This window comes from Melanerpes formicivorus, unplaced genomic scaffold (assembly GCF_026170545.1).
Source record: "Melanerpes formicivorus ecotype bairdi unplaced genomic scaffold, bMelFor1.0.p_v2 SCAF_22, whole genome shotgun sequence".
NCBI lineage: Eukaryota > Metazoa > Chordata > Aves > Piciformes > Picidae > Melanerpes > Melanerpes formicivorus.
The window spans coordinates 4,771,136-4,840,477 of NW_027142374.1; the positions used below are offsets into that span (position 1 = coordinate 4,771,136).

Sequence of the window (69,342 nt, forward strand, 5' to 3'; positions counted from 1 at the left end):
GGCAAGGGGAGGTGATCGAAGCCCAAACCATCCTTTGGCCCAGCTCAGCTCATCTCCTCACGGCACAGGAGAGCTCCAAGCTTCACCCTGGACCCAGAACCCTCACCCTGCCCCGTCACTGCCACACAGCAAGAGACACAGGGAGCAAACTCCACTTGGACTCTTATTCCTGCGTAGAAAACCATCATTTGGTATAAATATCAGAGCTCCAGGGGGGCAGCCTGCAGCTTGCTTGGCTGCTTAACAACGAAACACAAACACCCAGTCCCTGCTCTGTCCCCAGGCTTGGAATACAGCAAGAGGACAAGATGGCTGCAGGGGTACACCGAGGGGCCCAAAGCCTCAGGGCAGGAGGGCAGCCCCCAAACCCTCCCCCTGTCCTTGGAGCTTTCTTGCCTTCTTTTTAGGCCAGCGATGCCCAGGAGGCATTGGGGCTGTGCTGGGTGAAGGAAGGACATGGGGATGCGGCCCTGGAAGGTGATGGATCAGCTGCAGAGGGACTTGGGAGAAGGGACATGTGGTGGGACAGGGCACACACAGGCCTCATCAGAACCACTGAAGCACCACATCACTTAGGGTGGAAAAGGCCCTTGAGATCACTGAGGGGAGATCACTAAACCATGTCCCTCAGTACCACATCTCCACAGCTCTGAAACCCCTCCAGGGATGGGGACTCCACCACTGCCCTGGGCAGCCTGGGCCAGGGCATGCAGCCCTCAAGGGCAAGAAATTGTTCCTTCTGTCCAACCTGAACCTCCCCTGGGGTATTTTCAGGCCATTTCCTCAAATCCTGTCAATTACTCCTTGTGAGAAGAGACCACCCCCCACCTCACTCCAGCTATCTTTCAGGGAGTTGCAGAAAGCCAGGTGGTCTCCCCTCAGCCTCCTTTTCTCCAGGCTGAACAACTCCAGGTGCCCCAGTTGCTTCTCACCAGCCCTGTTCTGCAGACCCTTCACCAGCTTTGCTGCCCTTCTCTGGACCTGGCCCAGCCCCTCAATGTCCTCCTTGGAATAAGGAGTCCAAAACTGAACCCCCCAGGATTCGAGGTGTGGCCTCACCAGTGCCACCAGTACATGGGGATAATCCCTGCCCTGGCCCTGCTGGCCACACCGTTTCTGCTCCAAGGCAGGATGCTGTCGGCCTTCTTGGCCACGTGGGCACATGCTGGCTCATCTTCAGCTGCTGTCCAACGCCCCCAGGTCCTTGTCCATCTAGCAGCTTTCCAGCCAGGCCCTCCCCACACTGGTTCTGCCCTCTGCAAGCAGCCCAGCAACCTCTAAGCCACAGCTACAGGTTCAGAGAGACCTTTTGGGAAGCTCTCCCCACCCCAGCCAGCCCCTCAAGTACTGGCTGGGGGGTGTCACAGCCCCCCTCATCACCCTTCCCACCACCCAGCAGCCCCAAGGCTCCCACCCAAATTCTTGCCACCCTCCCACTACAAGAGTGGGGCTGCCCCCACTGCAACTGGCGAGGAGGGTTGGCTAGGGAGGGGTGGGAGCAGCCCCCAGAGACAAGAATTGCGATTGAAAAGGAAAGGATGTGGCCACTATCTGCCATTTTAAGTTAGAAATGGTTCAGTTGTCCCATAGCCTTCAAAAAAACAAAACCCCAAGAGCTGGTGGTCCCCACCCTCCCCATCCCACCCCCCCTTAAAACTCCAGAAAATCACAGTTCCGCGTTCCGCTACGGTTTCCCTTTTTCCTCAGCGGTGGAAGCGGTGGTGGGCACCTGGGTGGGTTCCTGCTGGGTTCATGGGTGGGTTGCTGTTGGGTTCCTGGGGGCTTCTCCCCTACCCTTTCTCGCCTTCTCCTTCTGCGTGCCCCCAGCACCTCCCATGAAGCTCAAGGAGCCCGGAAGAGGCGCACGCCAAGGCCCCTTCTCCCTGGGGAACGGGCAGCGCGTGGGGATGGAGAGGAAGGAGGCCAGCAGGTATTGCAGGGGGGCAACGGCGGAGCCCCCTCCTCACCTCCATCCTCACCCTGGCTTCCACGTTTTGTCCGTGGGGACCGGGAGGGGGACGGCGAGCACACAAGAGGGAGGAGGCCTGGAGGTCTGGTGGAGGAGTCAAGAAGGAGCCTCTGGGTGTTGTGAGCATGAATGAGCAGCTCAGGAAAACCAAGAAACAAGCAAAGGAGGAGGAGCAGCAGTCTGGAAACCATCGTGTGCCGGCAGGGCCGCAGTCCGCTCGCCGCCAGGCAGAGCTCGGCCTCTCCGCTCCCCCCAGCCCCTTCCACCATGGCCGGGGGAGCAGGGGAGGGAGAGGAGCCCCCGGCTCCCGGCCCGGAGGCAGGGCTGGCGCTCACATCATGATGTGGCGGCGGCGGTGCAGGGCCAGGTGGTCGGAGCGGGAGAAGCTGCGGTCGCAGTCCGAGCAGCGGAAGGGCTTGATGCCGGTGTGCTTGCGGAAGTGCCGCGTCAGCTCGTCCGAGCGGGCGAACTTCCAGGTGCAGCCTTCCCACGTGCATTTGTAGGGCTTCTCTCCTGGGGGAGGGGCAGAGACACGCGTCACCGAGGCCCGGGGGCCGCACGGGCAGGCGAACCCTGCGAGGCTTTAGCTCGGACAGGACCTTCAAGCTCACCCGGCTCCAACCTCCCCGCCACGGGCAGGGACGCCTTCCCCTAGGCCAGGCTGCACAAGGCCTCATCCAGCCTGGCCATCAACACCTCTTTGAACACATCCACAACCTCCCTGGGCAACCTGTTCTGGGGTCTCACCACCCTCACTGTGAATGTCTGCTCCCCTCCTCAAGCTTCAAGCCATTGCCCCTCGTCCTGTCCCTACAAGCCCTTGTAAAAAGTCCCTCCCCAGCTCCCCTGCAGCCTTCTTCAGGTACTGGAAGGCTGCTCAAAGGTCTCCCTGCAACCTTCTCTTCCCCAGGCTGAACAGCCCCAACTCTCTCAGCCTGTCCCTCTGATCATCTTAGTGGCCTCTTCTAGACCCACTTTAGTGGCTCCATGTCCCTCTTGTGCTGGGGGCTCCAGAACTGGAGGTGGAATCTCACCAGAGCACAGCAGAGGGGCAGAATCACTTCCCTGTCCTGCTGCTCACACTGCTTTGGATGCAGCCCAGGACATGGCTGGCTTCTGGGCAACCATTGCTGCCTCATGGTGAGTTTTCCATCAACTGACACCCCAAGTTCTTCTCCTCAAGTCTGCCCTGGAGCCACTCCTCACCCAGCCTGGATTTGTGCTTAGGATTGCCCCAACCCAGCTGCAGAACCTCACACTTGCTCCTTGGTACCCCTCTGCTAGCCCACATCTTGCCCAGCACAGTCCATGGGCACCTCTGGGTGCATGCTGCTGCTTTTGGCTGTCACAGCACTGTGTCCATGCCACCAGCAACACCCCAGATGGCATGAAGGTGTGTGCACCCCCCTACACCTGCAGCATTGCCTCATCAACCCCCAAGAGGCAAACCACAGGGTTCACTGTGCCACCCCTCAGGGTGCCTCTGCCTGTGGCACCCTCCCATGGACAACACCCACTGCCCTGCCCAGGGCCTGACACAGCACCGCCCCATGGTGCCAGCTCACAGGGTGCTGAGCACGTAACAGGAGAGGGTGCTGAGAGTGCCCTGCCCCAGAGAGCTGGGGGTGGCCAGAAGGGGAGAGCCCCAGCAGGGAGCACCCCAGAACCAGACCTGGGGACAGGGGAGTCCACAGGACATGGCCCTGGATACCAACACCCCAGAGCCCAAGTGTCCCCCAAGGCCTGCATTGCTCCCAAGGACCTCCACAAACCCTGGAAGAGGGTACCAGCACCCCCAAAAATCCCACCCCTTCCCTGGCAGAGGGTCTTGGTGGCCTCCAAAGTGCCTCCTCGAGCCCCCCCAAAGGACTCCCCCAACCTGTGGCAAAGTGTGCTGGCACACCTGAAGAGCCACTTTGAGACCCCAAGGGCCACCCCCCAGTCTCTAGCACAGGACCTAACAGGTACCCCTCAGTGACCTCCCACCCACCAGCAGCGGGTACCAGCACCCACAACAGGCCATGCCCAATCTCTAGAGGGGGTGCCAGCACCCCTAAATAACCTCCCACAAGCCCCTGGTAGAAGCAGCCAGCATGCTGAGCCCCTAAAAGGGACTCTCCAGTATCCAGCAGAGGGTGCCAACACCCCCAAAAACATCCCTGAGTGCCCAAAGTGCCCCCACCTGGTTTTTTTTCTTTTGCAGAGTATGCCAGCAGCCCTGAAGAGCCTTCCCAATCCCCCAGAGTGGCACCCAGCTCTACTACAGGGAGCTGGCACCAAAACAGAGCTACCTCAGATCACAGTGCCAAACCACCCCCACCGCCTCTCCTGGGATGCTCTCAGGCAACGGGAAGCAGGAGGGCACCGATCCTGACCCTCCCTGGGCAGCAGCAGGGTGTGGTGCTGGCTCTAACCTGTGTGTATCCGTCGGTGAGCTTTGAGGTGGGAGCTTTTGGTGTAGACCTTGTTGCAGCCCTCGAAGTCGCACTGGTGGATTCTTCTCTTCTTCAGGTCAGGGGATTCCGCTCGCTGCCCCCGCGCCGCCGGCCTGCCAGGAGGAGGGACGGATGAAGGGCATGGGCCCCACGGCCACAGCATCCCCTGGGGCGCCTGGGGACACGCTGGGGACAGGGTGAGGTGGGGGGAACACGAGACTCACTCTCTCTGGAGGTCCTGGAAAGGTGCTGGGCCACTCTCAGAGGCACTGTCCTCGCTGTCGCTGTTCATGTCCATGGGGTACATGGAGCTGGGGTCGACTTTCACTGGTGGGGGGCGGGAAAGAAAAGCTATTGAGAAACAAGGAGGGAGGGGATGAGGCTTGTAGGCAAAGAACAAGAGACATCCCCTAAAAGAACCCACCCCTGCACTGTGGGCACAACCCTCCCTCTGCTACTGCAGCACCCCCAGTGCTGCTGCTGCTGCCCAACACAATAATCTCAACCCCACAAAAAGAAGTCAAATCAGGGAGATGGAGGAGGCTCAGCACTGTGGGGTATGAGAAGTGGGGGGACACAAGTGGGGGAGGGAAGGGTACCCCCTTCAGCTGCCTGCTCCTGCCCAGAAGAGCCTCCACACCGTGGGGTATGAGACATGAAGGGCACAACTTGCAGAGCTGGCACCCCTTCAGCTCCTGCCCAGAGGAGGGGAGATCCAGGCTCCCCACCCCGGATATGGCAGGAAGCTGGGAACGTCCTGGGAAAGGGAATGGGAAGGGGGTGGGGGCAGCTGAACTGAAACCAGAGCTGCTGGCAGGCAGCAGGGAGCGAGTGGAAAGGGCAGGCAGGCTGCCAGCGGCGGGATGGGCAGGCAGTGCCATGCTGTGCGTGTGCCCTGCCCTGCCCTCCTCGCCTCCCCGCGGCGGGGGGGCTCAGGGGCCGCTGGGTGCAGGTGGTGGGGTGGCCACTCCAGGATGGACAAACTGCTGAGGGGCCACCCCAGGAGGTGGGACCCCCCCCAGAAAGGTCCCCCCGCAGCGTGCCCTTACCAGAGCCGGCGTTCTTGCCGTCCCCCCCGATGAGGGGCACGGTGATGGCGGCCACGCTGTCCGTGGGCATGGTGGTGTAAACCACGGGCAGGGACTGCACCACCACGGGGATGGTCTGCAGGCTGCCCATCTTGCTGGGCAGGTTGACAGAAGGGATGGTGTGGATGACGTGCAGGATCTGCTGCCCACCGCTGCCCTGCGTGGAGGCCAGGATGGAGCCGGGCGAGAGGACGGCAGGGATGGCCGAGGTGGAGCCGAGGCCAGAGGGCGTGATGGACACCGTGGTGGGGACGGGCAGCGGGGGCGCCACCAGCATGGGGGAGGACTGGACCGAGGTGGGGGGCGGCGGCGGCGGCGCCGGAGCCGAGGTCGCTGCCACTTTGGATTTGTTGAGGGAGAGATCCACAGGCTCAGCCTGCGGCTGGCCGCAGTCGCTGGCCAGCAGCTCCTCGGGGGGCTCCGTCTTGATGTCTGCCAGCAACACCGGTGGGTCGAGAGGACCCTCTGCCAGCAGTGCCGACGAGCTCATGGCGGCTGTCACCTTCCCCTGCGAGAGACACACAGCCTGTGAGGACAAACCGCAGGACACCGGGGCAGGGCAGTTAGGGGCTTCGGCTGCCTTCAACCCCGACCTGCGGGACGCGCCTGCGGGGTGAGCTCGGGGACAGCTGACAGAGAAGCCCGCGGGGCTCTCCAGGCCGTGCATGGCGGCAGGGAGCGGGCGGGGTCCCCCAGGCGCCGGGCGGGGTGCCTCAAGCGCCGGGCGGGCCCCCTGCAGCAGCGGGCGGGCCCCCTTTAGGGCCGGGCGCCCTCGGGGCCGGGCGGGTGCGCGCAGCCCCGGCCCGGCCGCTCCCTCGCGAGGGCCGCTGCCCGCGCTGAAGGCGGGAAACGGAAAAAACCGCCCCCTCCCCCCGCCCCCGCGTGGGGCTTTGTGCCGCGCGCAGGCCACGCCCCCCCACCGCGCGCCCTGGGGCGGGGCGATGCGTGGGCGGGGCCGAGAGTGGGTGGGGGCACGGGGAGTAGGCGGGGCCGGCGAGGGGCGGAGTGGGCAGGGCCGGCGCGGGGCGGTGGCGGCCCCGCCACGCTCCCCTCCCCCGCGCCTTAAAGGGACCGCGCCACCATTACGCGCAATCCGCTCCCCCCCACCAAGACCCAACAGAGGGTAAAATGGGAATGGGGAGGGGGGGCACCACTCACCGCCCCGGCAGCGCGGGAGGGGCTCCTCCGCGGGTGCGCGGTGCTCATCCCCTCCGCGGGCAGGATCATGCTCCCGGCCGAGCCGTGCCGAGCCGTGCCGGGCCGTACCGAGGTGTGAACGGCCCCGCGGCTCCACCCTGGCTCGGCCCGGCCCGGGGTGGAGCTCCTTAAAAGGGGCCCGGCCACAGCAGGGAGGGGCCCCCCCCTGCGGGAGGCACCCGGGGAAGGGCCCCACCCGGGACAACCCAACACCCCCTACCCCCTCATAACCCCATCCCGGAACGCTGCGCACACTGCACGGAACCGAAGGACCCGCACGCACCCAGCAGCACCTCCCGCACACACATCCCTCCTGCCCGGGGGTCCCCGGGTACATGGGCGCGCGTGGGTACCCCCCGGAGCAACACTTCGGCACCCCAGCACTGCTTCCCCCCCTACTCCCCGCACACACGCCCCTCCCACGACCCCCGACCCCAAAGCCAAGGACCCCCCCAGCACGTACCTGCCTGCAAGCAGAGCCCTTGCCCCCCCACGCCAGGCACCCCGAGCCCCCCACGCACCCTCACTCCTCACACACGGGCACAGGCGCGGCCCCGCCCGGCCCCGCCCCGGGGCACACCCAGCGCACACACCCTGCGCGCACACACACCCCGCCCGCGGCCGGGGTGGGGGAGGGCACCCCTGGAACGCATACGGGCAGAACCCCCCCCCCCCCCCGCAAAAGCAATGCAGACCCTCACTCAGCAAGATACCCACTCTCCTCAAAACATCCCCGCTCACGGAGCACTGGGACCCCCTCAAACACCCCCACTCTCAGCCAGGGAGCCCCCGAAAATCTCCAGTTCAGCCAAGGACCCCCCCCCCCCCAGTATCTCCACGTTCAGCCAGGGACCCCCGCAGCACACCCACACTCACAAACCATCAGAACTCCCCCAAACACCTCCACTCTTAGCCAGGAGTCCCCCCCAAAAAAAGTCTCCACATTCAGCTAAGAACCCCCTCCAACATCTCCACATTCAGTCCAGGACGCCCCCCCCCAACACGCCCCCACTCACAAATCATCAGAACCCCCTAAACACCCACAAACGCAGGCTGGGGCCCCCCCGCCCCCTAAAGACCCTCACTCTCAGCGACACACCCCCCACACACATCCTCCCCCCGCAGTATTCATATATTCAGCTGGGACTCTCCCAACACACAGAATCAGCCAGGCGCCTCCCCCCCCAAAAAAGAAACCCACGTAGAGCCAGGGGCACCCCCAGACACCCCCTCACAAATCAGTGGGACTCCCCCAAACACCTCCACGCTCAGCCGAAGACCCCTCAGTACCCACAGATTTAGCTGGGACACCTCCTAACACACACAGGCAGAGAGCCAGAGACACACACCCCCCACTGCCAGGAAAAAATGCACCCCGCACAAAGCCAGAGACCCCCACAGCAGCTGCCCCCAACTTAACAATTACCAGCCCCCCCCAATACCTCCCCACTTAAACAAATAAACACACACACCCCCGACACCCCCACTTTCGGATAGGGACCCCCAAAAACTGCTCCTCCAACATTCATCCAGGGACCCCCCTCTGCCCTCCCCAGACACGCCCCTTCCCCCGCTCACACATCACCAGGACCCCCCCAGCCACACCGAGCTCTCCCCCACTCCAGTACCCACATATTCAACTGGGGGGACACTTCCCCCCCCCAATATCCCTTCACAAAAGCAGCGACCCCCCAAAGCCACCACCCTCCTTGAGCACGCAGATCACCAGCACCCCTGAAGTACTCTGCAAGTCTCCCCCGAACAACCCCCCCAGACTCAGCCAGGGACCCCCGCATTCACACATCCCCGGGACCCCCAAAACACCCTGTCCTAGCTCCCCCTCCCCCCAGAAACCCCGAACCACCACCCTACATTCAGGTACTTCCCTGCACACCTCAAAGCTGGGGACCCCCAACCCCAGCTTTCCCCACCCCGTCAAAGCCCCCGCAGGACTCCCATCCCCTCACACCCATGGGGGAGGGTCCCCACATTCACACCTATTTTGAGGGGGTCACAAAGGGGGACACCCCCTCCCCCATTTACTGCACTCCAAAGCCCCTTTGGAGGTGGGGTGGGGGTCGGCTGTTGGGAGATTGGGTGGGGAGTGGGCAAGGAGGGGGGGGAGTCTTGCTGTGCTTGTGTCCCTCCTCAGTGAACTGAATTCTTCCATCCTCAGCCCAAAACACAGCCAGGACTTTTTTTGGGGGGACGGGGGACGGACACACAAGAGCGGACACGCAAGCGCCCCCCTCCTCCAACAATATGTTGGGGGATCCCCCCTTTTTTCGTGTGTTGTTTCCCCCCTCCCCTCTCCCCCCCGGTCCCCTTTCTTTTTTTACCCTAAGCTAGCTGAAGGGCGGAGGTGGGGTCACCATGAGGTGACCTGGGGGGGGATGTGCTGCTTTCAACCCCTCCCTGCCTGCTCCCCCCCACACCCATGGGCGTGGGGTGGGGGGGTCACACCCCCCCGTGGAATTTCCTCTCTGCTCCACCCTCTGGCAGCAGCCACTGGGATGGGAGGATGGGGGGGGGGGGGGCGACACACACCGAGAAGGGAGGGTGACACCGCTTAAAGGCAGTGGGGGCTCCTTAAGTCTAAGAGAGGAGGGCAAATGATGGATTTTTAGGGGCACCCCCCCGCCGGGGAAGGAAGGGAGAAAAAAAAGGCAGGAGGTGGGGCTGGCCCTTTAAGAGCAAAGGGCGTGGGATGGGGGGGGAGGGAAGGGAAGGGAGGGGCTCGATTTATGTGTCCCCCCCTTGGTGTGACCTCTCCTGGTGCCCGCCCCGGAAGCCACCACGATGCGGGGGGGGGACACGCACGACACAAAACCCATGGCGGGGGAGGGGAGGGGCGGGACCACTGCCCCCCACCCCTTTCCCTGCGCTTCCAAATTTCCCCCTCCGTATCCGGCCGTTGCCCCTTTAAGGCACCCCCACCCCACCTCCCGCCGCAAAAATCCACGCCCCATCCACACCCCCTGGGGGGGGTCCAACCTGGTTAAAAGTGCTCCCTTCCCCCATCCCCTCCCCCCCCCGCAAAAAAAACCACCTTCAGTCTGTCCCTGGCTGCCTCCTGCGAGCACATCCACCACCCCCACCCCCCCGTAGCGCTGTCGCTGTCCCCTGGGGGGGGGGGAAATTTTCCATCTCCCCATTCTCTGGGTGAGGTTGGGGGGGAGGGGGTGTCACACCTCTCTTCCCCCCCCCCAATCCAAAAGTAAGGTGCCCCGCCCTGTGGTGACATCACCGGCAGCCAATGGGTGGCTCCCACCCCCCCCACCCCATTTTGCATCCTGCGTTACCATGGAAACAGATGCAGGGACTGGGGGGGTAGGCTCCCCCTGCTTTGATCCCATCAGATCTGCCCTCCCCCCCTTCTCCAGGAGGCCCCCCCCAGATCTGGTGATGGTGGGGGCTGAGATCTGGCAAACTCGTGGCAGTGATGGCTTTGCTCCCTCCTCCCCCCACCCCGTTAAGGTCATCAGTCCCTTGTGCTCACCTCCCCCCCATAATGAGGCATGGATCCCTACCCCCCCAAATCCTGGATGAGAATCAGGGGGTGTTCCTAGGGGAGGGTTGGTGTCATCCCCATGCCGCTGCCGGGTGTCCTGTGTCCTCCCCACTAAAAGTACTTGTGCCCCCCCCTGCCCCAGGACCCCACCCAGGGAGCAGGTTGACACCCTCCTGCGTGGGGGCAAGGTCATAGCAGAGCCTCTCTGAGGGGGTTACAGCAGGGGCTGCAGTGGGGTGGTAGGGGAGTCCTGGTGTCCCCAGGGGTCTCCCCCACCCTGCATAGGCTATAGGTAGACCTAAGGTGGGAGTCATCACCCTGTGACCCCCTCCCCAAAAAACTTCAGCCCTCCCCCCCCCCCGCCTGCTCTTGGGGTGGTGGATTCTACCCAGCCTACCCCAGAGAGACACAGGTTCTGGTGGCCACTGTACCCTCATAGGAACCCCTCACCCAACCCTTATGGGTGCAGCCCCTTCCCTTGGCCAACCTCCTCCTTTTGCCTTCTCTGGAGCTTGTGAAGGTTTTGGGGACCAGAAAAGCTTTTTGTGGACAGAGAGTGGACAAAGTGCCTGGATGGACCTCCAGCTGCAAGCCCCAGGATGCCAAACAGCACACACCCCCCCCCCCCCCAAAAAAAAACAATCAAGAGAAAGGTGGTGGCTCCTGCTTCCCCTTCCCACAACTCCTTCCTGGAGCCCCAAGGAGAAGGTCCAACACCACCAACCTTCTAGCTCCAAGAAGCAGCATGGGTGGTCTCAGCAGGTCCATGGAGGTGACCACCACTGGAGCTGGGCTGAAGGCGAGGGATGCAGTCCCCTGCCACTGAGCTCATCTTGATGATTTGACACTGCAGGACAGAAGAAGGCTGGTCACAAAGGAGAAGGAAAAGGCCACCAGCAGCCCTCAAGCAGCAGCCATGATCTGCTTGGGTACAGTGGTGGGCATCCTTCTTCCCTGGCCTGGGAGCAGCTGAGAAAAAAAATCAAAGCAGCCCAGAAAGGGCTCTGCTGTCCACCTCCCACCCTGAGGTGAGGAGCTGAAGAAGTCCAGATCTCCTCCATTCAGCCACTTAAGAGAGAAGCTCCACACCTCTGCTCTCAAGGTGAACAAAAGATGTCACATCTCACCATGTGGAACCCACAGGACCTTGGCAGTGCCCCCTCCCACCCCTCTCCTCCTGAGTGGGCCTGATCCACCACCATGGGCATCTTCGTGGCCCAGTTGCACCAAGATGTTTAAGCAAACAGCAGTGGCTCTGCAGGGAGATGCTCCCTTCCCACCACCCTTCTGTGGAGCACAGTCCCTCCATCAGAAACAGTGCTGGAGCCTGCTCCTCACAGCTGTAGTTTCATCAGATGCTTCAGCTGGAAGCCTGCAAGTGCAGGTTTCAACCCCAGTGAAGTGGACACTGCTTTGGTTTTGATGTGCTGAACCCCAAACACCAACGCAGTCTTCTGGAGGCACACATGGAGAGGTGGAGACTGGAAGGACCCAGTGGATTCAAAGTGTTGTGGTGAGCATTAGGAAGTCCCAGTGGTCACTGGTCATGGGGGAAGTGACTATTCCTCTCTCTTTAGCACTTTGGAGACCACAGCTGGACCCTGTGTCTCCCTCAGACACAGGAAAGGAGATACCATGCCCTGTCCAGGAGGTACAAGGAGAGGACTGGGTCGGCTCAGGGGCTCTTGCTGCTCAAGCAGGTACAGGAAAGAGCCAGGCTCCTCATGGAGATGGGTGGTGACAGGAGACAACAGCTCCACATGAAGAGCTTCAATACATGGATTAAGGCTTTTGAAACCGTGAGGGTGACCACACCTTGGGGCCCAGCTCTTGGTTAGGAAACCTCACTCTTGGAGACACTCAAGTCTCAGCTAGTCCAAGCCCTGAGCTATCTCCACAGAGCAGGAGGATGGAGATGGGGCCTGGCCTATCTCATTGTGTTGAACTGCAACTGTTTGAGATAGAGCATCACATGATCCTAACCACCCAAAACTGTCCCTTCCCCCTCTCACAACTGGGGAAGATAATTCTTCTGGCCCAAAGCCATTTCCCACAAGGTCACAGAAATCATATGTGATTAACACAGGAGACCTTCTTGACCTCCAGGCCCTTAGGGACAGCAGAGATGCTACTCAGCCTACAAGCCACAAGAGCAACATCTGGAGCAGGCATCAACTTTTTTGAGAACAAGAGCTGCCAGAGTAAGGAGGAAGAGTCTTCTAGAAGTAGAGTGAGGGTGCTGGAGCCCCTTCTACCACACCTGGCTGCTCAACTATGTCAGGGGAGCTGGAAGGACCCTGCCTCATGCAGCTGCCCACCAGCCTCCTCTAAATGCCCCACAGAGACAAACAAATGGACCCTTTAACTGCTGAAAGAGTTAAGGAGGTGGCCTTCAGCTAAAGCCACCCATGTATATATGGCCACACTAGGGGTGGGCACTGGAGAGCCTGCTCCTCACCAGCTCTGGGACCGTAGTTTGTCACCTCCCTCACCTCACCCCTTATTTCCTCCCTCACCTCACCCCGTATTTCCTCCCTCTTACCATCATCCCACTTCCACTGCAGAAGTTTATTCCCTATGGAAACCCAGCTCCATGTAACCATGGAAATGAGGCAGCAGTTCCCACCATCCTTCCCTCCATCTCCAGCTGCCTGCTATGAAAATGGCCTTGCAGCAGAAGGTGCCTCAGTCTGTGCTGGAACTCTGGCCATAAGCCACCTTCTGCTCTCCTGAGTTGTGACAGTGGTCTCCTGCAAGTGAAGCCCTTCCTGAAGTTCCTTCAGAGGAACACCTGAGGTATGACACAAGGCTCCCATGACTTTTTGGAATCATAGACTTGTTTCTGTTGGAAAAGACCTCCGAGGCTGAGTCCTGAGGCCACCAGGGCCATTAAACCACGGCCACAAGTTCCTTGAACACCTAGCAGCAACATGGATCAGCAGCAACTCATCCTCCTGCCCTCCTCAACAGCACTGAGGGCAGGCTGGGGCACAGAAAGCCCTAAAGTTCCCCCACAGAGCAGAAGGGCAGGGATTGACCATGTCTGTGTGGTGAGGCAGCATCTGCAAGAGGTGACCGTAGCTGTGTCTTTGCTTGCTCCACCTCAACATCAGGGCAAAAGCAACCATGGGGGAGATCTGCTGTTCCCTCCCCAGCACTGAAGGCAAATGGGAAAGAGGCTGGAGATTACAACAAAGGGTGTCCAAGTTCTCCAGAACTTCCAGCACCTGAATTGTTAACAGGAATCTCAGTTTGTTCTTCTCCCATGAGGACACTGCCTCGAGGATCCTCCTCCTCCACACCCAGCCTGAGAGAGCACCAACATCTGCTGAGGAGGCGGTGTGAGACACGGGCGCTCAGTGCCATGAAGAGCAAGAATGGATGGAAGCTCTGTGAGGAGCTCTCAGCTTCCCCCTTCAGACATGCCCTTCAGCTCCTGGCTCCTGACAGACCTCCCCAGCATGTGTCTGGGCAGGGAGGAAAGCAGGGTTTTGGGAACACAACATAGAGAGCTGGGCTCAGAGTCACCACACCCTTCTTCACAGAGGAATTTGAAGGGGGTGGGGGGGGAATAAGGAGGAGAGATGGTGACAACCATCAGTTCTCACCCAGCAAGCCAGAGATGCCCCAACTCATTGCACTGCTGGTCCTGTTTAATGGAAACCACACCAAAAATCCAGTAAAAAATAGACACTGATGTCAAGTGAAGTCCAAGCAGCTCATCACAAACAACTCCTGCAGCTCCTGCACTGACCACACGTCCTACAGTTCCTCCTGACTCACCAGAATGAAGATCAGACATAGCAGGACTAGCTCACTGCTTGGTCACTCAAGGGCTTTGGCCACCCTTACCTACCACTTTGGTGAGTGGAAAGAGGCCATGTCCAACCCAAATGCTTCACCTGTGGACTGGGTTTTTACCTCCATGTGGGGAAAAAGTGCTCTTAAATGGAATTGTGGGATTGTTTCAGTCAGTCTCCAAAAATAGGGAAGGAGAAAGAGAAGCTCTTTAGCCTGGAGAAGATGGAATCTTCTCAAGGCTCAGCAAGAGCTAAAGGCTAAGGGGCAAGAGGGTGCAGCCAGACTCTTCTCAGTGGTGCCCAGGGACAGGACAAGACAAGGGGCAATGGACACAAACTGGAAGCCATGTGAACAGGAGGAGAAACTTCTTTGGTGCAAGGGTGCTGGAGCCCTGGAGCAGGCTGCCCAGAGAGGCTATGGAGTCTCCTTCTCTGGAGAGCTCCCAACCCCAGCTGGCCATTGTGATCCTGGGCAAGCTGCTGTGGGTGCCCCTGCTTGAGCAGAAGAATTGGACTGGGTAATCTCCAGGGGTCCCTTCTGAACCCCACCATGCAGGGATTCCACCAGCCTGTGTTACAGATCCACTCACCAAAGCTGCTTTGAGAAGGAAGAGAACCTGCTGTCCAAAGCTCTAGGATCTCAAATCCCTGGTAGCAAAAATTTATTTCCATGACTGAAGACAAGGAGAAATTTCTATAAAGGGATTCTAGCAACCCACCCAGAGAACAGCAAATACCCCATTCCTGCCACTCATGCCATCAGTCAGCATCACCCAGGAGCAAAGCACCCACACTGGCTCTGCCGTGTGCCACCAGGCCAGCCAGGAGTACGAGAGCACATGCACATCACCTCGTCCTGCCATCTTCCCAACCCCACAGGCTGCCAGGGAAGTCTCTTGGAGCAGGTCCAACATGGATCCAGCCATCCTCCCAGGGACTAGTGTCCAACGTTAACAGGAGAAAAAAATAAAGCAGCAACACTCATTTCAAAGCCCAACAAAAGACATCAAACATTGTTAGATTCTCCTAAAAAAGAAGCAGTTCCAATTCCTTTGTTCTCCCCCCCCCAGGAGCCCCGTGGTGCCCTCAGGGCCGAGGCTCAGCGCATCAGCAGGCTGTGCTTTGGTCCATCCACTCTCTCCAGCTTCTCGAAGTGTTTCCTGGCGTTGCGGATGTTGATCAGCGTGGCCGCAGAGGCTGGGGGGGGAGGGGGGGAAGTGGGAGAGGGGAGATAAAAGACCAAGTTAAAAAGGAATGACAGCCAGCCAGTCCTCACAACCCAGCTGCTGCCCAACAGCACTGTCCTCACCAAAGAGCTCTTATCTCAAGCCCACCTCTCCTTTGCTGGGCAAAACTCACAGGATGTAAAGGGTTGGAAGGGACCTCTGAAGGAGGCCTTACTGCTCTCTACAGCTACCTGAAGGGAGGTTGTAGCCAGGAGGGGGTTGGTCTCTTCTCCCAGGCAATCAGCACCAGAACAAGAGCACACAGTCTCAAGCTGTGCCAGGGGAGAATTAGGCTGGATGTTAGGAAGAAATTCTTCACAGAGAGAATGATTGCCCATTGGAATGTGCTGCCCAGGGAGGTGGTGGAGTCACCATCCCTGGAGGTGCTCAGGAGAAGACTTGATAGAGTGCTTGGTGCCATGGGTTAGTTGATTAGATGGTGTTGGGTGATAGGTTGGACTTGATGATCTTGAAGGTCTCTTCCAACCTGGTTTATTCTATTCTAAGTCCACCCCCCCCCCACCAGAGCAGGACCACAGAATCCAGCTCATGTCACACAGGAATGCATCCAGATGGGTCTTGAAAGTCTCCAAAGAAGAAGGCTCCACAACCTCCCTGAGCAGCCCGTTCCAGCTCAGCTCTGAGTTGTTGCTGATCCCAGTAAAACACCACCAGGCTGTTGCTGCCATTCAGTCAGACCCTTCCCCAAGCCTCCAAGCCTGGGCAGGAGAACCTCATGAAATTCAAAGTAAGTCCTCTACCTGGGGAGGAACAACATCCTGCACCAGTACAGGTGAGAGGCTGACCTGGGAGTGCTGGTGGACAGTAAACCTAAATTACCCATGGGATAGCAATGTGCCCTTGTGGCCAAGAAGGCAAACGGTCTCCTGGGGTGCAGGAAGAAGAGCATGGCCAGCAGGTCAAGGAAGGTTCTCCTCCCTCTTTACTCTGCCCTAGCAAGGCCACATTTGGAGTACTGGATCTGGTTCTGGGCTCCCCGCTTTAAGAGAGACAAGGAACTACTGGACAGAGTCCAGAGTAAGGATGCTGGGGGGCCTGGAGTATCTCTGTGAGGAGGAAAAGCTGAGAGCCTGGAGAAGAGGGGATCTTCTTATTGCTCAGCAAGAGGATGGGGCCAGACTTTTCTCATTGGTGCCCAGTGACAGGACAAGGAGTAAGGGACACAAACTGCAACCCAGGAGGTTTCATCTGGAAGTGAGGAGAAACTTCTTAGGCGTGAGGGTGCTGGAGCCCTGGAGCAGGCTGCCCAGAGAGGTTGTTATAGTCTCCTTCTCTGGAGAGCTTCCAAACCCAGCTGGACATTGTGATCCTGGTCACAGTAGGTCACCTCTGAGTGACCCTGCTTGAGCAGAGGGGTTGGACTGGATGATCTCCAGAGCTCCTTTCCAACCCCCACCGTGCTGGGATTCTGGAGGCCAAGCCAGAGTGATCTATGGTCAGTCTGCCCCCAGGGGTGGTGCACAAGTCACCACAGCTCCTCCTGCAGCACAGCAGTCTCAGGGCTGTACTCCAGTCACAAGCTTCCCACGAGTGTTCCCTATTTCAGTAAACCCTTTGAGGAGAAGAGGACAGGAAGCATCAACACTAAGCCACGAGGCTGTCCTGGACAGTGTCTCCTAAGCACCTCAAGCCCTAAGAGAAACATTCTGGGTTGGAGCTGTGTCACACTGTGCCTCCCAGGGCTGGCTGCTGCTTCTGCTTTAAGATAAATAGATGCTGCTATAATTAGAGTCCTGGGCCACCAAAGCCAGCTCAGGCAGCAAGAGCAAAAACACTCAAACATGATCCATCTCTGCTTCCTCTCCAAAAACATCACTGGGGCTGCCAGAGCAGAACAGCCCAAAATAGGTTATTAGAAGTGACCTCCTAAATCAGGTCACATCTGTTGTAGTGGTTCCCCACCACTGCTGTGATCCTGCACTCAACAGCAACAAATGCAGCAACCTGGTCTAGTAAGAGGTGTCCCTGACCATGGGAAGGGGTTTGGGGATCTTCAAAGTCCCTTCCAACCCAAACTACTCTATGAATCCATGAAATAGCTGAGCTGCTGAAGGCACAGCCACCTTCTGCAAGGCAAGTCATTTCTGAGCCACCTTCCCCACCCTCTTGCTCAGGCAGGGCAAACCAGCAGGACAGCAGATCCCTCTCTGCCTTTTCGTCACAATCAGTTTACACCCCTTTGCCTTCATTTTTAATGAGCAACAGAGTTTAAACTAGACTCCTAGAAAGGTTGGACCAGATGGGATCCCTTCCAGCCTGGCATTCTACAACTCCTCCAGCCTTTTATCCCTGCAAAAGCAGGCCAGCAGCTTGCCTTTGCTCCAACTTACGTATCGAAGGGTCAGACATCACCACCATCACGTATGTGTTGGATGTGAAGATGTCAATGAAAGCAGCAAAGTTAGAGTTCCTCACTTCCATGCTCTGGAAAGAAGCTGCCAGCTTACTAAGAGGGGAGGGGAAAAAAAAAAAGAAAGGATGAATTAAAAGGAAGTCAATGAACCATTACTGTAACCTTGCTCCAACAGCTTTTGTGCCCAGGTAGCCAACAGACCATTGGTGGAGCAACAAAGGAGTGCCTGAGACACTGCTGGGTAGGTAACACCAGGCTTGTGCAGGTTGTGTGACCTAAGATTGGTTGGGGTTTGATGGGTGTTTTTTTCTTTCTTTTAAGAAAAAACTCTTTAGCTTTAGGCTAAAGGAGGCTATGAAATGGTTTGTGCAGTAAGTGGTGAAGCTAGCTCAAGATCTACAGCCCCACCACAGCCAGGGCCAGGCAGCAGACAGCACTCACCCCACAGGTGTAACAGCTTGCCCGTGGTAGGTGTCCCTGCTCGTGGCAGGGGGACTGTATCTAGATGATCTTTAAGATCCCTTCCAGCCCCAAACCACTCCATGATTCTGTGCTTTGATGGACACCTCAGCAATCTCACTGATTTGGCAGCTCAAGCCTACAGCTGCCCAGGAGAATAGGGCTTCAAAGAAAACGGCTGTTTCCCAACAAATCTCTTTGAGCCACCAGCAAAGGAGGAAGTTACCGAAGATGTGGTGCTGAGAGACACGGGTTAGTGGTGACCTGGCAGTGTTGATGGTTGGACTGGCTGAACCTAAAGGTCTTTCCCAAGCAAAGTGATTCTGTAACAATTAACTCAGTTGTGTTTAAGCGCGGTGCAACTCCGCTCCACCACCTCGAGCTTGCTGAGGAGCCCTGCAACTAGCACTGATGTGGAGAATGAAGCCAGAGTATCTGGTGAGTGTATCCCCAGCCAGCTCACCTGCAGCTGAGCTTGAATTGTTTAATAATGTTGCTGATTTTCTCGAACCTGTGGACATCTCGCTGCTCTTTGCATTGATAGTGAGAAATGACCTGCAAGGCACAAGGAGAGAGGGCGGGGTTAGTCATTTGTTTCACTACAGACTCCCCGGGCTCCATGGAAATGAGGGTAAATGGGTGGGGATCAGGCCAGGGATTCCCTTTGTCTTCTACTGATTGAATCTGGGAAACTATTTGGCCGTGTGAGGTGTTAATCTCCCCATTTAGCAGCAACTTAGATCTTGAGTTAAAGAAAGAAATGCAAGGAGAGGGGAAAAAAGAATAAATAAATGCCTAAGCATCCCCTCAGAGGAGGGAAAGGACACTTGACAAGGGCTGGAAGAGCTTTTCCTGCCACAGTCTATTGTGCTACAGATTCCCAAGGGCTGAACCTGAGAATGTCCCCATTCCTCAAGAGGTAGGACACACAAAGCCTGCTCTCCAAGACAACACAAGCCTTTCCTCCTCAAGGACAGCAGAAGGGTTTCCCTGAGAGTTCTCTCTCCACCAGTTCACCCAGTCAGCCCAAGATGTGTAAGCTGCTTGTATTCAGATCAACTCCTCATCCTCCCTCCCCAAGAGCGATCCAGCAGCAAATAGAACTTAGTGCCTGGATGCAAAGCTTCCGAGGATCCAGAGTTCTGAGGAATCCTTGCAGCAGCATCCATAGCTCCCTCTCCCCAGTCATTTTCACAAGCTCCAAGACCTTTACTCCTTAGTCCAATTGGGCCAAGAACTGCCTTGACTGCACAATCAAACCGTTCTATCACAGCTTCAGACCTTTACTCCTTAGTCCAATTGGGCCAGGAGCTGCTCTTACTGCACAACCAAACAGTTCTATCACAGCCTCAGACCTTCACTCCTCAGCCCAGCTGGGCCAAGAGCTGCTCTAACTGCACAACCAACAGTTCTATCACAGCCTCAGACCTTCACTCCTTAGCCCAGCTGGGCCAAGAGCTGCTCTTACTGCACAACCAAACAGTTCTATCACCTTTTGTTCCCACAGCAAACAAAAAAGAGTATTTTAACTACCTCATGTTGTGTGCTTTAAGCTCTTAAGAGCCCTGAAACCAGCTTGTGCTGGAAGTGCCAGATGCTCTCTCCCCAAGATCTTAAACACTTCATTTTCCACCTACGGAGTCACAGCCTTGTGAGAACTAAGATTTTTGGTTAGATTTGTTTGTTTGTTGGGGTTTTTTTCCCCTCCCCTCTTGAGAACCTTAAAATGATCATCTACATCCTACTTTTTAAACCTGCCCAACTCTTCCTGGGAACTGAGGTTTAGCCAGGCTCAGGGCCCACACTCATGCCAAAGCCTTCACCACTTGCAAGTTCATTCCTTGACTTGTCAGGTAGGATTTTCTGTTACTGTGATTTGGATACAAATTCAAAAGAACATTTCACTCCAGGAGGGAAAAAACCACAACAATAACAAAAAAGGGAACACATGGAAAAAAAGAAGAGCCTTTAAGTCATCATCAAGATTATCCTCAGTAAAAATACAGTAATGAAAGTGCTGCTGGATACCACCAAAGTGGAACTATCTATCACCTACAAAAGATCAGAACCTGGAGAAATGGTGAGTGTTTACTCCTCAGAGGTTAAGAAGAGAGAAAAGTGATGGCTCCTGTTCCACACTCCTTCCTTCATGTCCTAAGCAGACATTTGGCTGTCAAGGAAAGCACTCAAAACTCAAACCCCTTCCTTCCAAGTCTGGTGCAGAGTCTGATGAGAAAGCAGAAGCCCAGAGTGTGGATGGACAGTGGTTTTAACCAACACCTTTTACCTCACAGAGACAACAAACTGGAAGCAGAGTTACCACACAGGTGCTAACTCCAAACACTGCTGCAATCCAACTGCTTGTGATCCTCCATCCATGCTCTGGATTTAGAGAGCATCAGACAAAAAGCCACCCCACCAAAAACCCAGAGCAGTAAAAACAGCAGGGCAGGAGGAACTGAAGAGGCTCATTTCAAGCTGAAGGAGGGTTGCTTTTTCCACCCCCCCTGTGCAAAAAATGATTCTTGAAGCAATCCCATGGCCAAGAACAGAATGGGATCTGAAAGCCTCTCTGAGCCTGGCAGAGGGGAAACACCGACCAAGCCCTCAGCTCAGCTGCTAGGAGTGGAAATTTTGGGAAGGTCCCATGAGCCATGGAGTCATGTCAGCTACTTTCAGTATCAGACAGCCTGGATGGTGGCATTCTGCCATCTGGCACTGGCACCTCTTGCTGGGCCACTGCCACATCAGCACTTTGCATCCCGGGAAGCGGGTCCTAGGGCGGGCAGAGGAGCCCAAAGGGCAGAGCTGCTGTATTCACCAGGAACGTGGCTCTCTCAAACAGAAGCACTTCATCTGCCTCAATGATCTGAGCAAAGTTCCTCAGGTTCATTTCCAGCTGCTGGACATTGGGGATCAGCTGATAGACTATACTGGACCAAGCCTGCCAACAAAGAAAGACACAACAGAAGGGCTGTGTTAGCACGACACTGCCCTGCCCTCTTGTGCAATGTGCTCAAAAATAGATTAATTGCAGTTCTGTGTGCTGAACACAAAACAGTAGAGGCTGGAGGGGACCTCTGGAGGTCCAGTCCAACCCCTCTGCTAAAGCAGGATCACCTGGGGCAGGCCTCACAGAAAAGTGTCCAGGTGGGTTGCAATCTCTCCAGAGGAGACTCCACAACCTCCCTGGGCAGCCTGCTCCAGGGCTCCAGCACTCTCACACCAAAGGCCCCATCCTCTTGCCCCCCACATTAGCTCTTTGCTGAGCACTGATCAGAGCCCCTCTCAAGCTGATCTTCTCTGGGCTCCTCAGTGTATTTGTAGCCTCCACTGGACTCTCTCCAGAAGCATTGAGTTCCACTTGAAGTGGGGAGCCCAGAACCAGATCCAGTACTCCAAATGTGGCCTTGCTAGGGCAGAGTAGAGGGGGAGGAGAACCTTCCTTGACCTGCTGGCCACACTCTTCTTCCTGCACCCCAGGAGACCATTGGCCCTCTTGGCCACAAGGGCACATTACTATCCCATGGATAACTTATATGGTCCACCAGCAGTCCCAGGCCCTTCTCTGCTTTCCAGCAGGTCAGCTCCTCATGGTTACTGATGCAGGATGTTGCTCCTCCCCAGAGGCAGGACCTTGGACTTGATAGCCCAGGCAAGGCTGAGAAACTTTGCCCACTTGCATGTCCAGGTAACTCTGCCAGCAGCAGTAGCCCAGACCTGAGTAAACTTCACTACCTCAAGTTCTCTACATCAGTCACAGAGAAACTAAAATTCCACCCAACAGCCTTAAATCATCCTACTTTTAGTTTGGCAACACTTCTGTCTGCACTGCACCCAGACAAACCCACTCAAGAGCACAGACACTGTGACTCCAACATGTGGAGGAGTTTCACTTTCTCTAAACCCAGGATGCTGAAGGACTAAAGGAGCTAGTCACTAATAAAGCAGGAGCAATTGCTTGGTTTATCCTGCTCATTTTCTTCCCCCAAAGGGTTGTCAAATGCTGGCCCAGGCTGCCCAGGGCAGTGGTGGAGTCCCCATCCCCGAAGGGGTTTCAAAGCCACAGAGATGTGGTGCTGAGGGACACGGCTTGGTGGTGCCCTGGCAGTGCTGGGTTAAGGGTTGGACTCCATCTTGGAGGTCTTTCCCAACCCAAACACTTTGTGATTGTACTGTCCACTCTCCTTCCTCATGCTCTCGCTCTGCAGCGTGAGAAGGGCAGCCAGGTAAGGACAAGGAGCTGCACAAACCTTGTAAAGTGTTTCATCCCAGATGGAGGTTCTAAAGCAAACACACTCCAAGGGACGGGAAAGGCGCTTCAAGTCCTCCTCACGCTCCTTAAAAATCTGGGGAACAGAACAAGATCAGCAGTGCACTGTAAACACTGGAGCAACAGGATCCACTGGAAGGGGATCTTAAAGGTCCCTTCCAACACAAACCATTCTAGGACTCTCTGGTAGGTGCCCCATCCCTGGAAACAGAACCCCAGCATGGTGGGGGTAAGAAGGGACCTCTGGAGATCATCCAGCCCAGACCCCCTGCTGAAGCAGGGGCACCTACTCACAATCTCCAGGTGGGGTTGGAATCTCTCCAGAGAAGGAGACTCCACAACCCCTCTGCACAGCCTGCTCCAGGGCCCCAGCACCCTCACACCAAAGAAGTTCCAGTGCAACCTCCTGGCTTCCGCTTTGGGGCTGTTGCCCCTTGGATGGTGCGCAGCAAGTTTAAGGTAATTTCCTCACTTCCAGTCCTACCTGCCTTCTGAAGCCAAGCTCTGGTAAAAGCCCTAGAATCATGCATTTAGCACCAGACTTGGTAGAGTTAGCTAATAGTTGGACTCAGTCTTCAAAGCTCTTTCCCAGCCACAACTGTTCTGTGATTCTATGATCAGAGCTATGAAAGAAAAGGTTTAGAGCAACTGTCACTAACTATCACTCCTTCTGTTCCCCACTAGATTATATTAGAGACAGAGGTGACATACAATGCAGGGAAGGCAGAGAAAGCTCAGAGGGCTCTGACAGCTCTCAACATCTGAGGAAGCCTTTGAGGAACAGCTCTGATGGGGCTGCCTTTGAAGCAGGAAATCGCAAGGCATTAGCGGAGTCCGAGGATGCTCTATTGGGATCCATTTCTATGGCAACTATCAGCTTCTCACCAAATCCCGCTGATCCTCCTGCACCAAATCCATCTTGTGCACCAGACAGAAGATCTTTGCATCAGGAGAGTTCTGCAGAATTGCCTCCAAGCAGGACTGGTAGTAGTGCATGTCCTTCTCCAGCTCCCGGCTCTCTACATCAAACACATAGATGAGGACTTCTACGTTGCGGAAGATGTTGTCCCGCTGACTGGTGAAGTAGTTCTCCATAAAGGTGTCCTGGCTGAGGAGGGGCAGAGCAACAAAGCAAGGAGCCTCCTGTCAGAGCAACCAGGTCTAGTTTAGCATTGCTACCTCCCACCAGCAAGGCAAGGTTTGAATTTTGAGCTGAGGCTGAGCGACCCTGGGACAGCTCTGCTGAGGCTCAGCAGTGGGAGAGCGCTCCTCAGAACGTCCCTTCCAACAGCCACAGGATCGCTCTCAACCTTCAGCATCACGCCTCAGCACACACTCCCTTTGGCTCAAGCTGGTGAGGAGCAATTCTGAAACCAGTGCCACCTCCCACCACCTCAGAAGAAACTCCAGGTGAAAGGCTCAGCTTTGTGCCAGCGAGGGAAGGGCGGAGCCGCACACTGCGGCTTTACAAAGCATTAGCTCCAGAGACAACATAATTGTGCCAGCCTCTTCCACCCATCTCCATGCACAGAGCTAAGATGTGGCACCCATCCACTCTTCCCAGAGCTGCCTCACCAGTCTGAGTACACACATGACTGACATGGCTGTCTTAGGTTGAAAGCTGGACTTGATGATCTCAGAGGTCTTTGCCAACCAAAACAATTCTATGATTCTTTGAAGCTTGCTCTGTTCCCTTCAGACACAAGCAGCCTCCTCATCCCTCCTGGGCAGGAGGACCTTTGCTTTGTCACCTCCCCAGGGCTAACTCCCAAGAGCCTCAGAAGCAAACAAACAGCACCTACCCTCCGCAGTCCCAGAGGTTTAACACCAGGTTTCCTAGAAATCTAACATGGGAGTGCTCCACATCAACTGGAAAGAGACAACAGAGGTTTAGGTGTCAGCCCACACTCCCAGATCAGAGCTACCTCCCCAGGAACCCCATCATTTGCTAAATCCCATCTAAACTGCGTCCCTGTGGGTAAATCTGTAGCTGAAGGCACCGAGGACAGACAGTTCCCAGTGCAATTCCGGCTCTCCTGCTCTCTGCTGAGGACACTGTTCTGAGAAGCACCACAAGTTGGGTCCCTTTCACATCTCCTCTGCTCTCTGTGGTGCTTTAGGAATTGCTGTAGCTCCAAGCACACTCTGCAAGGCCTCAAGAAAATACATCAGCAGCACAAAGAATGGGAACTCCAGCAGCAGGGCAAATTTACAGCCAAGAGGAAGAGTGCCCCAATCCATGGCATTAATTCCTTATGGGTGCTTCCTAGTGAGGAGCATTAGATGCCAACTGTTCATAGCCCTGTGTTAGAAGAATCTTATATTGCTTTAGCAGATCAGGGCCTTTGGAGGGGAAAAAAGGGGGCAGAAGATACTAGTTAAGTCTTGTGCACCACCCTGCCGAAGCCACAGGGAGGCAGGAAGATTTCTGGGTGTCCAGCTCTGGTAACCCATCAGCTGGCCAACAATGGGAAAGCTTCTCCAGCAGAGTGGACCATGAGGAGGGTTCTGAACACTCCTCCAGTAATAAATGTAGCTGCAGCAAAGGCTGCTTCCTGTTTCAAAACCAGAGGGAAGGAGAAAAGTCCAACAATAAAGCAGCAAAACTGGACTCTGCTGCTTTCCCTCTGAGTCTAGCCTCCTACCTGCCCTCAGCTGAACTCAGGAGTGATGCTCCCTGGGAGGTGTGGTGGCTGGGAGGATCTGCAACCACCTACCTGCTCCAGAGCAAAGGAGAGGCAGGGATTGCTGGAGGGAATGGCCTCACCCCTTTAATGAAAGGGGTTGGAGCCCTGAGAATGGGCCATTCAAATAAGCCCAGCCTTACTTGTGGCACCCAGGCGCCGTGTGTCCCTGGCGATGTAGTTGGCAAAGATAATGGACCTCATGCTGGTCTTCCCAGACCCACTTTTACCCATCAGCAGCACCTGGCAAAGAAAAGGAAGAAAGAATTAGCTCCTACAAAGCTCTTGGGCTTAACAACTTGCTGCCAGAGCCACCAGAACGCAGGATCAGTAGATTTCAGATATGAATGCCTCAGGAGTGGCAAAGAACAACGTGGCTGGGAAAGCAGAAGACAGATGTCCTCACAGCCCTGATAGCCATCCTGGTCTGACTGGATGGCTTCCCATCCCATTTGTATCATAGTATCATTCAGGGTTGGAAAGGACCACATGGATCATCTAGTTCCAACCCCCCTGCCATGGGCAGGGACACCCCACACTAGATCAGCCTGGCCAGAGCCTCATCCAGTCTGGGCTTAAACACCTCCAGGGACGGGGCCCCAACCACCTCCCTGGACAACCCATTCCAGGGCTTCACCACTCTCATGGTGAAGAACCTCCTCCTCACATCTAGCCTGAATCTCCCCACCTCCAGCTTCATTCCATTCCCCCTAGTCCTATCACTCCCTGAGATCCTGAGAAGTCCTTCCCCAGCCTTCCTGTAGCCCCCTTCAGATACTGGAAGGCCACAATGAGGTCACCTGGGAGCCTTCTCTTCTGCAGACTGAACAGCCCCAACTCCTTCAGTCTGTCCTCATAGGAGAGGTGCTTCAACTATCCTCCCATCCTCTGAGGGATCTCTGCCCTCCCAGACACCACACTCCTCCTCCTTCAACCCAGAAAGAAGCAAAGACTTAATGGTTCTGATGACAGCAAAGGACTTTGCCCTGACAGAAGGAACAGCTTTATCTCAAGCCTTTAAGACCAGGCTGGAAACAACCCCTTGCTCTCCCAGCACTCATTCTCCACCCATTCCTTCACTTTTCCTCCATGCTTTTTCCCTTCCCTGATAGAAGTGAAAAACAAGTTATGTTTCAGGTGTCAGAAGATCAGCACCAAGTGACAAGCAGAGGAGACAGCCCAGTCCAAGCACACCAGGCTGTCGTGCAGGGCAGACACCTGACTCCAGATCCCTGTTTGCAGAACATCGGGTTGAAGGAGAGCCAAAACCTTTGGAAGCCAAAACCCAGGGGATGACTGTGGTGGGAAAGCAGGGAGATGGTCACCCAAGAAAAGAGCATGCCCTGTGATCTGAATACAGCAATTAAAGCCCCATCCAGCAGGAACTGGCTCACAAAAGCAGCTGTCAAACGAGTCACAGCTACAAACCCAGCCTTTGGCAACAGTTCTGAAAACTCATCGGCGAGGTTAGGCTTAACAAGAATGCAACTGGCCCCAGTCTGCCTGCCCAGCCCACACCAGTGCCAGACACTTGCTGGGAAAGTGTTTGCCCCACTCCCATCCTTGCTCTGCAACTGCATGGCAATGGCTACCAGAATCTCAGAGCAAAACAAGAGAGGCAGGACTGCACCATCCCGTTCTGAGAGCAACTGAAACGCTTCAGAGGCCGGCAAGAGCCCTTTCCAAAGAGGGGCTGACCCCAGCATTTGTAACAAGGACTAGCTCCTCCAGCAGGGAGGCTGCTCAGGTCACACACCTTCTGGAGCAAAACCACCACAAAGCTACACTGTCTTCTTCCCTCAGCTACACACAGAGTAGAAAGAGAACAGCAGCATCTCTTATTTCATACCACCTGCAGAAACCCAGCACGGCTCCGAGGCAAACCCAAGGTTTAGGCTGTGGAGGCCTTTCAAAGGGTCAGTCACCAGCATGAAGGGCCAGGCAGAAATCCCCAACCTAGCACACCACAGAAAGACAGCCAACAGGGCAGCATATTCTCTACAAGGCCACTCTAATGGCTTGGAATAACCCCCACATTTCTGCCAGTGTAACCCTTCCAGTTCTCAGTAGAAGTGCTGCTCTTTCCCTGTGAGTCAGATTCCACCCTCCCAGGAGCTACCCGTGAATGACAGGCTCCCCTCACAAGTTTGTGACCCACCAGAAGGGTCTCCACACCAGCCAATGAAGTAGTTTAGAGCATATGTCCCTGCCCATGGCAGGGGGGGTGGAACTAGATGATCCTTGTGGTCCCTTCCAACCCTGACTGATACTATGATATCCTCAGAGCACATCCTCTTCCCTCCTGCTGCAGGAGGCACACAGCAAGCAAAGGGTTTTGCAACACATACCAGAAACGGCAGTAAGGGTGGAAAGGTCTGCAATGAGCCTGCCCCACTGCTCTTGCCAGCAAATAAACCCAAACATCATTTTACTTCCCATCTCTTTAAGCAAAAGACGTGTCTGCTGACCCTGGGAGTCTGAAGAGGCACCCGACAGCTAAAGAACACAGCGAGGTGCAGACACACAACATCAGCAAAAGCAGATGGGGGAAGGAAAACCCAGCTGCCAAGGATTGTCCTCTTGGTTCTTACCTTTTTCTTCATGGCTGTGCTTGGCATCACCCACCTACAGAGAGAAGAGCATCTTCTTACTTTGCTCTACCTGCCTCCCAAGCTTCAACACCCAAATCCCACCCACAGAAGTATCCTGCAAAAGGGGAAGCACTCCTGCACCAGCACAATTCCCCCCAATCTCCACCTCAGCAGGCACTTGACAGCTTCTGCACCAGACGGCAAAAGGGGAAACTCCAGCAGAAGCTTCTTCCTGCTAGAAACCCCTCCAACAGACCCGTGATGAGCAACGCTCCGTGACTACCCGGCCGAAACAGGCCTGAGCAGGATAAATGCGGCCAGCGCTGGAAGGCAGCGGGAGACACCAGCACAGCGGCTCTCCCGGCACACGGCAGGCAGGACTGGCCCCACTCCCACCCCTTCCCCACCAGGATCCCCTGGAGCCCGCACCGGGCAACCCATGACTGCAGCACTCACGTCCCCACACCGTGCTTCCATACCCCCCTCCCCAGGCCCTGACAGCCCCCAGCCTGGTCCTCCACCAGCTAACCCCAGGGCCACCGACAGCAGCTTCACACCCTACGTTCCCCCCCGGCTCAGCCATCGTCACTGAGCCCCGCCGCTTCCCGCTACCTCTAGCCGCGACAGACACCTCCTGGGCCGGCTCGGCAGTGCCCACGGGCGGCGGCGACAGGGCTTGGGGCGGGGGGTGGTGTGTGTGTGCTGCCGGCCTGCCCAGCCGCCGGAGCTCCGGGGTAGGCCTCAAAGCCTCGGGCTGGCGTGACACCGCCGCCCCGCCAGGGTCTCACTGGCTGCCGCCACCCGGGACCCCCCGCCCCGCCCCCCCCCCCCCCCCAGCGGCGCTCACGAGACCCAGGGCTGCACGGCCGCCGCCAGTCACGTGAGCGCTCACCCCGCCCTCTCCCGCGCGTCCCCTCCCGTCACGTGACGCGGCGAGGCGGGCGGAGTGAGGAGAGGGAAGGAGGCGGCGCGAGACGGCAACGAGGTCTCAGCCGCCATCTTAGATGTGGGCAAGGCGCTGACTGGCAGGGCGGGATTTATGGAAGCGGGAAAAGGGGGGCGAGGCCTGGCGGAGCCTGGCGCCACTATGAGCAGCGTTTGGGGCTGGGGCTCCTGGTGAGGCAGATGATAGGCGCTCCCTGAAGCCTCATACGGCCCTGAGTGGCGGTTTTGGTCGGGCAGGAGTCCCCGGTGAAACGAACTATGAAGCAAAGGTTGACGGATGTGGGTTTAGCAGCGATATGAGGCGAGCCGAGGAAGTGCTACTCAGCGCCTCCCATATGGTCTAGCGGTTAGGATTCCTGGTTTTCACCCAGGCGGCCCGGGTTCGACTCCCGGTATGGGAAGCTTTTTTCTTCCCCGTGCTGCCTCCCCACGCCTCTTGCTTCCAGAGTCCTCTCCTGACTCTTTCGGACAGCACTTTCTTTTTCACCGAGTTCCTCAGCAGGAAGCGCGCTGCCACTCCGTATTTCCCTCCTCCGTTTGGAAGGCCCAAGCCGATTTGACAGCACAGAAGCTGTTAACACGGGGTTAATCGTCCCTACGTGCACCAGCGCAGGGGAGCAAAGCGCTGCGTGTGTCCCGGCCGGAGCAGCGCGGCTCTCTGGTCCTCGTCTGGGCGGCGGAGCCGGGCTCCTCCTGCCCGCCCACCCCCCGAAGCTGACGGAGGCAGAGGGGTCCATTGCCAATCTCCGGGGGCTTTGGGGGTATCAGACTGCGCTCTCAGCAGGTTTGGGGGCAGCCCTCACAAAGGGAGAGCCTTGCCCCCGCACCACCTCACATCGCTCCCGCAGAGCTCTGTCACCTCACACCCCCCATCCTCACAACCTTGTCACTTCACATTCCCTCCCTCCTCGAGCTTTGTCACCTCATGTACCACCCTCTAGAGCCTCATCTACCCCTCCTCTCAAAACCTCCACACCAGAGGGCTGCTGCCAGCCTAGCAGGAAGAGCTCTCTTCAGTGTCTCCTGGGGGGGATCCCAGACCCCTCAGCTGGGCAGGTGTCAGGGGGGAACTGGGGGCTCTGCATGCATGGAGACCACTGGTGGCAGCCCGGTGGGATGAACGGGGCAGGGGGTCCGTGACGGGGTGTCCTCAGGGTGTCCCACGAAGGGGCTCTCTGTGCCCCCCTCTTGAGGACGGTGGAGACTGTGGGTGCGGTGTGTGCCGCCCAGGGAACCTCTGTAAAGGGGGCAAGTTCCTGCTGCTGGCTTTTGCTGCTGCTCAAATAACTCACACATACACCTCCCCTTTTTAAAGCACACTTCCAAAGCAAAATGCACCGAGTCAGATTGTTCTGCTGAAGCCCTGTTTATTCCCCAACATTCTTCCAGGAGAGAAAGCTGCATCAAACTTTAAAACAGATCAAGTATCAACTTTATTTACCTGCACAATGGCAACGTTCACTCCCTGCCAGCACCCAACCTGAGCCGCTGTCGGGGTCTTCTGCCACACAGACTCTGTTCATTGCACACTCAAATCGTCAGCCCCAGAAGCTTTATTGACAAAACTTTCACTTCAACAATCCAAAAAGGCTCCAAAACTAAAAACCCAGCAGCTTGGGGCGGGGGGGGGGGGGGTAGAAATAGCAGCACTCCTTCATGAGACAATGTACTTGGGGTTTTGTGGCAGCAATCATGCTTTGCACTTTCATCCTCTGGACTTTTCTCATTGTGTTACCATTAGGAAAAAAGCCTAAAATGCTTCATGACTCATGTGTCGTGCAGCTGGCCTGGTTGCTGCAGCTACAGCACAAATAAATCAGTGACTCCACAAGAGGCTGGCTGTCAATCATTTCCCACCTTCTGCACACTGAGCTGCCAACACTTACAAATGTTTTGTCTAAAACTGAGAACTTCCTGCTCCCCAGGGTGGAAAAGCAGCTTGTGATCACACAATCACAGCATCCCAGCGTGGTTGGGGTTGGAAGGGACATCTGGAGATCATCCAGTCCAACATCTCTGCTAAAGCAGAGGCACCCACAGCAGCTTGACCAGGATCACAATGACCAGCTGGGGTTGGAAGCTCTCCAGAGGAGACCACTCCACCTCTCTGGGCAGCCTGCTCCAGGGCTCCAGCGCACTCACACCAAAGAAGTTTCTTCTCCTGTTCAGATGGAACCTTCTGGCTTCCACTTTGTGCCCACTGTCCCTTGGTCCTGTCCCTGGGCACCACTGACAAGAATCTGGCTCCATCCTCTTGCTTCCCACCCTTCAGCTCTTGCTGAGCATTGATCAGATCCCCTCTCAGGCTGCTACTCTGCAGGCTCAACAGCCCCAGGCTGAGGCCTTTCCTCCTCACAGAAATGTTCCAGGCCCCTCAGCACCTTCCTAGCCTGCAGTACACCACAGGAAGACTTTTCTTTCTGGGATGAGACTGAAGAAATGCAGGGAAGACAAAGATGAAGTTAGAAGCCTTTTGGAACTAAGCCACTCAGCCATTCACAGGCTCACAGGATGTTAGGGGTTGCAAGTGACCTCCAGAGATCATCAAATCCAACCCTCCCTGCCAGAGCAAGACATAGCATCCAGCACAGGTTGCACAGGAACACATCCAGACAGGTCTTGCGAGTGTCCAGAGAAGGAGACTCCACAAGCCCTCTGGGAAGCCTCTTCCAATGCTCTGTGACCCTTCTTCTCCATTTACTGCCCACAAAGCACACAGAAATCTGTTTTGTCTTCCCAGAAGCCTGATGCGAGGCTGCAACACAAAGTACCACAAAACCAGCTCAGCCTGGGAGCTACTGGTGCTCAGCTGGGAGTTATGGTGTTGGCAGGTCTGCTCAGAGCAGCATTAAAGCACCAGAGCAGCACAACTCAGCAGCTCCTCATTCTGGAAGTGAACATCAAGAGGCTGCTTCTGTGAGCTGAGATACAGCTGACAGCCCACAGTGAGATCAGGAGGTGTACAGGGGCTTCCCTACGACATGGAGGAGTTGAGCAGGGCTGAAATGTGGTCAGGCATTGGAACAGGCTGCCCAGAGAGGTGGTGGTCACCATCCAGGAGGTGTGCAAGAAACACATGGGCATGGCACTCTAGGACATGGCTTAGTGGCCATGGTGGTGTTAGGTCAATGGTTGGAATCAATGATCTTAGAGGTCTCTTTCAACCAAAACAATACCTTGTTCTCTGCCAGGGAAGGGACACCTGAACCCCCATCCTTAACCAAATGCTTCAACCAAACATCTTCAACCACAACTCCAAGAAGGCAGAGGAGATCTAGAGCACTTGTTAGGCTTGCCCTGGACAGGCTGTTCCATCTTCTTCAGGTGGTAGCCACTCTGTGAGGGAAAAAAATAAAGCAAATACACAACACTTGGAAAAAATTGACTTGAGAGAGTGTCCCAGAGCTCCAGTGACCTCTCCTCCACACTCTGAGGAGTGTGGCTCCAAACACCCACAGCTCTCTGGCCACATGCCCTGGAATGAAACTGGAACGAAATTACAACACAGAAGTTCAAGAGTCTCAGAGGGATTTGCCACATAGATTTTTAGGGTAAACCAAGAAAGGAGAAGCCAAATCCTTTCAGAAGGTCATGAAAGCTTTGAACAACAGCTTGCTGACAGAGCTCATCCTAATTCTGTCCTGGGTCTAAGGCAAGGCTGCGCTCGGCTCGTTACCGAAACCCACCTCGGTCAGGGTCAGGTCACAGCTGGGCTCAAGGCTGGCCACCCCTCAGCCTGGGGGGCACAGTTAACAGCCCAGCTGGGTATTTTCCAAGAACATCTGCATGTCACAGAGCTGTGCACAGAGCTGACTGGAGAGGACAACTCCTTCCCGAGAACTCCTCTGTCACACAGAATGACAGAAACTTTGTGGCTGGAAAGAAGGCTTTTCAGATCACCCAGTTTAACCGTTCCCTACCTGTGGAGGCTGGTGCTAAACCATGTCCCTCAGCACCACAGCCACATGGCTTGTAAACACCTTCAGGAATGGGGACTGAAGCACCTGAGGAGCCAGCTCCATTGGTTGAGAAACCCTGCAGTGAAGTTTATTCTCACGCCCAACCTAAACCTCCCTGGCACAGCTTGAGGCCTTTTCCCCTTGTTCTGCCACTTGTTTATTGGAAGAAGAGACTGACCCCCAGTCAGTCACCTTTCAGGGAGTTGTGGAGAGCCATAAGGTCTCCCCTCAGCCTCCTTCTCTCCTGGCTGAACACCCCCAGTTTCCTCAGCTGCTCCTCACAAGGCCTGTTCTCCAAACCTCTCACCAGCTTTGTTGCCCCTGTGCACTCTTGCTCCAGCACCTATCACACCAGCTGCACATCAAACTGCTCTGTGCCTCTGTGCCATCAACTTCCCAGCTTGGTGGGTTTCTGCCTCATCTGTAATCTCCTAAAATGATCATGCAGAGAAAAGACAAGACAAAAAGCCATGACCGCTTAGACATGTTTGCTCAGGAGAGCCCAGTGTCATGCATGCCTCCTCCAGCTTCACACTGAGCTTCCTGCTTCTGCTTTCAGCTTCATGTGAGAGCCAGAAGCTGCCCCTGCTTTTGAAGTTGTGCAGCCTGTCTGAAGGCTTTGCTGCTCTCAGATTCCTGCTGTTGTCACACTGCTGTTTGCTGCCACAGCTCTGAGGGTAAAATCCCTTCTAGAACCTGTCAGGATTACACAGAGCAAGCAGCCAAGCTGGTAATGAGCTTGTAGGGCTGAGAATGCAAACTGGGACACCAAAGATCCCTGCTTCAGCTCAGAGATGTGCAATTAGCTTTACACCAGCACAACACTCACACTCTAACTCATGGGTAGGAGCAGGAGTTGCTTCTCCTCTCACCATGTAAGCGTCCTGGGAAGTCTGATCAGACCAATAGGACAGGCCAGACAGCAGGAAAAGGCAGCAAGAATACAAATGGCAGCACTGGAACAGGCCTCTTCCAACCAAAGTCATTCTATGATGCCATGACTTAGAGAAGCTCCTCTGATGATGACCCTCTGGATAAATCACACCTTGAAGCAGTTCTTTTCTTTAGCCACCTGAGCCAGTGAGGCTTCTCCAGAGAAACCCTTCCAAGGTTATCACAGTCCCAGAGATCAGACCACCTCCAACTTCTGCCTATTAAAAGTGACTGTGGCCATCTGTGTTGACTCCCTTCTCCTGCAGCTGCATCTAAACTCTGAACACAAACTGAACCATAGTCCAGAACCCCTTGGCAGCCACCTCTGCCATGCTCCTCAACTAGATCCTTCTCTGCTAAAGCCACAACTGGCACCAGCACAGTGTTAGCCTCTTAAGTACATTCAGCTGGGCTTGGGGTCTGAATTTTGTCACCAACTCAGCACTGACAGATGCTCACCCAACTGGTTTTCTCACAGTGAGCAATAACCCAAGCTTTGATCTTTGAGACTTCATCTTCCCTCAAACAGAAAGAGCCAACATTGCCCTGCATCTCAGAAACCACTGGAAAACTTCCTGCTATGATTTATAGTAAGGAGATAAAGGTGTTTGAAAACCAAACCAAAACTTCATACTACTCTTAAAATCATTCAACCATTACATAGTTTGGGTTGGAAAGCATCTTTAGAGCTGATCCATCCCAACCCCTCTGCAGCCAGCAGGGACATCTGCAACTAGAGCAGGCTGCTCAGAGCCACAAACAACCTGACCTGCAATGGTGCCAGGCATGGGGCATCTCTCAGGGCAACCTGGGCCAGGCTCTCACCACCTTCAGTATTGAACATTTCTCCCTTCTCCTTAGCCTGTATCTCCCTTTTCGAGTTCAGACCATCACCCAGCACTGCAGCTGGGGTCTCGGGCTCTCAGAGGTCTCTCTAGAGGGAAGAAAATCTCTCTGTGGGCGATTCACGGCTGCACCAGCCAGCCAACCTCCAAGGCAAGAGAGCTGTGTTTTGACACGCTGTGACGCTTCGGGAAACATTTCCGAGCCCGGCACCGCGCGCCCAGCTCCCACGCACACAGGGGCACTGCACACCGCCCCTGCGCCAACACAAACAGCGAAGCCTTAAGTCTCGCCCAGCGCTGCTGCGGGCCGCGCTGCCCGTTGGCTCGACACCACAGCATCCCTGAGGCCCGGCACTGAACACCTCCCGCCTTTAGGCCTCCCCGAAACCCTGGCCAGCTCCGCGTCCTTCAGTCAGGCTCCACGCAGCGTTTCCCAAGCGCTCACCGCCAGCCTGCGACTCTGCTGGGAGCCCCTGGCCGGAAACGGCAGCCCAGCACTTCCGGTGTAGAGCCAGCAGCGCGCGCACGGCGCACACCTGTGACGCAACGCGCACCACCGCGATTGGTCGCGTGTCTTGACGCATGCGCACTACTCCCAGCCGCGGCCAGCGCCGCTTCCGGGGTCTCAAGCACGGGGGAGCCGCTTTCCCGGTACTCCCAGACCTTCATCTCGGCCTCTTCAAGACCAGCAGTATCCCTGAGACAGCCTATAGGGTCTCGCAGGGGTCGGAGCCGTGTGTGAGGGCCCCGCGACAGCGGACACGGCGGGTCAGAGAGGCGCATGTGTGAGAGGCACGTACGCCTGGCGCCCTCTGCTGGGCGCTTCCCCACCCCGCAGCCAGCGGGGCGCAGGCACGGCGCCGCGGGGTTTGGTCAACGTTAACAAAAGAAAGGGGCAAATATTCGGATGACAAAAGGGCTGAGGCGAGGCGTGGATGGCAGCCGTCTGCTGTAGGGGGAAGGTGCTGCTCTGAATCGTGGCGGTGCCAGCGCAGCAGCGCCCTGAGCGATGCAAAAAATGGGACACAAACACCAAATTTCAGCAATAGCTTCAAACAAACCTCCCCAACAAATCAGGGAAAGGTCCATAGGAGGCTGAGGGCTGTGAGAAACAGCCTGGCTGTTGGCGTGGCAGCAGGGACAGAAGAACGACTCCAGCCCATAGGAGAATCGCACTTTCAATTGCTACTTTATTAACAACGTTGCTGTAGAATCTGAGGGGGACGTGGGGTGCCTGCAACACGGACACGCTGGGGAGCGTGTGTGAAGTTAAACACAAAGTGACCAAAACAAGACCTGAGAACCGATGTAAACGTAAGAGTGATGCATCTCCGAGCAGGGTGCAGTGGCACCTTGAGGGTTGGAACTGTGCTCTCCGGGCGTGGTATCAGCCTCAGTGCTCCTCCCAGATGGGTGACCCTCTGAGGAAGGAGAGCTCGGAGAGGAGCTGCTGGACCCAGCAGTAGGGTTTGGCTCATTTTAGTCCTTTTCTTTGAGGCAGGCACCTGAGTACGGAAGCAATTTAACAAGCAGGCTGCTCAGAGAGGTTGTGAAGTCTCCTCTGGAGACGTTCAAAACACACCTGGACATGTTTCTGTGCAAATTGCTCTAGGCAAACTTGCTTTAGCAGAGGGCTTGGGCTAGATGAGCTCTGTAAGTCACTTCCATCCCTTCCCATTCTGTTATTCTGTAGCAGCCTGGGCGCAGTTCTCCAGCCGGGGGAGCAGGATGGCACCTGGCACCCATCCTTGCCTTGGGAGAGAGAAGCATTACACTCAGTGGAAGCCAGAGGTCCCTCAGCTATCAGCGTTGTGAGGAGCTGTGGTTCGATACCTACTCACAAGCTGATGGCAAAGATTTTTGTTATCGAGGTGGAGATGAGTAAATAGCACAGACGTGCACCCACAGCAGTCTTGTCCTGGCGACAGCAGCAGCTCTCTGTCCTGGTGAGGAAGATCTGTTGATCTGAGAAGCGTTTGTCTGAATCAGGAACAAACACCAGCAGCAGCTTCACAGAGGAAGGGACGTGCTTTGAAGTTGAAACCCCTGCTCCAGACAAAGGAGCTTGCTGTTCCATCCAGCTGCTCTGAAAGGGACTCAGGTGCATAACAGCAGCACATCAAAAGTGGCATTTGGGGGCTTTTCAAGTGAGCACAACAACTTTTCAGTAACAGATCGGGTGGTGGAAGGCTGCTTCTGTCCAATTACTGTGCTGTGAGTGCTGCAGGATTGCCGTGTGCCACCACACTGCTGCTGCTGTAGGGGCAATGCCAAGGCTCTGCTGGCACACAGCTATTTTTTTCTCTTTGGATCAGTTGTAACCTGTGAGAGCAAAACCCAGCTGTAACAACCACATAACACACCAGTGGGGATGGTCCTTTGCCCAGAAAGTACAAATAATCCCAGAACCTGCTGACTTCAATGAAGCCTCTGCAAGGATATACAGCCTAATGTTAGTAAAAGTGCAGGCAGAAACTGGTTGGAGGGATCAGAGTAGCAGGAAAGAAAGAAATATTGTTGACCAGTTAGCCTGGCCACTAAAAGTACCAGGGTGAACAACAGCCTCCTTCTCTGGAGAGCTGCCAACCCCAGCTGGCCATTGTGACCCTGGGCAAGCTGCTGTGGGTGCCCCTGCTGGAGCAGGGGGTTGGACTGGATGATCTCCAGAGGTCCCTTCCAATCCCCACCATGCTGGGATTCTGGAGGAGATTCTGGTGACATCAAGGGTCCCCTAATCTGCATCCAGGTGGGTTGGAACTCCAGAGAAGATGACTCCACAACTCCTCTGGTGCAGCCCATTCCTCCAGCGCCCTCACATCAAAGGAGTTTCTCCTCCTGTTCAGATGGAACCCCCTGGGTTCCAGTTTGTGCCCATTGCCTTTTGTCCTGTCCATGGGAAGAGTCTGGCCCCATCCTCTTGCCCCCCACCCTTCATCTTGCTGAGCATTGATCAGATCCCCTCTCAGGCTGCTCTTCTCCAAGTCCCTCAGCCTTTGCTCCTCACAGAGATGTTTTAGAATAAACCTTTATTAGAATAAACCAAACCAGGTTGGAAGAGACCTTCAAGATCATCGTGTCCAACCCATCAACCAATCCAACCCACCCAAACAGCTAACCCATGGCACCAAGCACCCCATCAAGTCTCCTTCTGAACACCTCCAATGACGGCGACTCCACCACCTCCCCAGGCAGCCCATTCCAATGGGCAATCACTCTCTCTGTATAGAACTTCTTCCTAACATCCAACCTGAACCTCCCCTGGCGCAGCCTGAGACTGTGTCCTCTTGTTCTGGTACTGGGTGCCTGGGAGAAGAGACCATCATCAGCCTGTCTACAACCTCCCTTCAGGTAGTTGTAGAGAGTGATAAGGTCACCCCTGAGTCTCCTCTTCTCCAGGCTAAGCAGCCCCAGCTCCCTCAGCCTCTCCTCATAGGGCTTGTGTTCCAAACCCCTCACCAACTTTGTTGCTCTTCTCTGGACTCGTTCCAGCAAGTCAACCTCCTTCCTAAACTGAGGGGCCCAGAACTGGACACAGTACTCGAGGTGTGGCCTAACCAGTGCAGTATACAGGGGCAGAATGACCTCCCTGCTCCTGCTGGCCACACTGTTCTTGATGCAGGCCAGGATGTCATTGGCCCTCTTGGCTGCCTGGGCACACTGCAGGCTCATGTTAAGTCTACCATCAACCAGCACCCCCAGGTCCCTCTCTGCCTGGCTGCTCTCTAGCCACTCTGACCCCAGCCTGTAGCACTGCATGGGCCCCTCAGCATCCTCATGAGCTGGGCTCTCTTCAGTACTTCCCTGTACCTCTTGAACTGGGGAGCCCAGAACTGGACTTACTTTTGTCCTGGGTCAATTGTATTATTGCTTCCAATAATTCCAGTAGGAAGGAAGGGAGATCTGTATGTGATTCACCAGGATGCATTATTCAGCACTTGGTAAACATCCAGCTCACAGCTCTACCCCAGCTTCTCAAGAGCACTGGCATGAGATACTGCAAGGCAACATTTTGGGGATGAGGATTTCATTCACTCTGCCCGCCCCCAGTGATGGAAATGTGCTTCATGCAAGGCAGAGCAGCTTGAGAGCCAGAGCTTCAGATCCTGCCCAGCTGCTGGCTATGTTCATTTGGAAACAATTAGTCTCACAGAGTCTCCACAGAGGAGACAAAGCAGTGCTGAGATCTACCCTTGCTCTGCCAAGTTGTCAGGCTCCCTCCAAACAAACAACTGGAGGAGACCCAGCTCCTGGTGGTGGCTGTCAAGAATCCCCTCATGTGGTTCCAGACTTGCAGCAGAGATGCAGCAGTGAAGATGCTGAAACACACAGGACATAGAACCATAGAATTGTTGTGCTTAGAAAAGACCCCCAAGAACAATACATCCAACCTTCAACCCAGCACCACCATGGCCATTAAACCACGTCCCCAAGTGCCATGGCCACACGTTTCTGGAACACCTCCAGGGATGGGGACTCCACCACCTCCCTGGGCAGCCTGTTCCAGTGCCTGACCACCCTTGCTGCAAAGAAGTTGGTCCTAATCTCCAACCTAACCCTCCCCTGGCACAATTTCAGGCCATTTCCTCTTTTTCTATCACCTGATACTAGGGAGAAGAGACCAACCCCTGCCTCACTCCAGCCTCCTTCCAGGGACTTGTAAAGAGCCAGAAGGTCTCCCCTCAGCCTCCTTGTCTCCAGGCTGAACAAGCTCACTCCCCTCAGCTGCTCCTCATAAGACTTGTTCTCTTGCTCCTTACAGCAAGTACAAAAAAACCACCACCAAAAAAAGCCCAAACCTAAACTGTCAGAGAAGAAATATTTCCCTCAGCCCAGTATCAGCTCGCTGGCAGCGTGGCTGGGATTAATGGCTGCTGGCAGGCTGCATGGCTTCACTGAGGCAAGTGCTTGGGGAAGATGGAGAGCTCCAGCAGGCTCCCAGACATAACTCACCCCAGATGCCTTTGCACTGGGTTCTCTTTCTCTCCCCTGGTGTGATAATGATTCTGATTTATGAGTGGAGGTCCAGCAGCACCCTCTTCCTGAGCCATGTGCTGTCTTCACTTCCTGCCAGGCTTCTTATTAATGCTCTTGAGCCCTCCCACTTCAGAAAGAGAAGCAGCATGGAGAAGCTGTTGCCTAGAGATCAGCCCATGACGTGGATGCCCTGGCCATGCTGTTTGCCAAGCAGAATTAACCAAGCTCCTGCCTTTTCTTCAGGGGTGGTTGGGTTGTAAACAGGTTTCTGGGATGGCAGCATTAAAACAGGGCATAAGGACACAAGGTATTGGTTTTCTTCAGGCACCACCAGCAGCATGCACTAATTTAATCTCCTTGGGCCCATTATTCCCTCTCTACAGCTTCCTGAAAGGAGGCTGGAGTGAGGCAGAGGTTGGTCTCCTCTCCCTAGTATGAGGTGACAGAACAAAAGGAAATGGCCTGGAATTGTGCCAGGGGAGGGTTAGGTTAGGAAAAATATCTTTGCTGCAAGAGTGGTCAGGCACTGGAACAGCAGGTGTTCCAGAAATGTGTGGCCATGGCACTTGGAGACTTGGCTTGATGGCCACGGTGGTGTTGGCTTGAAGGTTGGACTCAATGATCTAGAGGTCTGCTCCTACTGAAACACGTTCCTAGTACTAGCATTTTTCTTCCTCCATCCTGTGTAGATCCTGGCTGGCTGTGTTCTGCAGGAGCTCTGTGTGACAAGCCCTGCCTGCTCAGTTTTTTGTGTGCTGCACCACAGGCCCTACCAGCACCCTGCTTCTACACCACACTGTTTTCATTTGCCACTTCACACATACAGGATGAGCCTGGAACATAAATAACAGCAGCCCCTCTCCCACTCCTTTATGTAATCATAGGATCATAGAATTGTTTGGGTTGGAAAAGACCTCTAAGATCATCGAGTCCAAGCATCAACCTAACACCACCATGGCCATTAAGTCATATCCAGAGTGCCATGTCCACAGGTTTCTCAAACACCCTCCAGGGATGGGGACTCCACCACCTCCCTGGGCAGCCTGTTCCAGTGCCTGACCACTCTTGCAGGAAACATTTGTTTTCCTATTGTCCAACCTAACCCTCCCCTGGCACAATTTCAGGCCATTTCCTCTTGTTACCAGGGAGAAGAGCCCAACCCCCACCTCACTCCAGCCTCCTTTCAGAGAGTTGTAGAGAGACAGAAGATCTTCCCTCAGCCTCTTTTTCTCCAGGCTGAACAACCTCAGGTCCCTCAGCTGCTCCTCACAGGTCTTGTTCTCTAGACCCTTCACCAGCTTTGTTGCCCCTTTCTCAGTTTGAGAACTGCACCAGGTCCACTCCATGCTTGACTCCAGGTGAGTTAAGAGGAGGAAGCTGCTTTAGATGAGTGCTGGTGCTGCCAAGAGCTGAAAAGAATAAACATGATCTAAATAAGCACTCCAGGACTGAAGCAAGATGCTGACAGCTAAGGCTGAGAGGTCTGGAAATGCTGTTTAGAAATAAGAAACAAAAAGCAAAGCCTTTCCTGTCAGCCCTTACTTTTGCTTCAGGAGAAGCAAACATGTCCTTGGGTGATAGGCATCAAACAGGAATTTCACAGGGCATTTCAGCATGACATGGCTCTGGAACAGGCTCTTGGAATCATCTCTGGGGGTGGCAGGGGCTGAGGGAGTTGAACAGCTTAAAAGTCACTTTCTGCTTCTTTGGCACCATCAGACTTTTCCCCAGCTTGGGGCTAAGGCACACTGAGAAGAGATCACAAAAAGAAGTTTGATTTCCCAAGGCTGTTGGCGGAGCTTCTCCCTTGATTAATGGAGCTGCAACCTCCCAAAGTGCAAAGCAGCTTCCATTTCCAGCTCCAAAGCAAAGGTAAAACCTCAGCTGAATGCTGCTGCTGCAGCACCACCTCAAGGTTGTTTATCCCAGGCTGACGATCCCCTTAGCAGTCACTGTCACCCCAGGGAAAGGATCTGACACATTCTGTACAGGAAGTGTGGTCTTATGGCCAGGTAATGAGCTGTTAGCTTTTTGTCCCCTCCAACAGCCAGGCATGCTCTGAGAAACCTTCTTCTCCCTTCCAGGCACAGGATGGAGCCCACAGGTGAAATGGAATCACTATTTTCATCTACACTGAGACAAGTTTTCAGCTTCTTATGGAGCCAGAAAGGTGCTGAGCTTCCCCTCAGCCTCATTTTCTCCAGACTAAACAGCCCCACTTCCTCAGCTGCTCCTCACCAGCCCTGCTCTCCAGACACCACCAGCTTTGCTGCCCTTCCCTGGACCTGTTCCAGCCCCTCAATGTCCTTGGAGTGAGGGACCCAAACCTGAACCCAGGATTCAAGGTGCAGCCTCACCAGTGCCCAGTCCGGGGGGACAATCACTTCCCTGGTCCTGCTGGTTGCACTATTCCTGACCCAGGCCAGGATGCCAGTGACCTTCCTGGCCACCTGAGCACACTGGTCTCAATCTCTTCTTCAGCAAATGAAGATGTGAAATCAGAATGAGTCTAATGCAAACCAAACTGGTTGTTGATCCAGGTTGATATTACAGCTCTGCCATTTAAGGAAGCAGAGCATCAGTGCTCTGTGTAAACTTCTTCCACGGTAGAGTGGAAGTGAATGGAGGGGAGGCAGTTTCCATCTCAGCTAAGGAGAGCAAATGACCATGATGCCTGTGCCTAGTACATAAAAGCTGCAATTACAAGCTCATTATTTAAGCAGAGGATTTCTGATGCTTAATCTTCCTGGCTTCATTCAGACAGAAATCTGTCTGAAACGATCCTCAGCAGGTCTGAGTCACTTGGAGTAATTTGTTACTCAGAGCAGATTTAAATAAATCAGATGATAACCTCTGGATTTTAATAACTGTACAACCTGCAGGGGAAGAATCAAACCAATTTCCACTTAATATGAGTTTACCAACACCATCCATAACCTTTAGAAGAGCCCCAACACCAATAAACCCAGGCAAATTCTTTCCCCTTGATCTTAAGAGCGATCTACATCCTCTTTCTGACTTCAGAAGGCAATGATGTGAGGTGAAATTAGCCCAAGCACCACAATAACAACATTATTTTCTGTGCTCTTTATTATGAGCTAATGGCTTGAGGCTCTGAAGCTATTGTGATGGGTGAGATGGAGCTTGGCTCCCAAGAAGGCAAAAGCCCAATGGCTTCCAGCTGATGAAGCAGCTCCTAGCTGCTGGTGAGATATTGAGCTTCTTAATGCTCTTACAGGAAACTTTCATAGAACCATAGCATTGTTCTAGCTGGAAAACACTTCTAAGGTCATTGAGTCCAGCCATCAACCCAACACCCCCATGGCTGTTAAACTATGTCCCAAAGTGCCATGGCCACACATTCCTTGAACACCTCCAGGGCTGGGGACTCCACCACCTCCCTGGGCAGCCTGTTCCAGTGCCTGACCACTCTTGCAGCAAAGATATTTTTCCTAATATTCAATCTAAATCTCCCCTGGCACAATTCCAGGCCATTTCCTCTCTTTTTGATCACCTGATACTAGGGAGAAGAAACTAACCTCCACCTGGCTCCAGCCTCCTTTCAGGGAGCTGTAGAGAGCAATGAGGTCTCCCCTCAGCTTCCTTTATTCCGTGCTGAACAGCCCCAGGTCCCTCAGCTGCTCCTCCCTAGCCCTGTTTTCCAGACCCTTCACCAGCTTTGTTGCCCTTCTCTGGACCTGCTCCAGCTCCTCAATGTCCTTCTTGGAGTGAGAGGCCCAAAACTGAACCCAGGATGCAAGGTGTGGTCTCACCAGTGCCCTGTACAGGGGGATTATCCCTGCCTTGCTTGGTCCTCCTTGCCACACTATTGCTGATCCAGAGCAGGATGCCATCAGCTTTCTTGGCCACCTGGGCACGCCCTGGCTTGTGCTTAGATGGCTGTTAACCAGCACCCCTGAGGTCCTTTTCTGCTGGGGGACTTTCCAGCCACTCCACCCCAAGCCTGGAGGGTGTGTAGGGTTGTTGTGACCCAAGTGCAGGACCCAGCACTTGACCTTGTTAATGCTCATACAAATGGCCTCAGCCCACTGATCCAGCCTGTCCAAATTCCTCTGCAGGGCCTCCCTACCCTCAAAGAGACCAACAGTCCCACCCAATTTGGTGTCATCTGCAAACTCACTGAGGGTGCCCTTGATCCCCATGGTTCATCAGGTTCCTCATGTGGTCAATGACATCTGCCATACTTAACCCTCCTGCCAGGTTCTTGCTTCTCTGCCTTATCCTGCCAAGCAGCTTAGTTCTTCAAGTCAATAAATTGCTACAGAACTGAATTGGCATTGTTGTAGGAATCAGTCACAGAGCACAGGCAATATTATGTGGGGCCTGATTAATTATTCTCCTGAGCAGAGCACCACAGCTATATTCAACTAAATCAAAGTGATAGATCAGTTCTTTGCACTTTCTTTGGGCCCAAGTCTATTACCTGAGTGTAAAAGTAGCACAAGGCTGCTGATGGCACTGAAATCCCTGCATGTTTGACTCTAATGGAGCAGAGCCCAGGGTCTGGCTCTTCGCCTTTGGCCAAGAATTCAGACTTACTTCATTCTCCTCCTGTTAATTCTGAGCTTCAGTGGGACTTCTCCAACCTTGGCTCAGAAAACATCTCAGGAACATAAACCAAACCAGCCATGTCCTTGCTAGAAACCATCCCTCTTTTCCTTCGTAACTAGGAGGACAGCACTGCCCTGCTGGCTGGTACTTAGACCTGGAGAGGGTGGAGAGCTGGGCAGAGAGAGGAGAGGGCTGGGCACAGGTAGGGTCTTGCACCTGGGGAGCAATAACCCCCTGCAATAGATGAGGACTGACCAGCTGGAAAGCAGCTCTGCAGAGAAGGACCTGGGAGGGCTGGTACACAACAAGTTCCCTACAAGCCAGCAATGTGCCCTCATGGACAAGAAGGCCAACAGTCTCTGGGGGTGCATGAAAAAGCCTGTGGCCAGCAGGTCAAGGGAGAGAGGCCAGTGGAGGCTACAAAGAAGCTGAGGGGCCTGGCGCATCGCTGTGAGGAGCAAAGGCTGAGAGCCCTGGGGCTGTTGAGCCTGGAGAAGAGCAGCCTGAGAGGGGATCTGAGCAATACTCAGAGAGCTAAAGGGCCTGTGGGGGGCAAGAGAATGGCTTAACAGTTGGACTTGATGATCTTCAAGGTCTCTTCCAACCAAAACCATTCTATGATTCCTTACTCCTTCCTCTCAAACAACTGCCACCTCAGAGAGCCAGTAGTTCAGTTAGGAAAAACAAGTGGGGTTTGAGCATATTTAACTTCTTTTTGCTTATTTTCATTGTTTCTCCATTGCCACAGCTAATGGCAAGATGTGTGTGACTGCAGCTGGGAGGAAAGAATCAAAGAGGAGCCTGGGATGTCTTGCCCCATTTTTTCCTAAAGGGGGATGTCTGTGTGTGTCCTTAACCCCTGCAAGCAACCCCCAAAATAGATTCAGAGAGAAGCAAGCCAAAGGGAAGGCTATGAATAGCTTCAGTTTCTAACACATTGAATGATAAACTGGGGGGAAAAAAATAACAATTTGCCAAAAGATAATTAAGATATATAACCCTCTGTCAGGAAAAAAGAGATGAGGAGGATGTAGTAAAAATATCAGGAGATGGTTGCAGTGCAGCATTCTTTGTTCCCTCACTGGTATGGGGACAAAGACTCCTTGAGAGAATTCAGCTCTGTGCTCAAATTAAAAACAACAGCTGCCACCTTCCCCAGTGCAGCCAATAAATTCATAACTCTGCCAGGCAGGGGTGCAAAAAGTCCCTCAGCACACTCTGAGACTCAACTGGCTAAGGATGGTCCAGTGGAAAATACTGAGCTGGTGGTAAATGGATCTGTGCAACCGACAAAGGATGGCAGAGCATGGTGGCAAACCATGTGGTGCTTATTTCTGCTTCTCTGCTCAGCAGCAAGGGCTTGACAAGGTCTCCCAAGCAAAGAGATCCCCTTCAGAGAGAGAGGATCCAGGTGTCCTCTTCCCAGGTACTCCCAAGGAAAGATTGCCAGGAGCCACCATTCAGAGCAGCCCTGTGGAGAAGGATTTGAGGAGTGAAAAGCAGGAGATAAGTTGGTGCATTGAACTCACAGCCCAGAGCCAGCTGTGTCCTGGGCTGATCCCCAGCAGCATGGGCAGCAGGTGGGGGCAGCTCTGGAGCCCTCAGCACAGGAGAGACATGGACCTGTTGGAGCAGGGCCAAAGAGCCTGAGTTAACTTTTTAACCCAGGTCTATCAAAGAATTTATTGCAGAATCCTAGAATCCCAGCATGGTGGGGGTTGGAAGGGACCTCTGGAGATTACCCAGTGAAACCCCACTGCTCAAGCAAGGGCACTCACAGCAGCTTGCTCAGGATCACAATGGCCAGCTGGGTTTGGAAGCTCTCCAGAGAAGGAGACTCCACAACCTCTCTGGGCAGCCTGCTCCAGGCCTCCAGCACCCTCACACCAAAGAAGTTTCTCCTCCTGTTCAGGTGGAAGTTCCTGGGTTCCAGTTTGTGTCCATTGCCCCTTGTCCTGTCACTGGGCCCCACTGAGAAGAGCCCAGCCCCATCCTCTTGCCCCCCCCCCCCATGTCCTGTATCCCTTGCTGAGCATTGATCAGATCCCCCCTGGGGCTGCTCTTCTCCAGGCTCACCAGCCCCAAGGCTCTCAGCCTATGCTCCTCACAGAGATGCTCCAGGCCCCTCAGCATTTCTGTAGCCATCACTACTGGACTCTCTCCAGTAGTTCCCTGTCTCTCTTGGTCTGGGGAGCTCAGAACTGCAACCAGAACTCCAAATTTGCCCTGAGTAGGGCAGAGTGGAGGGGGAGGAGAACCTCCCTTGACCTGCTGGCCACACTCTTCATGCTCCCCAGGTAGGTAATGCTTTCTCCATCCCAGTAACTACACAGAGGTGTTTGGCTCTAAACCAGCCAAGCTCTCTAATATGCTAAACGTGCTCCAAGCAACACTGCTGTGTTTGTATCCTCCTTAATTGTTGCCAGTTTTGATTCCCTTCAGAAGCTGTACTTAATCCCTCTCCCATTTATCCTTTTTTCTCTTGGTGCTAACTTTCTGAGCTCCTGAATAATTTGACTGATGTTTAGCTGAAATTTCTCCTGCCTTAGCTCCAGGTCATCATTTTCTGTCCTATCACCATATGAAATGGATTATCCAGTCCCACAGGAAAGGAATTAACACAGTAAGGGGTATGGTCTAGGTTACCTTGAAGACAGTTAGAGCCTCTGGTTATGTCTCCTTGGAGAAATCTGTTCCCTAAATTATATAAATGTGGTTGTCTGCCTTTCTGTTGCCAAAGCCTTTACTCCACTGGCCCCCCCCGAGACAGAGCCTGTCCGACAAATGACACCGTTCATTATTGATCACCAGAGATTCACTTACCCTGAGTAGTACAAAACAGGGCTCCTTCTCTCCTAAGAGTTTCACATTCTCCAGCCTAAGCAGTCACATCCTTGGGCTTCAAAAGAAACTTTGGGCTGCAACACTGTAGAAGAGAAAATTCCCCTAAGGACCGCATCATAGAAATGTTTTGGTTGGAAGAGACCTTTCAGATCGAGTCCAACCTTTAACCAGAGCTGCCAGGGCACCACCAAACCACAGCCCTCAGCACCACATCTCCAGGGCTTTGAAACCCCTCCAGGGATAGGGACTCGTACACTGCCCAGGGCAGCCTGAGCCATGCCTTGACAACCCTCAAAGGGAAGAAATCGTTCCTCATGTCCAACCTAAACCTTCCTGGAGGCAACCTGAGGCCATTTGTTAGGATGTTAAGAAGAAGCTCTTCCCCATGAGGGTGGAGAGACACTGGCACAGGTTGCCCAGGGAGGTGGTAGAAGCCTCATCCCTGGAGGTTTTTAAGGCCAGGCTGGATGTGGCTGTGAACAACCTGCTGTAGTGTGAGGTGTCTCTGCCCATGGCAGGGGGTTGGAACCGGATGATCCTTGAGGTCACTTCCAACCCTACCAATTCTATGATTCATTTCCTCTTGTTCTATCACTTGTTCCTTGGAAGAAGAGCCTGACCCCCAGCTGTCTCCAACCTCCTTTCAGAGAGCTGTAGAGAGCCAGAAGGTCTCCCCTCTGCCTCCTCTTCTCCAAAGTAAACAACTCTAGTTGCTCCTCACAAGACCTGTGCTCTAGACCCTTCACCAGCTTTGCTGCCTTTCTTTGACATGCTGCTAGTGCCTTCAGGGCACTGACACAGCTCTGAGGGATGAGTTATGAACTCAGTAGCTTTACCTAAGCCTTTACTTTTCAATGTGTACAAAGGCTGTTCCCACTTATTGCAGCTACATCCAATGGATATTGGAGGAAAAGAATGGAAAGAAGCTAAGTAAGTTGAGATCTGAGGATGAGGGTACCCAGGATCCAGACCCAAACTGGACACAGACTTCACCACATCCTTGGGAGAGGGGTAAAACATCTGGAGGCATTTCAAACCTGTGCAGTTTCCAAGCACAAAGAGATGGCTGTCAGGGCTTTACTACCAGTTGTAACAGCTCCTATGGCCAAGCTCCTCTTGCTCCCACAGATACCAGCTCACAGCAGTGTGCAGATGAAATAATTAGTTTGTAATCATGTTTGTGGTTGTTTGGCTGGGTTTTTTTACCTCTTAGCCTTGATATTGCAGAGGACTCCATGCAATTTTCCTAGGTGTGTTACTCTTGGCCCTTTTATGGCAGCTCGGACAGGAGCTGAACAATACCAGCCAAAGCAAAGCACCAACAGTCACAGAGATGCTCCCAGGTCACCAAAAAACCAACAGGCAGAGAGAACAAGCTGGAAGTCGGCTCTGGACAGACATACACTAAAGCCAGGGGTGGCAAGATGAAAGGGCAGAACAATGAGAAGTGGAGCAGAATCAGTTGGAGGAAGAAGGCCCATGGCATCCTGGGGGTGCATCAGGAAGAGTGTGGCCAGCAGGTCAAGAGAGTTCTCCTTCCCCTCTGCTCTGCCCTGGTGAGGTCACAGCGGGAGTACTGGGCCCAGTTCTGGGCTCCCCAGTTCAAGTAGGACAGGGACTTGCTGGAGAGGGCACAGCAAAGGGCTACAGAGATGCTGAGGGGACTGGAACATCTCTCTGATGAGGAAAGACTGAGAGAATTGGGGCTTTTTAGTCTGGAAATGAGAAGACTGAGGGGAGAACTTATTAATGCTGATGAATACTTGAAAGATGAGTGTCAGGAGGATGGGATCAGTCTTTGTCTAGTGGTGCTCAGTGACAGGACAGGGGGTAATGAGCACAAATGCGAACATAAGTTCCATCTAAGCACCTCCTTTAATTTAGGGGTGATAAAACGCTGGAGCAGTCTGCCCATAGAGGTGGTGAAGTCTCCACCTCTGGAAACTTTTAAAAGCCACCTGGATGTGTTCCTGTGTGACCTTCTCTAGGTGCTTCTGCCTTGGCAGGGGGGAGTTGTACTCGATCTCCAGAGGTCCCTTTCAACCCCTGCCATTCACAGAATCACAGGGCCTTGTTCTCCTTTTAGTTATGCCACTCTAGGACAGACCAGACAAAGTTACACTGCTAAAAGAAAAACCCACCAAAAGCCCAAGAGGAAAAAAAACAGAAAATCCCATTTTCTGTTCTCTTTGTGCTTATAGTGCCAAGGAAAAGATGAGCTGCAAACAAGAACTACCCAGTTCTGCCTGCAATCCCCCATCCTCAGGCTTTTAAACCAGAGTGCAAGGCACTAATTTAAAGAGATGTCATCCAAACTCACCAACTTCTGTTGCTTAAAACAAAGAGTGTTCAGCATCTTGGGACTGTAATGAGAACAAGAGGTTTATTAGCAAGTCCATTTTCTACTCAACAGCCTAACTAGTTTCCTGCTGTGCTCTTTCCCTAATAGCCCTGTGGATTAAATGCAAAGTTTTCCTCTACTAAATGAGGCTTCAGACTCATGCTGGACAAGCCCCCCCACCCCCCCCCCTTCCCAGTGTTGTGGTGAAGAGAAAGTTTAAAGAGAGAGGAAGAAAAAAGAATGAAAGAAAGAAAGAAAGTTGTTGTTTAAGCCCTTTCCTGCCCTCTGGTCCCCCTGGAGACTTCAGAGTCAGAAGCAAAGACACAGGGAAACAGATGAAATCACTGGAGGCTGAACTGCAATTTTCTCAGCATGTTTTGAAGGCTGACATGGACCAAGCTGTGGTAGGAGTATCATGAGAGGCCAACAGCAGAAGTGCTGCAGCAAGTGCTGTTAACTCCTTCCTCCTGATACTCAGCCAGGCTGCCCTGGCTTTTATCACACCCAGACTCTTTGCTGCTTCTTCTTCTTGACCTCTCTTTTATTGCTCTACACATCCACTGTTCCCTCTTGCTCTCTCCTCCTGCTCTTCTGCAGTTTCCCCCCACTCCATGTTCTGCACCTTGCTCCTGTTCTCCCCTCACACACTGTCAGGTTTTACCCAAAATGATGAAAAATTATCCCAGGCCAGCAGGTGGAGGGAGGGCATCCTGCCCCTCTGCTCTGCTCTGCTGAGACCCCACCTGCAGTGCTGGGGCCAGCTCTGGAGTCCTCAGCACAGCAGAGACATGGAGCTGTTGGAGCAGGGCCAGAGGAGGCCACAACAATGATGGGAGGGTTGGAAGCCCTCTGCTGTGAGGCCAGACTGAGAGACTTGGAGTTCAGCATGCAGAAGAGAAGGTTCCAGGGAGAGCTTCTTGTGGCCTTTCAGGACTTCAAGAGGACCTACAGAAAAGCTGGGGACAGACTTTTGAGCAGGATCTGTTGTGATAGGACAAGGAGTGATGGTTTGAACTAAAAGAGGGAGATTCAGACTGCAGAGAACGGAGAAATGTTTGACACTGAGGGTGGTGAGAGCCTGTCCCAGGCTGCCCAGAGAGGTGGGAGATGCCCCATTCCTAGAACCATTCCAGCTGATGGTGCTCGTGGCTCTGAGCAACCTGCTCTAGTTGCAGATGTCCCTGCTGACTGCAGGTGGGGGTGAACTGGATGAGCTTTGAAGGTCCCTTCCCACTCAACCTCTGATATGATGAAAACTGCATTAAGGGAGATGCCATGGGGAAATCCTACACCAGTTAGTGGTGGCCAGCACTGAACAGGCAGAAGGAATAGAATAGAATAGAATAGAATAGAATAGAATAGAATAGAATAGAATAGAATAGAATAGAATAGAATAGAATAGAATAGACCAGACCAGACCAGATTGGAAGAGACTTTTGAGATCATCAAGTCCCACCTATCACCCAGCACCATCTAATCAACTAAACCATGGCACCAAGCACCCCATCCAGTCTCTTCCTAAACACCTCCAGTGATGGTGACTCCCCCACCTCCCTGGGCAGCACATTCCAGTGGCCAATCACTCTCTCTATGAAGAACTTCTTCCTAACATCCAGCCTAAACTTCTCTATGACTATTTCAGATGGATTTGAGGATGATTTTTGGTTTGTTTGAAGTTCCTGGAAGGTTTGCCACTATCACAGTATCACAGTATAACTAAGGTTGGAAGAGACCTCGAGGATCATCGAGTCCAACCTGTCACCACAGACCTCATGACTAGACCATGGCACCAAGTGCCACATCCAATCCCCTCTTGAACACCTCCAGGGATGGTGACTCCACCACCTCCCTGGGCAGCACATTCCAATGACGAATGACTCGCTCGGTGAAGAACTTTCTCCTCACCTCGAGTCTAAACCTCCCCTGGCACAGCTTGAGACTGTGTCCTCTTGTTCTGGTGCTGCTTGCCTGGGAGAAGAGACCAACCCCCACCTGGCTACAACCACCTTTCAGGTAGTTGTAGAGGGCAATGAGGTCACCCCTGAGCCTCCTCTTCTCCAGGCTAAGCAACCCCAGCTCCCTCAGCCTCTCCTCACAGGGCTGTGCTCAAGGCCTCTCACCAGCCTTGTTGCCCTTCTCTGGACATGTTCAAGTGTTTTGATGTCCTTCTTAAACTGAGGGGCCCAGAACTGGACACAGTACTCAAGGTGCGGCCTAACCAGTGCAGAGTACAGGGGCACAATGACACTACTTTCAGTGTTCCTAGTGCTCAGGCCAGCAACAGCTGACCTAAATCTGGAGTAAGGTGTAGAGAAAGAACCAGATTAAGATTCTAACCTCAGCTCTCTCACGGATTTGTGGATTTTCTTCATCAGTGCTGGCAAATCCCTTTCATTTTCATTACTTCCTCGTCCCCTTCTCAATCTGTGAAATAAGTATCAGCTCTTTTTCACAGGGTGCTGCACAGTCTTGGGTTTGCTTGGGGTTTTTTTCCCTTTATTACTTTTTTTTTTTTGGATGTAACTACAATCACCCCTTCTGAGGGAAGATGGATGGGCAAGTGAATCCATTTTCTTAAGAGGAAAGCAGCTTTCAAAAGCCAGGAAAGGTCTCCCTTTGTGCCCACGTGAAAAGCCCAATTCCCTTGAGCTGCAAACCTGCTTTGGTTGCATCATAAATAACACAAAGAAAGGCTGAGAGAGTCACTGCAAGATTATCTGCAGGGCTGGTTTGACTAAAAACTTGTTCAGAGTTTGGGGGGGGTGGGGTGGAATACTTTTTCTGTATCCATTTTGAAGCCGGTGGCAAGGAAAGGAAGAGTTCCTTTGAAGCTGTTGCTTTCATGGGGCCAGCAGGACCGAAATCCCATATTTTAGAGCAAAGAGAGGATCTGAAGGTCACTGTCCTCAGTTTGGAGTTGTGATGTGAGACCAAGAGCTGGTTTCCATGCAGTTATTTTACCTGCTGCCTGCCAAACTATTGATTAATCAACTTAGAAAAGCTGATTAATCCATGTAGAGGCTGTTGAGAGCAGGATGCAGAAGAACTTATAAATTATTTTGAGGCTAGAAGCTGGCATGAGCAATCAGGCAGTTCCAGGGATGGTGAAGATGAACCAAATCTGTCTTCACAGCACTTTACAAATGAGGAATGCAAACCATGCTCAGAGCCAGCATCACAAAACACTAAGAGCTTGCTGTAAATCCAATTTCTCTTGGCAAGTGTCACAAAGCTCAAGCTCAAGACAATTGTCAGAGGGCTGAGTAAGATAGAAGCCATTCAAAACAAGGCTCAAAACCCTTCACTTGGGTCTTGGTTTATCCAGACTTGGACTACAATCTGCACTGGTGCTGTGGAAATTCATAGATTCACAGAATGGTTTGGAATGGAAGAGACCTTGAAGATCATCTAGTGCCACCTCCACTAGACCAGGTTGCTCAAAGGCTTTTCTCACATCTTCTATTTTCCCACCAAGAGAGGACAACAGAGTCACTCGTCCCTCATTCCCCCTTGGAGCACATCCACACATAGCACAGCCCACAAGCACCCCATCACTGCACCAGCTCCAGCCTTTGATTTGTTTCTCCTACCTGCATGCAGGCAGAAGTCTTCACAGGGGATGAAAGGATTTCTCAAGCTCTGCTTTCCCTTCACCTCATCTCTGCTAAAAGCCAGTCCCTGAGAGCACAGCCAAACTGGACCCACACCACAGCATTCCTGCTTCTGGGTGGTACCAAACACAGCCACCACACTTCACAAATTTGCTTGGAACCAGGATGTGTTTGGGTGATCTATTGAAATTCTTCTCAAGCTTATAAGAGACTTGGGGAGAGCTGGAAATCTTCTCTCAAGTCCTGAGCAAGAAATACACTAGCACAATAATTAGGGCTCAGCTTCCACTGCAGAAGGCATATGAAAATTCACCAGGCTGAAGGAAGACCTCATTGCTGTCTACAACCCCCTGAGAGATGTTTGGAGCTGTGTGAGGGTTGGTCTCTTCTCCCTAGTAACAAGAGACAGAACAAGAGGAAATGGCCTCGAATTGTGCCAGGGGAGGTTCAGGTTGGATATTAGGAAGAATTTCTGCCCTAGTTGATCCTGCTTTAGCAGGGGGTTGGACTTAATATCCAGAGGTCTCTTTCCAACCCCTACCATTCTGTGATTCTGTGTGGATCCAGCCCTCAAAGAAGTCCCAGCACCCAAAGAGGCTGTTGTTTCCATAGAATCATAAAATCATTGGGGTTGGGAGAGACCTTTGAGACCATGAAGTCCAACCACTCACCTTGAGCTCTCGATCTCACCACTACCACTAAACCATGTCCCTCAGCACCACATCCATGGTTTTTAAATACCTCCAGGGAAGGTGACTGCACCACCTCCCTGGACAGCCTGTTCCAATGCTTGATAACCCACTGACTCCACCCTCCTTTGAGGGTGCTCCCCTCAGCCTCCTCTTCTGAAGGCTTAAGAACCCCAGTTCCCTTAGCTGTTCCTCGTACGATGTGCCTCAGCACCACATCTCCGTGGCTTTGCAAGCCAAACAGGGATGAGGACTCCACCACCTTGCTGGGCAGTGGATTGTGCTGCCCTTCTCCCCATCCTGCAGTGGGATGAGTGCTTCTCCCTGGGCAGGGCACTGCAGCTGCAATCCCTCCTTACAGCAGCGCCCAGGCTGGTGTCTGGCAGAGGCAGCCCTGCAGTGTTCCACCCAAGCTGTCAGAGCTCATTTTCCATCTCGTTATTCCAGGGCCTGGAGCGTTGCCAGCTCATCTCCGACGCTTCGGCAGCACGAGCTCCCCTGGGGTGCACTTTGTTTGCAGATGTCTCTCTCCAGCCTTACACAACAGCAGGCTCTGTCACAAAGCCTGCTCAGAGCAGGAGTTCTGTGCCTGCCAGCCACGAACCAGAGGCATGGGTGTCTGTGCCTGGAAGCCTACAGCAGTGCTGGGCTGCCCGGGCTTGCAAGCATCTCTGGTGGGGCTCACAGGCCTGTATCTCGGCTGAACAGCTCAGAAAATGGCCTTTCCTCAGGGGGAGCTTCATAGCAGCAGAGAATTGTTGTGGCTGGAAAAGGCCTCCAATATCATCGAGTCCAACCATGAATCTAACACCACCATGGCCACTAAACCCTGTCCCCAAGTGCCATGTCCACACGTTTCTGCAACACCTCCAGGGATGGGGACTCCACAGCCTCCCTGAGCAGCCTGTTCCAGTGCCTGAGCATTCTAGCAGCAAAGAAATGGTTCCTACTCTCCAACCTAAACCTCCCCTGGGGCAGTCTGAGGCCATTTCCACTTGTTCTATCACCAAACAGTTGTAAATATGAACTAATTTGGTATGTTGTATTCTGACCTACCCTGCCACCACCTCTGAGTACTCTCTCATAGAGTTTGAATTTGCCTGCTGCAAAAATCGCCTGCTGCTCGACCTTGTGGGGAATCTCTCCTAGCACCTTGCTGGCCTCATTTAGGACACCCTAAAGAACCTGTGAATCCCAGAGGGAGCAGCCCTACACATGGTCCTTGGCCTCTTCGAGAGAGAGCAGTGCTCATTTGAGAGGCACACAGGCAGGCAACATCCAACTGCTGATTTTAATCCATCGCAATCCTTTTCTCCTGGAACAAGCAACAGCTTGAAACAGTCAGTTAAGCTCAGCAGAGCTCTGGGATGTTGTGGAGGCTTTTCTCTGAGTGCTGTGAGCTGACCATCACAGCTCCTACAATGCACACACCCTGCCTGCCTTTTCTGATGGGTTTCCTAAACACTTATTCCTCAAAAGCAGGGAGATGGCAGCCAGGCAGAGTTCAACAGCAGAGTACACTGGGAGCTGGAACAAGTCTGAGAGGATGGGGGAGCAGATGTTCTGCATTTGCTGCCCTTCCAGCCATCCAGAGTTTCAGCAACAGAACAGGATTGCTGTTGCCTATCACATAGTTTTTCCCTGCCCTTGTAATCTCAAGCACCAATAATTGCTTCCCAGCATCAGCACTTTGCAGGGAGATGACCACAGAATCCCAGCATGGTGGGGATTGGAAGGAACCTCTGGGGGTCCTCCAGTCCAACCCCACTGCTCAAGCAGGGGCACCCACAGCAGCTTGCCCAGGATCACAATGGCCAGCTGGGGTTGGAAGCTCTCCAGAGAAGGAGACTCCACAACCTCTCTGGGCAGCCTGCTCCAGGGCTCCAGCACCCTCACACCAAAGAAGTTTCTCTTCCTGTTCAGGTGGAAGCTCGTGGGTTCCACTTTGTGCCCATTGCCCCTTGTCCTGTCACTGGGCCCCACTGAGAAGAGCCCAGCCCCATCCTCTTGCCCCCCACATGTCCTTTAGCTCTTGCTGAGCATTGATCAGATCCCCTCTGGGGCTGCTCTTCTCCAGGCTCACCAGCCCCAGGGCTCTCAGCCTTTGCTCCTCACAGAGATGTTCCAGGGCCCTCAGCATTTCTGTAGCCATCACTACTGGACCCTCTCCAGTAGTTCCCTGTCTCTCTGGAACTTGGGAGCCCTGGACTGTACCCTGTACTCCAAATTTGCCCTGAGTAGGGCAGAGTAGAGGGGGTGGAGAAACTCCCTAATTCTGTTTGCCACAATCTTCTTCATGCACCTCAGGACACTGTTTGCCTTCTTGGTCACAAGGGCACATTGCTGGCTCATGGGGAACTTGTCCACCAGCACTCCCAGGTCCTTCTCCACAGAGCTGGGCACATCTTACCACCACACCTTGTGTTTGTCATCTCTGACACCATCTCAGACCACAAACACCCCAGTAACTTCAAACCACGATACCAGCACATCAAAATCTTTGTTCATCCAGACAGCTCAAAGCATCTCATGGATGTATCATCACCAGAAGAACCTTGTTTGTTTTTTTTCAGCAGAGTAATATTTAATGTACAGAGGCAAAAAAAAAAACAACACCCAACCTCTGAATTAAATTCTTGCCTTAGCCTTGAAAGATGACAAAGCAGCAACCACCCAGCTGTACCTTCTCTGAGCACAGCTTGGTTTCAGGACTCCCACCTAAAAATTGTTTACAGCACAAAGTTTCCAGTGCCTTGCACAAAAAGTGGCAGCCAGGTAAATAAAAGAACTCATTGAAAATCATTCCAGAAATGAGTGGCAGTGCTGCCAACAGGCCTTACTTTGTCTCCTTCCCTGCTGTTTACTTCTTTAATGGACCCCAGTGGCTCCTCCATGTGCCCCATGTCCCCATTGCCTTCATAGGCTCCCAATTATTTCCTTTCTTGCCACCTCCTCCCAGCTTGCCCTCAAGGCAAGTGATGCTTGTTGAGCAATTTCAGCCACCTCTCCAAGACACTCCTTGAGTTTCTTCACCATTTGTGGTACCTGACTTGTCACAGAGGTAACAGAACAATTTATGTTGTTTATATAATGGGACTCCAAGTGTTCTACAATTTCAAATGACTGGGACTTGGAGCATCCCATCAGTCCTCCACCTGCACACTTACTGCAGGGCAAGCAGCCTGCCCCTGTCCTGACAAAGCTCCCCTAGTACCAATTACTGGTTTCCACATGGAAATATGATAGCCAGATTATATCCTGCAGCCCAGGAGACCATTGACCTTCTCGGCCATGAGGGCACATTGCCTGGCTCACAGGCAACTTGATGTCTACCAGCACTCCCAGGTCCTTCCCCACAGAGCTGCTTTCCAGCAGCTCAGATCCTCACCTGCAGCTCTGTTGATGGCATTAACAACCAGTTTATCTCATAGCAGCAAAGCTTGCCACAAACATTCTGTTCTCTTCCATCCCAGCTTCATTTCAGATCTACACTTGAAGAAGGGAGCTGACCCACAGGAGACAACTTCAATCCTCTTTCTATGTGGACAAATATTTTTGTGGGAGTCATCTACAAGCCACTCCCCTTCAGAAAGGACTCATTCACAGATGCTCCAGTATCACAGAATCATAGTGTGGTTTGGCTTGGAAGGCACCTTAAAGATCATCCAGTTCCAACCCTGTTGCCATGGGCAGGGACACCTCCCACTAGCCCAGGTTGCTCAAGGTGTCATCCAACTTGGCCTTGAACAACTCCAGGGAGGAGGCATCCACAGCCTCCCTGGGCAACCTATTCCAGTGTCTCCCACCCTAACTGGAAAGAATTTCTCCCTAATGTCCCCTCTTCCTGCTGACATTATGGGAAGAAATCAGGCAGAAGTTTGCAAAACACCTCAGCTAGAAGCTGCCCTTGCCTGTCAGACTCTTGATAAGAGAAGACCTAGGAAGCTCAAATGCAAACCCCCCTTGGCCTCAGACTCTGTGTGCTGCATCCTGCAGTATATCCAGAGGCAGTGAATCAAGTTGAGCATGAGATAAGTTCAAAGTGTGCAAGAGCTGCAGAAGAAAATCAATACAGACAAACCTGTGCTAAGTAGCCACGTGAGAGATTAGTGAAGATCAGAGCCTTAATGAAGAGAATCTTTTGAGAACCAGGAGAATGAATTGGATTTGTTAAGCTTTACACTGTCTTTGGAGGCAGTGCTGGCCCAGGAGAGGTGCTGCACTTCCACAGATTTCCCCATAGATGTCAGGCAGCTGACCTGAGAAGTAGTTCCCTCTCCTCTGCCCCAGTGAGGCCACAGCTGGAGTCCTGGGTCCAGTTCTGGGCTCCCCAGTTCAAGAGAGATGGGGAACTACTGGAGAGAGCCGAGTGGGGGCTACAAAGACACTGAGGGGCCTGGAGCATCTCTGTGCATCCATGATAGGGCAAGAAAAACAAGTCAGAGTAAGATGCAAAACCTGTGAGAGCAGGTTTTGTTAACAGCAACCAAGTCAAAATGGTTATGGTGACCTCTGCAAGGAATTTCTGCTGCCTGGGCAATCCTTCAGGCTCATGGTCTGGGTCAACATTTCCCCCATATCCAGAGCTGAACTCAAGCAGCTGCTCTATCACCCAATGATCCCTCCCCAGGAGAAGAAGGAGATCAGGAAAAGGAGGAGACCCATGGGCTGAAATGAAAATGGATTTAATGAAACAGTGTCAGTACAAAGTATTTGAAGTTATACCTGCCCAGAGAAGGCACAGCAGTCACACCAAACAGGACAGCAGTCCTCAAGAGCAGAAGAAAGAGAAGGAGCCCAAGCTGGAGGGCCTAGCAGGAGAATATCCTTAGCAAACTTCCCTCTTTATACTGAGTGTGATGCTGATGGTCTGGGCTACACCTGGAGCCAGCTCAGCTCAGTTGTCCCAGCTGACTCCAAGCTGCTAGCAGCCTGCAGCCCATGGCTGCCTTGGAGTTCTGTCCCAGCAATACCAGCACAGGGTTTGTGAAGAGCAAGGCAAGGGGCACTTCATCATGTTTATGTCTTCCTGACAAAACAAAAGGGGAGCAGATGAAGGAAACATTTTCCAGCTTCAAAAAGTTACATTGCAATGAGCCTGACCTTAATGAAAACAACACCAACCAAACCTGGTTTTACTCATCTGCTGAAATCCTGTCTTAAAGTTCAGCAGTAGTGTGGCCAGCAGGAGTAGAGCAGTGATTGTCCCCCTGTATTCAGCACTGGTGAAGCCACACCTTGGATACTGGGTTCAGTTTTGGGCCCCTCACTACAGGAAAGACATTGATGTGCAAACTAAACCTCCCCTGGCACTACCTTCAGGCTGTTTCCTCTTGTCCTGTCACTTGCTACTTGAGAGAAGAGACCAACCCCTACCTGACTCCAACCTCCGTTCAGGGAGCTGCAGAGAGCAGTGACAGTACCCATGCTGGCAAGCTTAAAGCAGATCCTGGTATAGCTCCATCTTTACCTTCCCTGTAGATACACCTTACTGCTTGGGGCAAAAACATCTCAGCCCACAACTCTCTCAGCACTGGGCAGTAACATCTCGAGGTGAGTGATCATCTCTGGGTTGGTGTCCTTGGTCACCTTGAGACAGGCTTGCAGGAAAAAGCCACCCTTGGCACCCAGGAGGCTGTTTGGGAGAGCAGGCTCCCTGCTGTAGCTCACTCTGAGCTGGAAGGAGCCATCCCTTCCCCAGTCTCATCATAAATGTCTTCTTCTTGCCAGCATTAAAATTGTTGGATTGGCATTTTCAGCACGACTGCCAAGCTGAACTTGGACTACACATGCATCTGTCTTCTTCACATCAGTGTGAATCTTCTTTCACTGCTTCCAGGGCTGTTAATCCTTCTCCCCTGGGACTGCACCAGGATGGTCCTTTCTTCTTGAGCATAAGCAGACTGTCAAAGAGGATTCTAGAAAGGACACAAGAGTTCCTTTTACTTTTTCTTACTTTTTTGTAGTTAGGTCTTCATAGATGCATAGACTTGTTTGGCTTGGAAGGGACCTTCAAGATCATCCAGCTCCAACCCCGCTGCCATGGGCAGGGACACCTTCCACTAGCCCAGGTTGCTCAAGGCCCCATCCAGCCTGGCCCTGAACACCTCCAGGGAGGGGACATCCACAACCTCCCTTCAGTCCTATTGGGGCAGAAAAAGAATGGATGATAGTCCAGGGATGATTTTGGCATGGCTTTAATGGCATTCATAGGTGATGCTTGATCAGAAGCCACTTCAGAACTTATAATTAAGAGGAATCCTAAAGATAAATCTGGCAAACATCGAAGGAAGGAACCAGAGCAGGTAGAGAGAGAAAGAGGGGTTCAGTCCCAGCAAGCAACCCAAAGTGGGCAACCCATAATGCATATGGCAATGTGACAGGAGAAACTTCAAAGGGCCAAAAGCTGATGGAAGAAATGGTCCTCACCTACTGTCCCTTAAGCCATCAGAATTGTATCCTGCTAGAACATAACCTCAGAAGAAGTAGACTGGATTACAGAAAACAGGCATCCATATATAAATGACTGCAATGCCTTTCAAGGTCTAGATGTGAGTGTAGCACAATACAGAGTCACACCTTCCCAGCATGGTGGGGCTTGGAAGGAACCTCTGGAGATCAGCCAGTCCAAGCCCTCCACTAAAGCAGGGACACCCACAGCAGTTTGCCCAGGATCACAATGGCCAGCTGGCTTTGGAAGCTCTCCAGAGAAGGAGACTCCACAACCTCTCTGGGCAGCCTGCTCCAGGCCTCCAGCACCCTCACACCAAAGAAATTTCTTCTCATCCTCAGATGGAACCTCCTGGGTTCCACTTTGTGCCCATTGCCCCTTATCCTGTCACAGGGCACCTCTGAGAAGAGTCGGGCCCCATCCTCTTGCCCCCACCCTTCATCTCTTGCTGAGCATTGATCCCCTCTGGGGCTGCTCTTCTCCAGTACCCAGCACATCAGTGGCACAGGTGTTGTGGCTGCCTTTGGAACAAGAAGAGGAGGAGGAAGGTGTTTTCTTCATGCCCCACCTACGTTGCACATAGAAATGCTCAGGAAATGCAACCACTTCAGCCAAACCCAGAACACAAACTGACTGTTTTATGAACCTGAGGGAGGGAAAGCACAGGGGACTATCAGTGTGACTGCATGAGACACCAAAACTAGTTCTATCAGACAGCTATGCCTGCAGAAAGTGAAAGACCATCATTTATCAGCTCACCTGTAAAAAAACAAATTTCAGCAGTCTGAGGCTGCTAGCAGCAAAGTGTTGTGCAGGTTTATTGGTAAGTCACAGGAGAGAGCATCTTCAGCTGAAGCATCAATGTTGGGAATGATTTCTACACAATCCTGTGCTCACAGCCTTGGAAAATTGCTTGGGTGTCCCAGCAGAATGAAACAAGATAAAGAGAGAGTGATTCAAGTAATGAGTAATAACAAGGCCTGCAGAAGCCTGCCTGCCTCCAGACAAACGTGCTGTTTGCACTAATTAATGAATGTGCCAAAGCAGAAGGGGGCTGATAGTGAAGGAAACATCAACAGGTTCCAGCTCAGGTCTGATATAGCTGAATGTTTCTGCTCCCAATTGGGAAGTTCTGCAGTTTATTTTTTAGTTGATTTCAACACCCCTTCACCTCCATCACTCAGCTCAGTTCCCAGAGGAACATCTGGGGTTAGAATTTAGGGACTGGACCTACCATAGCTTTAAACAATGGTCTGACAAAGTTCACCTGTGCAGCTGCATGAGAGAAATTCTTTACAGTGAGGGTGGTGAGATCCTGGACCAGGTTGCCCAGGAAGGTTGTGGATCATCTAGTTCCAATCCCCCTGCCATGAGCAGGGACACTTTCTACTAGACCATGTTGCTACAATGTAGCCTTGAACATTTCCAGGCTTGGAGCCTCCACAATCTCCCTGGGCAACCTGTTCCAGTGTGTCATGGGTTTGGGATAAAGGCCCAGCCTTCTCCCCCCACAAAGTGAAGGAAAAACACAGCATCTCCCCACCCTCACTGTAAAGAATTTCTTCCTAAGAGATGCACCCAACATGATGGTTTCTTGACAGGTAGCTGTGGTAGAGAACAGCCCATGGGTTGGGGCTGCCTCATCCAGCCACCCAAAGATGCTGAGGCCATGCAAAGCCCAGAGAATCAGCACTGCACACATCACCCTGACTCTGGGTATCACAGTATCACAGTATCACTAAGGTTGGAAGAGACCTCAAAGATCATCGAGTCCAACCTGTCACCTCAGACCTCATGACTAGACCATGGCACCAAGTGCCACGTCCAATCCCTTCTTGAACACCTCCAGGGATGGTGACTCCACCACCTCCCCGGGCAGCCCATTCCAACAATGAATGGCTCTCTTGGTGAAGAACTTTCTCCTCACCTCGAGCCTAAACTTCCCCTGGCGCAGCTTGGGGCTGGTGACAGGGAGGAGCAGACAGTGGCCGGCACTCTGCTGTCCTCTCTGTGTAACCACAGCATCAGGCCACCATTCCCCCTCTGGTTTTCTCCTGGTGAGAGAAGGGGGAAGCTTGCTATTCCCAGCCAGATTTCTTTCTCCTGTTCCTCTGGTCTCCATGGAAACAAGCCATGATATTACAGCTGCACAAGGAGGTCGGGAGGTCTGCAGGAGCTGCTGGGAGCCGGTGGCACAGAGCAGAGCAAATGCTACAAGTAGAAAAGTGCAATTTCTCTGCAAAGAGCAATGAAATAAGTGGCAGGAGACTTGAAAAGCACTAAATGTGAGAGGCCTGAACTTCATACCACTTCAATTATTTAACAAGATTGTCTCATCTGTGGATTTGGATGAGTATGATCAAACCTTAGGACTGCTGAGGTCATCCCATCGCTGCTCACTGACAGTGCTGACAGATTGTATCTCTGCAGCCACCGGGCACCTTTGAATTGCTTTTTATCAGCTTTCCCTGGAAAAGATGAACAAGGAAAAGAAGAAAAAACACCAAAGCCAGGTTGAGCTGAGCATGATCCTACAGAAATCAACAGCATCAGGAGAGTCCAGGCTTAGCTCTAAGCAAATAGAGATGACAGCAAGAACACAGGGATTGGGGCAGTAAGGGCTGGAGCACCTCTCCTGCAAGGACAGGCTGAGAGAGTTGGGGCTGTTCAGCCTGGAGAAGAGAAGGCTCCAGGGAGACCTTAGAGCAGCCTTCCAGTACCTGAAAGGTGGCTACGGGAGAGCTGGGGAGGGACTGTTTAGAAGGACCTCTGGTGATAGGATGAGGGGCAATGGTTTGGAACTGGAGCAGGGTAGATGAAGATTGGACATAAGGATGAAGTTCTTCACTATGAGAGTGGCAAGATACTGGAACTGGGTGCCCAGAGATGTGGCTGAGGCCCCATCCCTAGACACATTCAAGATCAGACTTGGTGTGGCCCTAGGCAGCCTGATCTAGTCAGAGATGTCCCTGCTGAGTGCAGGGGGGTTAGACAAGATGACTTTTGAGGTTTCCTTCCAACCCAATGCAATCTGTGACTCTGTGTATCTGTAAGTGGACACCAAACAAGCTTGCATCTGGAGTCACAGAGAGTTTTGGTAGCGACCAGATCTGGATCATGACTTTATACTTAATAGAAGCTGGATTTGGATTAGACATGAGGAGAAAATTCTTCCCCAGGAGGGTGGTAAGGCACTGGAACAGGATGCCTGGAGAAGATGTGGAGGTTGCAAGCCTGGATGTTTTCCAAGCCATGTTGGAAAACCTGGTCTAGTGGAAGGCATCTCAGCCCGTGGCAGGGAAGGCTAGAACTAGATGACTTTTAAGATCCCTTCCAACCCAAACCATTTTATGATCCTACAATCATCCCTGTAGGAAAATCCTGAGAGTTGTGTCATAAATACAAACCAACTGCTTTAAATCAGGCTGGAGAGTCTTGTGCCAGATAAGATTTACACCAGCTTTGCACCTTGTCTGCCTCACACCAAACCATGTTACATGCCCTCCATGGAGGCAAGCCAAGGAGGCTGTAACATAAACACACCCAGAGGCAGCACATCCATATTGTCCTACCAAAAAAAGGAAAGAACAAAGGAAGAAATCAGAACTAATTAGTGCTGTGATGTGTCTGAGGCTAGATTTAGTGTCATTCAGCAAGCAGAGGCAGCAGAGGAATGAAGAAAAATGGAGCCAATTTGTGGCTGGGTATTTATTAGCATTTAGATAATGCATCCCATCCATCATACACAAGGCATGTTTCCCAAGTCCCCCTGCTCCTGTGTCCTGAGTGCACACAACCCTTGTAACTCGCCTTGCTTGGATCTTGCTGAGAACGAAACGCATCCGTCTGCGTGCAGCCACTCAGGGAAGGCGTTTTTGCCTTCTGATGGAAATAGAGGGATGAGACAAAGGAGTCAGGAGCGTAGGAGGCTGCAGATGAAGGCAGAAGGAAGCCACTCCTGCCCACTGACGTACATCTGTGATTTACAAACTGCCAAGTGCAGCCATAGGGCTCCAAGGACCAAGCAGTGCTGGGTTAGGGTTGGACCTGATGAGCTTGAGTTGGGGCTGTTAAGCCTGGTGAAGAGAAGGTTCCAGGGAGACTCTAGAGTGGCATTCCAGTACCTGAAGGGGGCTGCAAGAAAGCTGGGGAGGGACTTTTTGCAAGGGCTTGCAGAGCTAGTATGAGGGGGGATGGCTTTGAGCTGGAAGAGGGGAGATTGAGACTGGAGATTAGGAAGAAATTCTTTAGAGTGAGGGTGGGGAGACACTGGAACAGGTTGCCCAGGGAGGCTGTGGATGCCCCCTCCCTGGAGATGTTTGAGGCCAAATTAGATAAGATCTTGATCAACCTGGTCTAGTGGAAGATGTCCCTGCCCACAGCAGGGGGGTTGGAACTAGATAATCCTTAAGGTCCTGTGCAACCCAAACTTTTCTATGGATCTATGAATCTCACAACTCTTTCAACTGAGATGATTCCATAATGGGAATCAAATCCCTGTTGACATTACCAGAGACAAATTGAAAGCATTTAAAAATGTTCAGCCAAGTTGGCTGCTCCATTATCCAGCTCTTATTGAGTAGAACAGAGACCTCAAGACTGCAGAAAGGGGGCTGAGAGGAACCGGAATGGGAAACATTAAACATGATAGTAAAGAAGGTCAATTCCTCTCAAGTGGTGGGAAATAGCCTCAAGTTGCACCAGGGAAGGTTTAGGTTGCACATGAGGAATTCTTTCCCCAAAGGGTTGTGAAACCCTAGCCCAGGCTGCCCAAGGCAGTGGTGGAGTTCTCATGCCTGGTGGGGGTTTCAAAGCCGTGGAGATGTGGTGCTGAGGGACACAGTTTGCTGGTGAGCTGGCAGTGCTGGGTTTGTGGTTGGACTTGATGATCTTAAAGGTCTTTTCCAACCAAACCAATGCTGTGATTCTATGATTTATCCAGGAGATAGGTAACTAGGGACAATACCTGGAGGTGTTCAAAAAAGGTGTGGAGAGGGCTCTTTGGGGACATGGTTTAATGTCCACGGTGTTGATGGTTGGACTCGATGATCTTGGAAGTCTTTTCCAACCCAAACAACTCCATGATTCTAGATCACAGAACCATGTTTGCTTGCAGATGTAGACAAGTTTGAACAACAGACCAGTTCCAGATGTTGCACTCCTGCCAGCCCTCCAGAATGAGCCTCGTGTGCCCCACTTAAAGCTCAGTTTGATTTCTGCAGGGCCATCACTTTGCAAAGAGCGGGCTCTTACCAGCATCTACTGCTTGGTGTAGAGGAGGAGACAGCAGCAGAAGGTTCCTGGCTTCCCTGGAATCCTGGATATCACATTGTTCCTCCAGTTTATTCCCCAGGCACTCCCAGAGCAGACTCCCAGAAAACTCATCAATTTCTGACTCAATAAAAGCCAAAGTAAGTGGCTGAAATTAAAGACACAGAAAATTAAACTTAGGCACTTGGACAAATCAAAGACTATAAAAATTAAACAGCAAATTAATCTTTTTATGCAGATTTCTGCTTTGCTGAAGTTTTAGAGGGTTTTGACCCTTTCATCCCCCTGCAGTGTGGGAGACACTTAAAAACCTTACATAATTTTCAGGGGAAAAAAGAACTTTTTTTTTGGCCTACTTTTAAGACAGTAAATTGTTCTGGGTCTGAAGTAGGCTTGAGAACTGTCAGGCAGCTCAGTATCTGAGCAGCTGCTAACTAAAACCAAAGAGAAGAAAGTGAAGGAACTAATTTCATAATGAGCACCTATCTCTAATGATTATAAATCATTCATGTTGATGTATTTATTAACATAACTCTGACACCAGTCTCAACTCACTTGTTTGCTTAATTGTTTATTTTGACAGCACAGCCAAGTTAGGTCATAGAATCATAGCACTGTTGAGACTGGAAAAGACCTTGAAGATCATCGAGCCCAGCTGTCAGCCTAACACCACCAAGGACACGAAACCACCAAAGTGCCATGGCCACTCATTTCTTGAACACTTCCAGGGATGGTGATTCCAGCACCTCTCTGGGCAGCCTGTTCCAATGTCTGACCATTCCTGCAGGAAAGAAATTCTTCCTGACCTCCAACCTAAACCTCCCCTCACACAATTTCAGGCTGTTTCCTCTCATTCCATCAGCTGACAGTAAGGAGAAGAGACCAACCCCCTCTTTTCAGGGAGCTGTAGAGAACAATGAGGTCTCCCCTCAGTCTCTTTTTCTCCAGACTAAGCAACCCCAGTTCCCTCAGCTGCTCCTCACCAGCCCTGTTCTCCAGACCCTTCACCAGCTTCATTGCCCTACTCTGGACATGCTCCAGCTCTTCAATGTCCTTCTTGGATTGAGTGGCTCAAATGCCAGCTCCTGAGCTGTTAGCAGCAGGTACAAAGACTCAGCAATGATGACAGAAGAATTAACTCAGAAACTGTGATGTGACAAATATCTGAGCTTCAATCTCTGCAGTGGCTCAGGATTGTAATGAGGAAGGAGGTTAGTAAACAGGAACGCTGCAATTTAGGAAGAATGACATGCAATTAATACCAGTGCCACACCACCAATTAGGATCTGCTGGAGGAGCAGTTCTGTTTCCTGGGGTTTCTGTGCCAGCAAATCCTGGGGATAAAGTGCAGGAGACTGCTGTTCCATGGAACTGTTCCTTTAAAGTTCAGTATCTCTCCTTTTTCTCCCCACCCTGCTCTTATATGGATGTAATTTAAAGGCAGGAATAGAGCTGTGGTGCTTCAGGTCTTCACAGGTTTCATTCCTTTGCACAACTGCCCCATAAATCACCTCCCCACCACAGTCTCAGTCTTTAAAGGGATTTTAAATGTCAAAGCTGTAACTAAGACAAACACTTCTGCTTTCCTAGATCCAAATCCACTGTTTTTCCACAGCCTGGGAAGAAGCAGGAATTAATGCAGAGACTAATGAGGGGCTCAGCTCACACCTTCTTCCATCCTGGTTCTGACACACCCCTGGCCACTTAACTCCCCTCTCCACCACCCCACAGACCCAGGGCTCAGTCACACAAGGACAGCTCCTCCTCCCTGGGGTTACCTCCCTGCTGACACAGTGGGTAGTTCAGGAAATTTCTTCCCCTCCAGTTCCCCCAAAATGTTCCCAGACCCCCAACCCTAATAGGCATCTTAGTGACCTGCTTGCAGCTCCTGCTGCAGGCTCAGGTTCCTGCTAGGTTCCTCCTAGCTTGGCCCTGGCTTTGACTCCCATCAGCTCCTCTTGCTTGTCCCCATGCCCCAGGATCCCACTCTGCTCTTTTCTGCCATGACAGGAGCACACAGCCAGCCAGAGCCCATCTTACACTTTCTGCCAATTACTCAGCCCTCCCCAGTGCAGGACTGCTTCACAGGGAGAAGCTCCTTCAAGGGGATATGGTGGCACCTCCACCACCTAACTGCACCAACCCAAACTGCCTTTGGAGAGGCTGACCATTCCTATCCTGAGGAATGAAGGCTGCACAAGCCTTACCATTTATTAAGGTCTCATCTTGGTTTTGCCTGTTGGATTATTCAAAAACCTCAGCCAAGCTCATGGCTGAACTTTTCTATCTTCAGTCTGATGCTGTTTTACACTTGGCAGCCTTGGATCTTGCAGCTTCTGGAGTAAAGTATGTGAGTGTAAGTCTCCTGCTAGAACAGAAGCTGAGCCTGACAGCAAAGGGCTTTCTCAGGGGATAAACATCTCTCCAGTTGCTCAGCTGCTGCTCCTCACGTCAGCTGCCAGTACCAAATCCCTGACAAAGATGGAACAGGAGGAGAAGGCTGCCTGATTTCTGGAGTCCACAAACAAATACAAATGCAGTCATGCCAAACCCAGGAAGTGTACTCAAAGAATGAGGAGAAATGAAACCCACACAGATGTGCACTGTGCTCAGGCAGAGTGGGGGAACTGCAGGGAATCACACAGGCACAGAAGCACCTTCAAGTTCCACCTTTCTTTGCCGGGCAACAAAGAAACTACCAGGCAAACCCAGCAGGTTTTACTGGCTGCAAAAGGCAAGCTCTTCCTGGTGTAAGCACTAACACCTTGCTGTGGCAAACCCTAGGAACATCTGACCTAAACACCCAGCAAAACACCCTCTGCCATGCCCTGTTATGTTAGCAACCATCACCTGAAACAGATCTTCAGGCTGTGGTTCCAGCAGTTGTGTGAAGAGAGCTTTGTCCAAGCAAGATTCCAAGCCAAGAAGCCCCTTTGGTGGTTCCCCTCCCATCAAAAACACTTAAAAAAATGAAAAATATCCCCAATAGGATTAGCTGCAGCAGTCAGGAGTCCTCTTCAATATCACAGTCAGGGCATTGGTGTCTTAACAAGCCCGGGTGAAATCAGCAACTGATGAATTCATCGCAGCCAGTCCAAACCCCCTAACCCAAGATAAGTTCACCTAGTGAAGGTCACACAGGAACACATCCAGGGAGGTTTTGAATGTCTCCAGAGATGGACATTCTACCACCTCTCTGAGCAGCCTGCTCCAGTGCTCTGTCACCCTTAAATTACAGAAGTTCCTCCTCATGTTTAGATAGAACTCCTGATGTCTGTGCCCATTACCCCTTCTCCTGTCAATGCACATCACTGAAACAAGCCTGGTGCCACCCTCCTGACACCCACCCTTGAAGTATTTATAAGCATCATGATACAGCCACACAAAGCTATCACTGACCTTCTTCTCCAGCCTTAGCCCCCAACATTATGGCACACCACAGGGTTAGGGAAAAAAGGGTAGATGGCATTTCACGCACTGTGCTGGAAGCCCACCTCTGCACTGTCATCAAACCAGAAGCTGGAGTACTTTTCAAGCCAGGAAGCCTCTGTGAAAGCTAAGCAGCAGGCAAAGCAGCTGAACCAAGTGACTAACAGCACACCCAGCACCAGTGCCAGCCGACATGGAGGGGGGGATGTGGGAACCAGAGATGAGAGCTGTTTTCCATTCTGACTGCTCCTGGAAGCTCCGTAAGTTGGTAACATCTGTGGCAGTAGCAAGGTGCCAGATGTTTGTGGTGACTGGCTAAAGTGTGTCCAGTGGCTGGTCTGTCAGAGCACACCATGAAGAGAGATGGCTACTGCTGCCTTCTCTGTTCTAGCTCATGTCCCACTTTCTTTTTGTGTCAGCAATGGTGCAGCTGGAAGGACCAGGGCAGGAACTGTCCCCCTGTACTTAGCACTGGTGAGGCCACACCTTGAGTTCTAGGTTCAGTTTTGGGCCCCTTACTCCAAGAAGGACATTGAGGAGCTGGAGCAAGTCCAGAGAAGGGAAATGAACTGAGGTTATTCAGCCTGGACAAAAGAAGGTTGATGGGAGACCTTCTTGCTCTCTACAGCTCCCTGAAAGGAGGCTGGAGACAGGTAGGGGTTGGTCTCTTCTCCCAAGCAGCAAGCAACAGAACAAGAAGAAATGGCTTCAAGTTGCACCAGGGGAGGCTTAGGTTGGAAATGAGGAACAATTTCTTTCCCAAAAGGGCTGTCAAGGCCAGGCCCAGGCTGCCCAGGGCAGTGGTGGAGTCCCCATCCCTGGAGGTGTTTCAAAGCCATGGAGATGTGGTGCTGAGGGACATGGTTTAGTG

At 53.0% G+C, this 69,342-nt stretch overlaps 2 protein-coding genes and 1 non-coding gene across 7 annotated transcripts; 1 reads left to right on the top strand and 2 right to left on the bottom strand.

Annotated features, from left to right (window-relative positions):
• Positions 1-1,539: 1,539 nt before the first annotated feature.
• Positions 1,540-7,174, bottom strand: KLF8 (KLF transcription factor 8). Of its 4 annotated transcripts, none has more exons than XM_068151941.1 (5): positions 7,153-7,174; positions 5,454-6,000; positions 4,629-4,755; positions 4,384-4,517; positions 1,540-2,482 (listed from the first exon to the last, which is right to left on the bottom strand). In XM_068151941.1, the coding sequence occupies exons 2-5, from the start codon at positions 5,980-5,982 to the stop codon at positions 2,301-2,303; spliced, it is 972 nt and encodes a 323-aa protein (XP_068008042.1). In that variant the 5' UTR covers positions 5,983-6,000; positions 7,153-7,174; the 3' UTR covers positions 1,540-2,300. The 4 variants fall into 4 exon arrangements, with proteins under 4 accessions (XP_068008042.1, XP_068008040.1, XP_068008039.1 ...); XM_068151939.1 differs by lacking the exon at positions 7,153-7,174 and adding an exon at positions 6,651-6,913 and having other exon boundaries at positions 4,629-4,731; XM_068151938.1 differs by lacking the exon at positions 7,153-7,174 and adding an exon at positions 6,651-6,913.
• A 7,457-nt stretch (positions 7,175-14,631) lies between these two features.
• LOC137447930 (ras-related GTP-binding protein A) lies at positions 14,632-28,424 on the bottom strand. Of its 2 annotated transcripts, none has more exons than XM_068151942.1 (10): positions 28,220-28,424; positions 27,608-27,641; positions 25,160-25,259; positions 24,135-24,201; positions 23,218-23,440; positions 22,313-22,408; positions 20,881-21,003; positions 18,523-18,614; positions 17,562-17,693; positions 14,632-15,197 (listed from the first exon to the last, which is right to left on the bottom strand). In XM_068151942.1, the coding sequence occupies exons 2-10, from the start codon at positions 27,632-27,634 to the stop codon at positions 15,017-15,019; spliced, it is 1,041 nt and encodes a 346-aa protein (XP_068008043.1). In that variant the 5' UTR covers positions 27,635-27,641; positions 28,220-28,424; the 3' UTR covers positions 14,632-15,016. The 2 variants fall into 2 exon arrangements, with proteins under 2 accessions (XP_068008043.1, XP_068008044.1); XM_068151943.1 differs by having other exon boundaries at positions 17,578-17,693; positions 28,220-28,421.
• A 457-nt stretch (positions 28,425-28,881) lies between these two features.
• On the top strand, positions 28,882-28,953 carry TRNAE-UUC (transfer RNA glutamic acid (anticodon UUC)). The gene has a single exon. It is a non-coding gene; the product is annotated as a tRNA-Glu (tRNA).
• Positions 28,954-69,342: the final 40,389 nt, after the last annotated feature.

What these genes read in the sequence shown, in the direction of transcription:
- KLF8 (XM_068151938.1), bottom strand. Translation starts at nt 6,719, where the DNA reads ATGATCCTGCCCGCGGAGGGGATGAGCACCGCGCACCCGCGGAGGAGC. An exon ending in CGGCAAGAACGCCGGCTCTG is followed by an intron (nt 4,756 to 5,453) that starts GTAAGGGCACGC and finishes GTTTCTCAATAG; the next exon opens with CTTTTCTTTCCCGCCCCCCA. An exon ending in TCACCGACGGATACACACAG is followed by an intron (nt 2,483 to 4,383) that starts GTTAGAGCCAGC and finishes CCCCTCCCCCAG; the next exon opens with GAGAGAAGCCCTACAAATGC.
- LOC137447930 (XM_068151942.1), bottom strand. Translation starts at nt 27,634, where the DNA reads ATGCCAAGCACAGCCATGAAGAAAAAG. An exon ending in AACCTCTGGGACTGCGGAGG is followed by an intron (nt 23,441 to 24,134) that starts GTAGGTGCTGTT and finishes GCCCCTCCTCAG; the next exon opens with CCAGGACACCTTTATGGAGA. An exon ending in GGGATGAAACACTTTACAAG is followed by an intron (nt 21,004 to 22,312) that starts GTTTGTGCAGCT and finishes CTTTGTTGGCAG; the next exon opens with GCTTGGTCCAGTATAGTCTA.